This window comes from Cervus canadensis, chromosome 17, assembly GCF_019320065.1.
Source record: "Cervus canadensis isolate Bull #8, Minnesota chromosome 17, ASM1932006v1, whole genome shotgun sequence".
Lineage (NCBI taxonomy): Eukaryota > Metazoa > Chordata > Mammalia > Artiodactyla > Cervidae > Cervus > Cervus canadensis.
The window spans coordinates 3162874-3232637 of record NC_057402.1 but is presented as its reverse complement, the minus strand read 5'-3'; the positions used below and the strand labels follow the sequence as shown (position 1 = coordinate 3232637).

The following is a 69764-nucleotide window of genomic DNA, read 5'->3' as shown; positions in this document are numbered from 1 at the left end:
TGACGTCCAGGGGAGCCTCAGGCCCGGCCCCCAGCGGGGACCTCAGACAGCCCACTGGTAAGGCCAGGGCCCGGGTCATTCCCATCTCAGCACTGCTCCCCCCTTCTGAACAGAACACCCCACGCTATTCCTAGAAGTATTGATGAGCAGCCCCTGCCGTTTCACAAGAGGACAGAGGTCGAGGGCACCTCACCCAAAATAGCCGGTGCAAGCCGAGCTGGGAGGAGCAGAGCCCCTGCCTGGATCTGGCTTTCACAACAGCCTTCTCTCCGGGGGTGAGAATGGGCTGGAGGCCCAGCCAGGTGGGGGCGGGCCCACGGGTGCACACAGCCAGGGAGCCAATGGGGGTGCCAGGCTCATCCGGGACCCTCCCCCACCACGCTGCTGCCCTTACAGTCAGCCGGGTAGGTCCCCACCATCCACCCTCTCCTGGAGCCTCTCGTCCCATCCTTCTCCATGCGTATGATTCCCAGCCTCCCCCTGGCCAGGCGGAGAGACCACCCACCCTCTGCACCCCCACCGCTGCCCGCCCCTCAGCCTCCAGGCCGAGCCCCTGGAGCAGAGTTGCCCCCACCCAGCTCCTCCTGGGCTCTGGGCCACCTGCCCCGTCGTCTCCAGGGAAACCTCCTCTCTCCTCCCAGAACCCGTGGCACCCCCGCCAGGCACCAGCCACTTCCTAGAGGCCTCAAACCTCACTGCTTCCCCGGGCAGAGCGCCCCTTCCAGCCCCCCCACCCCACCCTGGTTCCCCCGGGAGCAACAGCCCCCCCTGAGGCCCCACGGTGCCCACTCTGACCTCCGACAGCTCCAGCAACAAAATCCATGGACAGCGCGGGTGGCGGGGAAGGCGCAGGGGTCAGGCTGCCTGAGAGGTCTGTCTGGTGCCACCACCAGGGTGGCGTCCGAAGCTCCCCGCGGGCTCCTCGCAGACCTTAAATACCCGCGGTGGGGGCAGGGGCAGGAAGCGGAGCCTGCTGACCAGTGGCCCCAGAGGCAGAGGCTGTGCCAGGCCGTAGGCGGGTCAATGCCCACCTGGACTCCCTCCCACCTACTCCAAAGGACCCTTGTCCCAGTGCCCTCGGGATCCAGGTGTCGGGAAGTGTGTGAGAGGCCACGGGTGACGTCAGATTCAGAAAGCAGGATCACCGTGCCCACCACCTACAGGCCGGGGTTTCAGACCAGCCCCTGGGGAGGCTGTGACGCCCCCCTCATCTCTCCAAACCCAAGCTCAGCCCTTATCCATCCCTGGGCCTCCCTGACTCCCCTGGAGTTGCTCCTGCCTGGGTAACCGTCAATGCTCCCTCACTTATTCATTCAACAAACAATCTCTGAGTTGAGACTGCGTTCAGGCAGCCCAGTCCCATCCCCAGGGAGCTCCAGCTAGCAGGGAGGGCGTGGGGGCAATGGGCCACCAAGGACAAAGCCTCAGGGAGGCGGGCCAGGGCCTCCTGTGAGCAGCCCAGCCACAGGCCAAGGTCTCCTCCTCGTCCTTCGTACCACCCTGGGCGCCACTCCCTTGCTGCTTCCACATCCGTCTCTGTGTGCCCAGGGCTCCAGCCAGATCCAACTCTGAGTCCCCAGCACCCAGCTCGGACCCAGCTCTGAGCATGGCTTGCTGAGCGAGGGGACCAGGGGCCAGGGCTCCCGACCTCGCCACTAATCAAATCAGGGTGCTCCTAAAGGGGAAGTCACTCCAATAAGAGGCTGGTCACTGGGAACCATTGTAAAGGATGGTGACCTCTCCCTGGCCGTGCCCCCCATTTTAGTTAACCAAGCCCTCCTCCTTCACCATCTCAGGGCATCCTTGTCACAGCCCCAGGAGGAGGCAGGGCTGATAGTCCCATTTTACAGATGGAGCCACTGAGGCCCAGAAAAAGGACTCATCCAGGGCCATGCAGGCAGCAGGGCAGGATTTGGTCACCGGATACTTACCCAACCAGCCCCTCTCTGATGCCGCGGGCCAGGCCCTGAGACCCATGGGCCCTGCCCTGATGACTCACCCCCCATGTGACACCGGAACGCAGCCCTTCATGGACACTGAAGTCCAGGGAAGCTGTGCACTTGCCCAGGGTCACACACAGTGCGTGATCTGCCAACCAGGACGCTGGCAGGACTGGGAGAGGTGCTGACACGGCAGCGCCTGGGCAGCCCCCTCCAGGCAGTCCTGGGGTCGTGTATCCCCCTGCTTCCTGGCCCCTGACTGGGGGACCACAGGCTGACCTTGACCAGGTCGTGCTGACAGACGGGGAGCCCCGCCTCCTGCTCAGCTGTTTGTGGGACGGGTGGGGGACACAGGCTGGCAGCGTCCACTGCCACGACAGAGGACAAAGGGCAAGAGGCAGGCAGTCCAAGGCCAGTCCTGAGGCCCACCTTGACCTTTAGAGAGATGTAGGCCAGCGTCCGGTTAGGAGCCAGGCCGCCCAGCCCCGAGACCTCGGGCAAGCCCTCGACTTTCCCCTACCTCCGTCTCTGCCTCCACGAGAGGAGGACGGCACCTGTGTCGCGTCGGGGACCACTTGGGGCACGCTCCGGGTGTGTCCCTGCAGGAGTGGCCGGCCAAACATGCAGGTTGCCTTAGTAGGAGCGCAGGTTCTGGAAGGAGGGAGGGGACAGGCCTGTACTGAGCAGGCCACGTCCAGCTGGGGTGCTACACTGTGGAGGCCAGTCCTTAGGACAGTGAGGGAACTTGAGGCATGCGGTCTAACTGAAGAAATGGAGTGGTCAAGTTCCATGTTTCCTGCAGAGTCGGCCCCGGACACCCAAGCCAGAGCCAGGAACCACCCTGGATGCCTTTCCCCCTGCACCCCGCATCCTGTGAGGCACCCACTCCTGAGGGCAACCCCGTGACGATCACATTCAGATCCACTCACTCCCTCTACCCATCTGCACAGCCCCCAACCACTTGGTCTCCCAACAGCCCACCCTGCCCATGCCCCCCACCCACGCCCCCACCCACGCCCCCAGACTTGCCCCCCACCATGCCCCCAACCATGCCTCCAGCCACTTGGTCTCCCAACAGCCCACCCTGCCCATGCTCCCCCAACCATCCCCCCAACCATGCTCCCCATCACGCCCCCACTCATGCCCCCAACCATGCTCCCAACCATCCTCCCAACCATGTCCCCAAACATGCCCCCCAACCACACCCCACCCATCCCCTCAACCATGCCCCCAACCATCCCCCCAACCATCCCCCCAACCATGTCCCCAAACATGCCGCCCAACCACACCCCAACCATCCCCCCAACCATCCCCCCAACCATCCCAATCATGTCCCCAAACATGCCCCCCAACCACACCCCAACCATCCCCCCAACCATGTCCCCAACCATCCCCCCAACCATCCCCCCAACCATGCCCCCACCCATACCCTCGCCCATACCTCCCACCCACGCAAGAAACACTTCATGACTACTGCATGCCACATCCTAGGCACCGGGCCACTTCAATAAACACAGCAGTAAACACAGGCAAAAGTCCCTTCCCTGTGGCTCTTATGATCCAGGGGAGGAGACAGACAACCAATACAAAAAATAATCTAAATAATGAGTCTGCCAGAGAGCAGCCTGTGCCAATGAGAGTCGGAGCAGGGAGGGTTGGGATCGAGGGTGTGAGGGCCGCCCTGGAGGAGGCACTGAGACAAGCGTGTTTTCTCGGTCACTGTCGCCAAGTTTCACGCGCCCTTTGCCTCCTGAACAAACATACCCAGACTACCCTTTGCCGCAGCAGAAACAGAAAACATGCCGCCTCACTGCGGAGGCTTCCCTGTGCAGGTCTGAACACGTCCCCTGCCAGCTCCGAGCTGCTGGCAGGCAGGGCCGTGCTGGATCTGTCTCTGAACCCACAGTGCCGGCCTGCGGTGGGCACCCTGGGGAGAGTGGATGAATAAATGCCTGAAAAAAGTGAGTGATGGGTGGATGGATGGACAGATGGTCAGAAGGACTGACAGACGGAAGGACAGACAGATGGATGGAAACGTAGGTGGATGGGTGGGTGGGTAGATGCTGGATGATGGTTGGACAGACAGGTGGATGAACCTGGGGCAGAGTCATCTGTTCGCACCTGACCCAGGACACGGCAAGGAAGCCCCCTGATGGCAGGTGGCCAGGGGTTTGGGTTCAGGAGGGGGACTGTGGCTCAGCCCCCTCCAGGTTTGGGGGAGACAATGGCACCCCCCACACGGTTTGGGGGAGACAACGGGCGGCCGTCTCACCCTGGATTTGGCTCCTGGCTCCACCCCTCCCAGCTGTGTGACCTTGGGTCAGTGGTGCGACCTTTCTGAGTCTTGCGTGCGTGGCAGGAGCCAGAGCCCAGGGCACCCGCTGGGGCCACCCCGAAGGGTCACTGTTCCAAGCAACAAGATCGGCTTTAGGCTTCCTCCAACAGCGGGGCTTCACCCCGCGCGGCCCCGGGAGGCCCAAGGGAGGAATTCCGAGCCATCCTGTAGGGGGAGACAGACACGGCGCAGACACCAGGGGCCCCGGGACGAGGGGAAGGGGGCTGCAGGCCGAGGTGCCGCGGAGGAACCTGGTACCCTAAAAGGCGTGCTTACACTTTATAACAAGGGGGAAACTTCAAGTTCCTCACAAGACATCCAGACCAAAGAGACGCAGCGGCATCGAGGCGAAGGCCCCGCCTCCCGGCAGGACGCAGGCAGACACCTCTTTTTTTACTATTTTGCGACTTGCTGCCTTTCCTTTTCAACTCGTCTGGGACGCCGTGCACCTGGGGACTCACTCCTCTGCGTGTCCACAGTGCCCGTGGGGTGGACCGGTAGGCTGAGCCAGGCTGCCTGGGCGCGGCCCTCCCCGAGGGTCTTTCTCTGCAAGGCCCCCCGGGGGCCTCAGCGTCCGTCCTTGTCTGTGAGATGGCAGCTCTGTTGCCGTCTGCCCGGAAGGCTCTGGGAGGATTAAAGGGTCAGCAGGCCCTAGGCTCCTGGAGCCAAACCTGGAGCTCTGAGTATCACCGTTATGGGATTTCCCGGGAGGCCCAGGGGTTAAGACTCCCTCCGCAGGGTGGGTACAGGTTCAATCCCTGCTCGGGGAATGAACATCCCACAAGCTGCATGGCGCAACGGAAATAAAGGAATAAATATCACTGTTACGATGTAACTTGCGGGTGATGTCAAGGACAGGCAAATGGAATACACCTGTACGAAGCAGAAAGTGTTTCAATGGGTACGTTCTCAGAGGGGAGTTCGCTGGGTCAAACACCCCTGAACGACTTACATTTATTTTTTGGGGGGGCGGGGGGCCAGCAGGCTGGCCTGGGTCTTTGCTGTCGAGCCCAGGCTTTCTCTAGTTGCGCCCTGGTGGGGGCTACTCTCTCTGTGGTGTGAAGTCTTCCCATTGCGGTGGCTCCTCTTATTGCAGGGCACCGGCCCCGTAGGTGTGGCTCACGGGCTTAGCTGCCCCGCGGCACGTGGGATCTTCCTGGACCAGGAACCTAACTCGTGTCCCCTGCATTGGCAGGCAGACTCTTAACCACTAGACCACCAGGGAAATCCACCTGACCTATTTTTACCTATTTTAACTATTTTTACCTTTGCCATTTTGGCAGGATTTGGAAGGGTAGGGATGGGGGCAGTGGGACTTCCAGGCAATGAGTCCAGAGTGGGCGCTGGGACACTGAGCCAGCTCCAGAGATGGGCATTTCCAGAAAATGGGGCTCCTTGGCAAGACTTGGGTGAGTTCAGGAGATTCCTGAGTCTTCCTGGCTCACTCTGTGACACTCTAAGCCTCCGTGTCTTCATCTGTAAAATGGGACAGGAGACGAATTTGTATGCTCAGGGGCTTGGTGCCTCCACGCTCTGCCTGCATCCCACGACGCCCCCCTGGGTGCTGCAGACCACACAGCCACAGGCGGGAGCTGAGGCTCACCCACCTTCGGGTGGGGGAGCATCTCTAGGGGGTGACTGGTTTGCAGGGTGGGTGACCCCCCACCTGAGACCTCCCAGACACTCTGGCCTCCCTCTGACATCCTGAGGGGTTAGGGCCCTGGCTCCCAGGGTCTCAAAGCATACGATAGGGCATGCCCAGCCTGTGCCTCCACTGAGGCAACGGGGCCAGCAGGAAGGGCTGCCCCCAGCTCCCCCGCTCCATGCCCCCCAGCAGCGGTGTCTTCACGTCTGAGCTCAGCACAGAGTTCCAGGCCCCTGGAGCCACCCCTGTGTTACAGACAAGGACGTCGTGGGCCAGAGAGCAACAGTGACAATTAGGGGAAGACTGGAATTTCAGCCCGCTGCCACGGGGGGCACTGATTAATGTGACCCCGAGACTCAGTTTTCCTATCTGCAAACAAGGACGACAGCCACCTGAGGCAGGGCTAACGCAGGTAAGGACTTTGAAGGCTCCCCGGCTCCGGTCATCAGACGGAGCAGAAGTGACCCTGGGAGTGCCAGCCAGCAGCCTCAGGCCTGGGCCAGCGGTCAGGTGCCTGCAGCCCTGCCCTGTCCCCGCCCACTCCCTGGCCCATCTTTTCAGTTCCCAGACGCCCAAGCCGTAGCCTAAGCCCTTCCGGTCACTTTGGGCAGCCCCTCCTGTTTTCCAGGCCCCTGTGACCCCTTCAGGGATGTACAGGAGGCATCCCTGGGGCCCACTGGCTGGGAGGTTCTCTCCAGGACAAGGTAACCTGACACCACCGAGACCCAAGGCCCTGGAGGGTTGGATTGAGGAATGAGGCTCTCGTCAAGGCAGGGCCTGAGGCCTATCGGATCTGCAGATCTGGGAAGGGAAGCTACTGACAGCTGTCAATAATTCATTCCTTCATTCCAGGGCATACCTTCTCGTGCAAAGCCCACGCTGGGTGCGGGGATCCAACAATGATTCAGAGGCTTGCCTGGCCTCCCTGCAGCCCTGGCCTGGCTGGGGAGTACATTCCTTCTCTGGGACTGCCCAAGAAATTATCCCCATGTGGAGAAGCATCTGACACCAAACATTCGTCATCTCACAAGTTCTGCGGGTCAGGAGTTGGGACCAGCTTAGACGCGTGGCTCTGGTTCAGGGTCTCTCACACTGTGGCCACCTGAAGTCATCTGGGGGGCTGGAGGAACCCCCCCTCCAGAGTGACGCACTCACAGGGCTGTCGGCCAGAGGCCTCAGTTGCTGGCCTCACGGACCTCCCCACAGGACTGCCTGCATGTCCTCACAAGGGGCCCAATGTCCCCCGAGGTCAGGGGTCCCAGAGAGAGCAAGGGGGAGGCCGCAGGGCCTTTATGCAGCCATGGTGCTCCTGAAGGGGGAGATCCCAATCACAGGCAGGACTGGAGCACCCGCCGGGGGTGGGGTGGGGGGGCATCCCCAGCGTGGCTGAGACCTGCAGACAGGCAGTGCCGGGTAAGGCTGAGAAGCAGGTTGTTGTAACTGGGGGAGGCGCCTGGAACACCCCGGCTGGAGCACGGGGACACGGCTCATTGTTGCGGCACGGCACATCCAGCGGAGGCGGTGGCCTGGTGGGGCAGAGGCTGGGGAAGGATGGGAGGCTGGGACAAAGTGTCATGGAGGAGGAGCTGCCGGAGCCAGCTGGGAAGCAAAGACAGGCACTTCCTTTTTTTTTGTTTTTATTTTTTTGCTACACTGTACAGCGTGCAGAATCTTAGTTCCCTGACCAGGGATGGAACCCAGCATACTTTAACAGGAAGTGCCTGAGCACAGGCTCATCAAGGACCACCCCACCCCCCCCACACACACACACCCTCAGGCACAACAGACGCTTAAAGGGGTGATAGAGGCCTTTCTGTGACCCTCCCCTTGGGCAGCAAGGCCCTGAAAGGGGTTCATCTGGGAGGTGAGCCTGCCCCCCAACACCCGCCGGGGGCAAGGCACAGGAGCCAAGAGTCAGGCACCCAAGCGGGCCAAGGATGGGGTTTTGGTGGGGGCTCCAGGGGGCAGAGCCCGAAGGAACAGAGCAGGAGGCAGAGGGGAGATCATGGTGTGGGCAGAGGGGTCCATGACCCCTGCTGGGCGGCAGGTGACTGCCCGAGGCTGGGCTGTCAGGACTGAGGAAGCCCCAGGAGGAAGGAGGAACACAGAGCTAGCAAAGGCCCATCCCACCGGAGAGGTTCTGGAAAGGGAAGCTCAGACTTGGGTTCCGAGAACTACGGCGGGCTCCTGGGTTCCAGGAGGCCCTTCTCTCAGCCCTTTCTCTGTCCCTTCCAGCGCTCCCCAAGGCACCCGCCTGCTATCCCAACACACATTCCCTGCCTGGAGCATCACCCGGCCCACTCCCGCCTGGCTGCCAACTGCACCCACACCGCCTCATCCTGCCGCCCCCAACCCCAGCCCGGGCAGGGGCACACTGCCCTCCTCCGGTCACTGCCCTGGGTGCCCGCTCACACTGCCCGACAGCCCCGGACCATCTGCTGGTCCAGCCATCCCCCCACCATGACAGAGGGCGCCCCCAGAGGGCACTGCCCCAGGCCTGACCACCCCTTCGCTGACCCAAGGGCCTGACTCCACGAGGCCCGTGGGCAGCAGTCACACCCCGTGTCCGCGCTTGGCCGAGCCCCTGTGCCCTGACCAGTTGACCCAACCCCAGCTGGGGGCCACCCCTGTGGCCTTCTGGGTCTGGGGCATCCCTGGGTGGATCCCTTTAACTCTATTTTTACACCAGAAGCACTGGCCGTGTCTATTTATATCACGCCCCTTCTTGAGTTTCTGGTCATCTCTCCACCTGGCTGGAGCCTCCCTTGCTTCAGCGTCTCGGTCCACCCCCTCCATGGCCAAGTGGGTGCAGAGAGAGCAGAGGCCCTACCCGCCCTGGGGACTTAGCCCTGGGGACCACAGTGACTACGTCCAACTGAACAAAGATGCCAGAAAGCCGCATGGTGTGGTGGCCACATTGGGGCTGACGAAACTCAACTGAGACATGAACTCCACAAAATTCACCCAACAGGAGAACGCTGAGCATCGCAGACTCGGGAGGGGCCCCCAGGACAGGGACTGGCTGTCCCCAAGGGGTCCCAGGCCCTCCCCTCTTTGAGGCACAGAGCTGACTCACTCACCAGGGAGGCTGAGTCACTCCCAGAGTGGACCGGACCTGAGGCCGGAGGGACATCCAGACGGAAGACGTTTACCCACCGGGGAGAAAGACCCGTGGGGCGGAGCCAGCCCATCAGCATCGGGTGCTGGGTCCAGGTGGTCCCCCAGCACAAGCCACCCCCACCCCACCCCACCCCACCCCACCATGTTCCCTGCTGGGTCTTCCACATAGCCAGGAGCGGTGCAAGTGGAGACTGGAAAGCAAAACTGAGCCAGAGACCCCTGAATCTGTCCTGGGAGACCGTCTCCATCCCTAAAGAGGCCGGTTTCAATGCAAGTTTTACCCTCACTTGCTCCCTGAGGCCAAGGTGGGGCCTTGAAATCTGCACTTTTAGCTGTCTCCCAGGGAGACTCCAATCCCAGAGGTCTGGGGGGACCTGTGGCCACAGGGCAGGACAGTCCAGAGCCCAGGTCCCCTCACCCAGGGCTGCCTGCTCACCCCCTGCTGTGTGCCAGGCCCTGTTTAGGGTTACTTAAGGTCCCTGCCCTGGTGGAGCAAACATTCTAGAGGAAGAGAGGTGTTAAACATTTAGAGGAATAGGCAGTGTCATTCTAGGAGCTGGGGCAGAGCCTGGTGGGATGGGGGGCTCCGAAGTCAAGCCCCTTTTGAGGAGCTGAGAGTTGAGTGGGGACTTGAGCCCTGGAGAGGACTATGCCAGGCTGGGAGGAGGAGCGCCCGCCTTGCGGACACAGTCAGTGCAAAGGCCCTGTGGCAGGAATGAGCTTGCAGTTGTGAGGGTGCGGCCAGGTACCTCCGGCTCTGAGCCTGGGTTTTATTCCAAGTGGGGGGTGTGGGAGGCAGTTGACAGCCGCACCCTCCCCACTGGTCTGTGCCCAGGAGCTTTGGAACCGGTTTCAGTGGCTCCCATCCTAAAACTATACCTGCCCTGGCTCCAGCCTGGCCCTGCACACCCTCTCACTGAGCCCAACTCCCCACAGGGTCTACCCAGCAGGTGCCTCAGCCCACCCCCTACCCCACTCGCCCTGAGACATCGAGCTCCAGCCTTGCTCCCCACCCAACCCCGGGGACCAAATAGCCTCCCACCATTGAATTCAACAGATTCCAGGGTGAGAACCTTTTTTTTTAAACCTGCTGCCCTTTCTAATTTTCCCACACCCAACCTGTCTTGGGTAAGGAATTACAAATGCTCTGCAAACAAAATCTCTGCCACACACTCTCAGTGACCTGGCCTGACCCCTGGTGCCCCATGGCACTTTTCCCCTCCTTGCTGTCCCCCTACTGCTCTGGCCTTGGGCCCCTCCCACCTCTTCAAGGCTGGGGTCTGAGCCCCCCTGCAAGGCGGCCTCTCCTGGGAGGGCGGGAGGGTCCTGGGGCCCTGTGGAAAGTGAGAAGTTTGAAAAAGCACAGACTGTGCTGTAATCTTCTCAGGAAATGTAGTAGAACAGACATGGACCCCAGCGGCTGATGTAACGACGCAGGCCCAGTGCCTACAAACTCATTTCCTTTGCTAAGGCATCTTCACTTCCCCTGTCAGCTGTGTGGGAGGCCCTGGAGGCCAGGGAGGTGGGTCTGCCCTGTGCCCGCTCCAGGCGCAGAGCACCACCCAAGTGAATGATTCTCAGGCAGCAGGAATCACTTTTTTTTTAATGCACGATTTTTTTTTTTTTTAAGTTACCTGGCGGTGTCAGGTCCTAGTTGCGACTCTCGGGATCTCTTGAGGCACAGGGCTCTCTAGTTGCGGCGCGCCGACTTGCTTGCCCTGCGGCTTGTGGGATCTTAGTTCCCCCATCAGAGATCGGCCTGCGTCCCCGGGAGCGCAAGGTGGATTCCTAACCACTGGAACCATCAAGAAGTCCTTGCATGATTCTTTAGGGAGGGACGGCTTTCAGGGTGGTCTCGCGGTTTAGTCAGCCAGCAGTACACCCCAGTGACCCCAGCCCCTAGCAGTGCCTGCTCTCGCTCCTTCCTCACTGCCTCCCCAAACACTGTTTCCAGCAGACTCTGGGATGCACAGGCAGCTGCCCTTGGGGTGCTCCCGGTTGGAGGTCGACCCCCAGCACCCACCGTGGGCACACCTGCCCCAGAGCCCACCCCTCTACTGCTCACCACTTGCTGGACCTCTGTCCCCAAAGCCAACAAGCCTCGGCCTGAACACTGGCTCCCCCAGTCCAGCCCCTCTCCAAGTCCCGCCTGCAGGGTGCACATCTGGATCCAGGATCCATCCCACCGCCACCTCTGCGGCTCCCCCACCTGGATGCCTGCAGGCTCTGCCCAAATGCAGCTTCCCCCAAGAAGTTTTCTGAAGCTCAAATACTGAGCGCTTCTTGTGTACCAGGCCGCTGGGCCTGCCCAAGGACAGGAGACAGGGCTCATGCAAGCTGCCCCAAGCACGACATTAACTTAAAGGCACTTGTGTTCTCTTTGTCTCATCAATCGGTCCATAATAATTTTCGGACTTACTGCCCTGTTAAGGTTCTTGACTCTCCTCCAAAAACATACGGAGGCTACAGGCATCTGTGCTTTGCCCCTGGAGGCCTCAGCAACCCAGGGACCCCCTGTTTCTAGAGGTGAGTCACCTGGATGTAGGTTGTCCAGTTTAATCACCGTGACCTCAAGGCCTCCAGCCAGCTCCCACCTGGGTTTTGGGTCTGGGCTTCTCCTGGGGCCCACACGCTTTCCTGGCTCATGAGTCTTGTCAGAGGCTGGTGATATTCAAACCCAGGCCTCCAGACCCCTAGTTCAGGGCCCACCAGCCATCACAAGCACTGGACTAGGAGTCAGCAGACCTGGGTTTGGGTCTCAGATCAATGGATGTTCTCTTTAGATTCTAAGAATAAAAGGAAACCATGCAGAATCATTGGATTTAGAGTGGCCTCTGATCACCACGATAGTTACTTAATGCACCTGGGAGGTATCCCCTAGTAACAAGTATATATAATCTTTAAAACCTGTCCCTGAGGTATATATCCATGATAACCTCCTTGTTGATCTCAGAAATAGTAACGTACAAATAAAAGAACTGTGTGATCTGCAACCCGGAAACACCGGACTGTGTATCCTAATCTCAAGAGCGTGAGGGAAGTTGGGCGAAGGCCTTAAGTTATCATCTGACTCACGGTGAGGGAGAAAGAGCACGGCCAAGCCGGGCAGTCCGGACTTCACGAGGTGCTGGAGAAGGGAAAGGGGTCTCTGACCCGGACGCTCCCCAGGGAGGGGGTCCCTGGCCGCGGCCAATCCCCGGGATGGGGAAAAGCGGACGCGGAGCAGAGTCGGATTCTGCTCTTACTTCACCCACCCCCACCTCCCGCCGCCCAGCTACCTGCGTAGACCCGAGCCCAGCGCCCTCCCACTTGGCCTTCTCACATTCCTCCTCCACCGCCAGGCGGTCCAGGCCCCGAGGCCTTCCAGAGCCGCGGCTCCGTGACCGCCCCCTTTGGCCACACTGCGCCCGATGTGGCCTCTCTCGCCTCGCGGCTCCAGAACGAGTCCAAGAACCTCCCCTCCGCACAGCTTTCCGCGGCTCCCGCAAGTTTGCGCACCGAGGTCGTGGCCACGCCCTTCGACCCTCGTGCGGCGAGCCAGGAGGCCACGAGCCCCAGGCCCACCGGCCGGAGGGCGCACAGACGGGGGGGGGGGGGGGGGCGAAGACTCCCCCGAAGGGGCGTTCCGCCGCTCGAGGAGTGTTACAGTTAGTGTCCCAGCCTGCTGGCCTTGGAGGGTCCCGGCGCTCCACCTCCGTTAACCGCGGCGCGTCCCCATTATGCAAGCAAGGACCCTGAGCTTGGGCGGTGGAGTTGGGATCTGAACCCAGGCCCCAAGGATCCCAGGCCCCCGGTCAAGAGCGAGGGCACGCCACCCCCCGCCCCGCTGATTCGCGTCGCGCAGGCCGGGAAGTTCCCAGGCCGCGCCGGCCCGGGGCTCCCCGGACGCACCGACCCCACCGTCCCGCCGCGGCGGCGCACGCCCTGCTTCCTCTCCGCCGGGGGCGGCGCGGGCGGGCGCACGAAGCGCATTCTTTGTCTGCAGCTCCTCCGCGCCTCCCCCGCCCGCCTGCCCGCTACGTGGCCCCGCCCCGCCCGCACCCCAGGCCCGCCCAGGTCCGCCCGGCCAGTGAAACGCCGCGGCGGCACGCGGGGCCCGGGGCGTTGTCCGCTCCTCGCCCGCCCATTGGCTGAGCTCTGCTCCCTGCCCGAGCCCCGGCCGGCCGGCCCGGGGGGCGGGACGCGCGGCCGGAGGTGAGGGACCACGGGCGGCGTACGGAAGATCGCAAAGGCCAGCGAGCCGGCTAGTGAGGGACAAACGCCCGGCAAGGAGTCGCGCGCTGAGCCGCCGCCACCGCTACCGCCAGACCCCAGCCTGCGCGGGGCTCCGTGCCAGAAGGCGGCGGCCAGGCCGAGTCCCAGCCCAGCAAAGCAGGGAGGGCCCCCGACGGCGACCAGTCCGGCGAGGGGTCAGCGAAGGAGGACCCGGAGGAAGGCGGCTTCACCGGGGACCCGGCAATGGCGCTCGACTTTCTGGCTGGATGCGCTGGGGGTAAGGAAGCGGGCGGGTCCTGCCCGGGCGAGCGCGGGGGCCGGGGACGCCCGGGGACGAGGCGTCCGGCCTGGGAGGCCAGCTCACCTGCCCCGTGGCTTGCCCTATGGCTGAGATTTCCTCCCCTGTAAGATGGATTAGCTGTGCTCCTGTTTCACGGGATTCTTGTGGGCGTGAATTGACATCAGGCCCGGAGGGCCCCTAGGGCGCTGTCCACCAAGGCAACTGTCTTTTAAGTCTTTCGCAGCACGTTCGGACGAGCGATCTGGGGCTCGGGGACATTACCGTGGTTGCCAGGGGACCGCCAGAAGGATGCCCCACCACACTCCTTGCCGAGGCCAGCGGACGGCGAGGCTCGGAGCCCATCTCCCTCACGCCAGACCCCAGCCTGCGCCGACCCGGAGCAGGGTCCCCTCCCTGGGCCCAAGAAGTTTGAAACTGCCTCCACCCCGTCTCCCGCAGCCATGTGGGTGGGCTGAGGCCGGGGGCTACCGGACGACCCCCTAGTGAGATGGCCTAAAAGGCGTGAGCCTGACCCCAGGCGCCTAGTCACGCCTTGGCGGCCGCCCCCTTCCTGCGCGGTTCTTCTGAGGAACAGACTGGCGGTGGGGGGGCGGGGGTGAAAGTGAAAGTCGCTCAGTCGTGTCCGACTCTTGGCAACCCCATGGCCTATACAGCCCATGGGATTCTCCAGACCAGAACACTGGAGTGGGTAGCCATTTCCTTCTCCAGGGGATCTTCCCAACCCAGGGATCGAACCCAGGTCTCCCACATTGCAGGCGGACTGTTTACCAGCTGAGTCACCAGGGAAGCCCCTGGGAGGGGGGCAGAGTAGGCCTTGGGCTCAGGAGTGCACCCCATGTGGGGCACCTTCCCCGAGGCCGAGCTGCCCCGCAGCGCTGAGGCCCTGTGTGCCCCCCGGGGACCTTGAGTCCACGTCCCTCTGGGCTGGCTGTGGCCTGACCATGGGCGCTGGGCACTGGCACTTCCCTCTTTGGCCTTTAGTGTCTGTTTTTCTTGTAGAGTTAATTTATTCAACAGGTATTCACTAGGAGCCAGGTTTAGCTGTCAGGGAAGTGACAGAAGGACTGACGGAAGTGCCAGAGGACTGGCTGAGTGTCCCCAAGCCCTGCCCAAGCTCTGACACTGGGCACTTGTCTCCTCCAGCAGGTCACCTGCCCCCCGGTGACTCTAATAACGCTCTCAGCTACCTGCCAGCCAGCAGCTTCCCTGGAGGAAGAGAAGTGTGGAGAGCAGCCTTAGGCACATAAACCAGCATGATGCTAGCTTCCTGAGAGGAGGAGGCTGATGCAGAAGGGAGTGTGCTGGGAAGTGACCCAGACGGTTACCCAATCAGGCCTCCAGGCCCCAGAGCTTTCGGGCACGTGTCTTCCAAGCCCAGGTGCCAGAGGAGACAGGAGGGGCCGACTTCCATGGACCAAGTTGTCAGTTTTGCCCTGTCCATTCCCCTCTCTGCTGTTCCCACCCCCCCCTCCCAGGGACCTCCCCTTGTGTCCTGCCACCAGGCCGGGGGCTCCTCCAGGGTAGGGGGTGGGCAGACCCTTCTCTACCCCACCCCCAATGGGGGCTCAGTCCCAGGGCCAAGGCCCCTTTGCAGCTTCTTGAGGAGCGTGGGTTCTTCCCCCTGAGAAGCAGGATCCTTTCTGTATTCACACAGGTGTGCTGGGAGCTGTGGGGTTTGGGGCGGGAACACTCTTGGTAAAGTCAGACCCATCCCTTCAGACACACACGGTCAAGTCACCCTGGGCTCTTGCTCACCAGGGCCCCTGCCCATCCTCATCACGCCCACCTGGGAGAGACCCTGGCCAGGCCCTGGGTTGGTGAGTGGAAGGCACTCCACGGCCCCCAGACCTGTGGTCCTACCTGGGTCCAGGTGGACGCCTAGGGCTGGAGGTGCCTGTGCTTCCCCCGTCGTGGTGTGAGCGGAGATGGGCGAGGGTAGAAGGGACCCTCTCTCCTGGTATTACTTGACCTAGGAGAAACCTAGGCCCCGAAAAATGCAAGGAGGCCGCCAGGCTCGTCCCTTCCCCCAGCCTCAAGGCTCTAGGGGCCAGTGACCTGACTGTGTCCCAGGCGCAGCTTTCAGAGCAGAGGGGCCGTCCAGGAACCACGTCCGGGTGGCACCCCTAGCCTGAGCCCCAGAGGTTGCCTGGTTTCCTTGGGTTTGAGCTCCTCACCGGCTGGAGGTTCAGGGCAGATGCAGGCTGTGTTTCTGCCCCCAGGGGTGGCTCTTCATTCAGCGTCCCGGGAGGGTAGATCCCTTCTGATTGGCTGCGTGTGAACCACGTGACCAACCTCGCCCTCTGGGAGGCGGGGTGGGGCCTTGATTGACAGCAGCCCTGAGGCCTTGCAGGGGGCTGGGTCAGAAGGGTCCCAGTACCCCACTTCCACTCCCCCAAGAACTAGAATTTCAAATTCAGAAAATTCAAAACATGAAATGAAAACGGGGGTGGGTCTCAAATGATCAAAACAAAGTGTGTCTTGAAGACCAGAAACACAAAGGTGGAAGAGCTGAGGGACAAGACAGGCTTGGGGTGTCTTCACCCACCTGTGAGTGTTAGTGGCTCCAGAAGGAGGAAAAGGTCTGGCGGTGATGAGTATGATGAATAAATAATAGTGGAAATTTTCTCTGATCACTCTGCTGAGTGAAAGGGCTGAGGGTATTCCAGGCAGAGTTCTTTAAAGAAAAAAGACACACCATTGGTATCTCCTGGTGATATTCCCAAAATCTACAGATAAAAATCCCAGCAGCTTTCTGATAGAATAAATAAGTTATTGACAAAGGTGAATAGACAGGCTGCCCGTGGATTTCTCATCTGTGGCGCTAGAAACCAGAAGATTCGTGGCCGTGGCCAGAGTTAATGGCCTGGACTCAGTCTTCCCCAGAGCTGAGGACTGTCTTCCCTGATGGCATTAAAGAAACAGGTTTTGCAGATGAGCAGGAGTTCAGATGTGTTACCTCTGAGGGTCGTAATCAAGAGAGGCTCCAGTGATGAAAGTAGAGACCCCAAGATGGAATAGCCCTGAGTCTCGTGAGTTTTGAAGGTGAAGGTCAGTGGAAGATGGGCAGGGTGGGAATGTGCTTGGAGATGGCTCTTGGGGGTAAGGTGGGGCAGTAGAGGGCAGAGAAAGCCTCCTACTCTCACCCCATGGCGGGGTGGTGATAGTTCTTAACCCTGTTTCTACATGCAGGTTCCCTGATAGCTCAGTTGGTAAAGAATCCGCCTGCAATGCAGGAGACCCCGGTTCGATTCCTGGGTCGGGAAGATCCCCTGGAGAAGGGAAAGGCTACCCACTCCAGCGTTCTTGGGCTTCCCTTGTGGCTCAGCTGGTAAAGAATCCACCTGCAGTGTGGAAGACCTGGGTTTGATCCCTGGGTGGAAGATCCCCTGGAGAAGGGAAAGGCCACCCACTCCAGTATTCTGGCCTGGAGAATTCCATGGACTGTATAGTCCACGGGGTCACAAAGAGTTGGACACACTGAGCGACTTTCACTTTCACATGTGGATTATGAGTGTTCTAAAGCAGAGGTAACTCTTATCTAAACTAAAAAATTAACAAGCAGAAAGGGGATAAATAGTAGTTTGCCTGAACCCACAAAAATGTGGAAAGCAAAGGGGTCATACCCATAAAATAAGACGGAACTGTGTCAGATCTCTTGTCTTGGCAAAACCTGAACCTGCTTCAGACTGGGGTAGAAACCAAAGCCCAGCTGTAGTTTGTTTACGGAACATCTAAAAGTAGTAAGACAAAGTTGAAAATTAGGAAGGTCACCAAACTATACCAGATACTCGAGACCAAAAGCAAAGCAGGATTGGCAAAGCTAGTATCAAATAGAGTGGACTTTAAGGTCTGAGGGCTTCCCTTGTGGTTCAGCTGGTAAAGACTCCGCCTGCAATGCAGGAGACCTGGGTTTGATCCCTGGGTTGGGAAGATCCCCTGGAGAAGGGAAAGGCCACCCACTCCAGTATTCTGGCCTGGAGAATTCCAAGGACTGTATAGTCCACGGGGTCATAAAGAGTCAACGATTGAGTGACTTGCACTTTTAAAGTCTGAAGCATTAAACAAGGTGAAAAGGACATTATATAAGGATTAAAAATACAATATGTGAAGAAACATAATAACTCCTATTTACTTGTGGACATCCACTAACGTGGTAACCAGCTCTGATGGGAAGCGGGAGAGATGAGTGGTTAAGAAGGAGGGCTCCAGGCCCAGAAGGTTTGGGTCCAGATCTTGGCTCCACCACTTACTGTGTGGTGTGGACATATATCACTTTCCTGTGCCTCAGTTTCCTCATCTGTAAAATGGGCTAATAGTCCTTTACATACATAAGAGGGAGAGTTGGTACACATACAAAGCTAAGAATGGTAACCAGCAGGTAGAAATGTGACTGTGACTCAATGAATATTAGCCTGTTTAATTGCTCTATTATACATTGAAATATAGCAATAAATATAGTAATAAATCACCAACGCAATGGACATGAACTCGGGCAAACTCGGGGAGATGGTGAGGGACAGGGAAGCCTGGCGTGCTGCAGTCCACGGGGTCACAAAGAGTCGGACACGACTGGACGACTGAACAACAACATAGCAATAAAAGCAGAGCTGTAAGATGTACACACGTGGAGTTCCAGGGAGGACAGCACGGGGTCAGTGGGGCAGTTAGCACACCTGTCTGAGCCTCACTCTCCTCCGTGAAGCGGGGTAACAAGACTGGTCCACAGGGATGCTTGTACCCTGCACAGCACACAGAACTCTGACAGGCGCTTGTGAGCCATTCGGGGGGCGGGGGGGGGGCTTGTCCTTTTCTGGGAGGGTGGATCTTTACAGGCCCTAGGCTGATATATAACCAAGCACGAACACAGAGTCGTGGGCGGCCACCCCGGGCACAGCGTGGCTCCCGAGCAGGGCAGGGGAGCCGTCAGCCAGCAGCTGCGATGCCTCACGTCCGGGTCAGCACTCCAGGACCAGGGGCAGCCCCGGGGAAGGCTGACTCTCAGTCCTGTACAAGTGCAGAGGGTGAGGCTCAGACGCTGAGTCCTTTGTGAGCTCAGCCAGCTGGGAAATGACAGAGGGAGAATTCAAACCTGGGTGAGGGGCTGGCCCCAAGTCCAGAACCCCTGGAGCCCCCGACCGTGCCAGGCATTTGGAGCAGTGGGAACATCTGAGAAATGGCTTCGACAACCTCCCAAGGGGCACCTTCTCTCTCTCTTTTTTAAACTTTTTGTTTTATATTGGAGCATAGCTAATTAACAGTATTGTGAGAGCATCACGTGGACAGTGAAGGGACTCAGCCATACATGTCCATGCATCCATTCTCCCCCAAACCCCCTCCCATCCAGGCTGCCACGGAACATTGAGCAAAGGTCCCTGTGCGCTACAGGCGGTCCTTGTTGGTTATCCATTTTAAATACAGCAGTGTGTGCACACGTCCATCCCAAACTCCCTAACCATCCCTTCCCCTCACCCTTCCCTCTGGCACCCCTAAGTGTGTTCTCTAAGTCTGTGAGTCTGTTTTGTAAGGAAGCTTATTTGTATCATTTCCTTTTAGATTCCACATACAGGGGATGTCATATAGTATTTCTCCTCTGTCTGACTTACTTCACTCAGTGGGACACTCTCTGGGTCCATCCAGGTTGCTGCATCAAGGGGCACCTTCTTTTGTCCCCTGCAATGGGCAGCCGGACGGAGAGAGTCACCAGCTTTGAGTCTGACAGATCCTGGCTTGGCCTTGGGACGGCCACCCTCCCCTCACCCCACCCCAAGGATCAAGGGGCTCCCGGGATGTGCCAGGCACATCCTTGCTGGACCCGTGCCCCACACGGCGGTTTCTGGGGTGTCTGGGTCACGGGCTGTCCTTTCTCTCCCCCAGGTGTGGCAGGCGTGCTGGTGGGACACCCGTTTGACACGGTCAAGGTGAGTCTCTCATCGCTGTTTTATCCTCAGGCCACGGTGGAGGTGCAGACATTGGAGGGAGGTTTGCAGGGTCGGGGCGGCAGGATACCCCTTTCTGGTGACCATCTCAGGAGCCCCCCAAGGTCCTCCCACAGCTCAGAAGGTAGAATCAGGCTTCTCCCTGATGCCCAGGCCAGCAGCGGCCTGTCCAGCAGGCCGGCCGGGCCTTTCCTCCTGGTCTGTTCCTCCATCTCCCAGCTGGGGCTGAACTTGGAGGTCCATCCTGATGCTTGGCCACCTGGGACAGAGGGACTGCCCAGAGCCAGGGGCATGCACCCTGTCCTCACCCAGAACGCCTCCAGACTGCTTCTAGCAGGCAAGGATTCAGAGAGAATTACAGAGAAATCACACATCAGCCTTTCCCGTGACCACGATCCCCCCAGAGTGGTGGGCCTTGGGGCTGACACTGCCCGGGCATTTCTTGGGGGGCTGCAGAGAATAGCTCCGGGGAGGCGCCCCCACTCCCCCTCTCCACGAGCCCACTCCTTGGCACAGGGTTGGGGCCCGGGTTCTCCGACGCCTCAGTGGAAACCAATAGAGTCCACGTTCCCAGCTGAAAACTCCCAAATAAGATCTGCCCTCTGTTGTTGGGGGTTTTGTCCTTAAACTAGCCAAGTCGGGCCCCTTCCTCTCGGGCTTCCCCGGGAGCCCGGCGAACTGCAAGCAGTGGGCCCTAGCCCAGACCCTGTAGCCCGCTGAACCCTGAACTTGGCTCCTCTTCCCTCAGGGGCGAGGGTGGAGCAAAGACAAGGATGTCACCCGTGTGTAGGTGGGCTTGAGAGACCCCCGTCTCCTCCTTTTTCAGGAACCCAGGTGTCCCTGGGCCGAGAACAGGTCCTCTGACTACAGTAGGGCTGCATTTCCTCCAGCACAGGCCCCGAGCACTGTGCTCTGACCTTAGAAAGGTCTGTCCCAGGGTCCGAAGTGGCCCAGTGGTTAAGACTCTGCGCTTTCACCGCTGTGGGCTGGGGCCCCATCCCTGGTCGGGGAACTAAGATCCTCCAAGCCACTCCAAAAACAAACAAGACAGGTCTCTCTCTGGGCCTTGCGCAGCTAGCTCCAGGCCCCCTGGCCGCCCACCTGCCGGTCACTTTACCTCCGAGCCAACTGTTCTGACCTGCACAGTGAGGGGCTGGCGAGATTTCCCGAAGCCTCCGGGCCCGGCACAGCGGTGTGGTTTGTGCTGGATTGAATTGTTAGTTCCGAAGGGCATGGATTCCTTCCACCCCAGAAGGCAAGGCCAGGCTCTCTTGCCACGCAGTGGGCCCCCGTGTCCCTCCAGGGCTGGGGGAGCCTGTGCACGTGGGGCCACGGTCATGTGCTGTGCGTGCCTCTCAAAGCTGCATCTAGCCCAGAAGTGTCTCTGATTCACTTCCTCTGCCCAGCTCTGCAGAGGCGTCTCTGAGCTGGGACTCGGCCAGGCCTTCTTCAGGCGCCTCCTTGGGGTCCCCCCCGACCCCCCACCCAGGTCAGTCCCTCCAGGCTGGGGGCCACTTTGTTCTGGTGCCTCCAGCTCCCTCTGAGCTCCCGAGCCGTGACCAGCGCCCCAGGGGCAGCCTGAGCTCAGGAACCCCTCCACCGCTGGGCTCCTGCCCTGCCCCACCTTACCTGGCACCTGGGGGTTGGCCTTTGAGGAAATCCATTTGTAACTGTTTTAGTTTTTGCCACTGCGGCCCACCAGCATCACCTCTGCGCAAATCGATCTTTAAAAAGCCAAGCCTTTTTAAAGGGGAAAAAAACCCACCTCTAGCAAGTCCCCATTGTCACTCAAGTTCGTGACCCTTCTTGCCCACCCCCCACCCCCATGCGCTCAGACCCTGTGACCTTCTGCTGATTCCAGGTAGAGCCGCTCAGCTCTTTTGGTTTAACTTAATGCCAAAGGCTTTTTTTTTTTTTTTTCCTGGCTCTTTTGCATTATAAAAGTTAAGCATTCTTGGGACTTCCCCAGTGGTCCAGTGGCTAAGCTTCCAATGCAAGGGGCCTGAGTTTGATCCCTGGTCAGGGAACTAGATTCCACATGCCACAACTAAGATCTGGCACAGCCAAATAAATAAATATTTAAAAAAATAATAATAATAAGCATTCTCAGTCAAAGAAAACAGGAAAACGCTGGGGTTTTTTTAAATGTGTTTTAATTAAAACACATACATTAAAAAAAAAACAACCCACATACATACACACTTTTTTTGGTTAGCTTTCTATTACAAAAGTAATGTAGGGTGTAAAAGAATGCTCACCATAACAGACACATATAAACAAAACAAAACAAACAAACAAAAAAACTAGTCCTTTATGTAACCTTTCCCCCAACCCTGTTAATGATTTCTACCAGAAAACATACATGCACACAGGCCCATATATAGTCCTGGCTTTTGGCAAAAGTGGGATTTACTCCCCCAGCTCTGCAAGTGGTCATTTTCACTGAAGTGTTTCACGTGGAGACCCACGCCCACGTGCTCACCGCCGAAGCACAAACCTGTGAGGAGAAATGAGGCATCCCTCCCCGCAGAAACCCCCGTCCCCTCCTAACACCCCCGCCCTCCCCTCTTCCAGGCGGCCAGCACCCTAACTTCTCATCCACGGTCCTGTTTTCATGAACTTGGACCTGGGTTTCCGAATGCATGAGGGGACACCCACATTGCAGTTCCATCCACACCATCTCGTGACTGCTACCTCGGCAGTGTGTCCCCCCAGGTCCTTGGAACAGAAATTTGAGTCCAAGACGTGGTTCACCTCTGTGGCGCCCAGAACCACAGCCACTGCCCTTGGACACACCACCTTCACACGCGTTTCTGTGGACGTGTCTGGGCCCTCTCTCACCAGGGAGCAGCCGGCCCCGGGCGGGGACGGGGGCGGGGAGGCCAGGCCGGGGAGGCCAGGGCCTGGCCTCGGGGGTCCCGGGCCTGGATGTGATGTTGAAATTTTGTGTTGCTTTAACTGCCTTTACTTTCTAAGCTAGGGGCTGTCTCCGTCCATAGCAAAATGTAACTTTGTTGTAGATGAGCGTAAGCCTCATCCCGGAGAGCGCTAGTAAGTACAGACCAGGTGAACCCAACGCTTCTCTTCTCTGCCCAAACCAGACCCCGGGCCTGGACCCTGCCCCACCACCCCGCACCCACCAGACTGCCCTCCCAGACTGGCAGGGGCAGGGAGGGTATGAGATGAGCTTGCACCCAAGCACAGGTCCCGGGGTGGGGGCCCTGGGGGCTGGTTGAGAAACAGTAGCCCCGTCTCGATAGGGGGTTCTTTATGCGGGGTCTCCCAGCCCTGGGGGGGAAGCTGGGAACCTCCTGGGGTTGATGTATAAATGACTTACTTTTCCAGGGGTGGGTCCGTCAATCCTCCAATGAGATCCTACTACCCCCAAGTGTTAAAAACCTCAACTCTAGATTCTATAAGACTCAGGCCACATTTTACCCCAGACCTGGTTCCCCCAAGCCTCCCAGATGTGAGTGCCCATCCCAGCCCCGGGGGTCAGACACAAAGGGGAGATCCCCTGCAGCCTCTTGTGGGACCCGAGCTGGCCCGAGCCTGGGCGTGAAACCAAGTCCAGCCTGCCAGGATGGCACCGGGGTGTCCGTAAGTCTGACCCACGGAGGGCAGGGCACAGCTCCGTTTCACATCATCTCTGCTGACACGGCCTCCTTGGTGCCGGTGTCAGGGGCCACAGGAGGAAAAGCCAGTCCTCCAGAGACCCCCGGACGTCGAAGGGAAAGTGGGAAGCCTCCCATCACAGAAGCAACCTGAGGCAGAGCTCATGGTGTTAAGATGCCCTCAGAGTTCTTGAGTGGTTGTGCTCTTCTCCGAGCTGGCAGCCAGGGTGGGGCGGGTTGCTGGGGTGGTCAGCGGCCTCTCAGAGCAGTGGTCGCCAGCGTTGAGGTCCCCGTGTGCAGGCATGAGATTTCTTTTTTGCTTACAACACATTTTTTTCTGTAAGTGCATTCGCCAGCACCCTCAACACCACTCTGGCCACGACCAACACAGCCACTCATGTCCCTGGAGAGGACAGCCTTGACCGAGTTGCAGGATCTTTCTGAGCCTCGGTTTTCCCATCTTTGAAACAGGAGTGACCCCGACCCCACTTCAGCCAGTGATCACGACGGAGCCCCTCTCCACTGCCCGGCACAGAGAGGCGCTCACGCCATGGCCAGGGCTGTAGTGGGGATCGCGTCTGAGTCAGAGCTGAGCCCAGGGCCGAACCTAGCTTACCCGCCTCCCCCAGACACAGGAAGAAAAAATGCTTCTGCTCTGACCCTGGGGGATGAGCGTTAAAGACTGAGATAAGCTCTCTGTGGACAAAGAGTGCTTTCTTTGGCTCTGGCCTGCTGGGCTCCGAGGGCCCTCGAGCCCTGGAGCTGCTGACTTGGTCCCAAGGAGGCGACCAGTGGCTCTCCGCTCACCGCTTTACTAACTCATGACCACTGCCCTCCCCAGGGGCCACCGGCAGAAACCAAGCGGAAGGCCCAAAAGGCCCAGGGCTCCTCACTGAACACCCATGGGCATTCCCAGCCCCGATGTGGAGAGCGCGTGGTGGGGTGTTAAGACTGGACACCCCTTGGGCATCGGCCAGGACTTGCTTCCGGGGTGGTGGGAGGTCTCGGGAGATGCCTTAGGCCTCACTGTCAGTACCTCGTGCGGAGATAGTGAACAGGGGTCTTGGGGACCCCCAGCCCTCTGCAGCTGGCTGTCTCCGTGACTGTTTGTCCACAGACAGCCCTCCCTAAAAATGGCACAGATATCCAGCCCCCTCCCTGGGATTCCAAAAGCCACAGAAAGCTCCTTGGCTCCCTGCCTCATGGGTCCAACCTCAGGCCTCCTGGAGAGAGTCTCCCCGGGGGTCCTGCATGCTGGCCCCAGAGAGCTGGGCACTCTGACTCCACGCGGCCACTTGACTTACACTGGGTCCTCCTTCCAGGTGCGGCTTCAGGTCCAGAGTGTGGAGAAGCCCCAATACCGAGGGACCTTGCACTGCTTCCAGGCCATCATCAAGCAGGAGAGTGTGAGTGCCTGGGGCCCGTGGGGGTCAGGTGGGGAGCCAGCCTCAGCATTGCCTCTGCAGTGCTGTGGGTCTGGACCACAGGGGCTTCCCTGACAGCTCAGTTGGTAAAGAATCCGCCTGCAATGCTGGAGACCCCAGTTCGATCCCTGGGTCGGGAAGATCCGCTGGAGAAGGGAAAAGCTACCCACTCCAGTATTCTTGGGCTTCCCTGGTGGCTCAGCTGGTAAAGAATCCACCTGCAATGCGGGAGACCTGGGTTCGATTCCTGGGTTGGGAAGATCCCCTGGAGAAGGGAACAGTTACCCACTCCAGTATTGCAGCCTGGAGAATTCCATGGACTGTATAGTCCGTGGGGTCAAAAAGAGTGGAGCACGCCTGAGCCCCTTTCCCTTTCACTTTCTTTCACTGGACCACAGGAGGTGGAGCAGGACACCCTGCCTCTGCGATGCTGTGGCCCCTGGACCGCAGAGCCGGGAGAGGAGGTGGTGGGCAACTCAGGGGCACAGCCAGGCTTTGGAAACGGGAGGGCGGGTGTGCCCGGGCCTCTCAGATTGAGAACCTGGGTTCTGATCAAATTCTGCTTGGTCCTCATGAGCAGCTGAGGTGGGTCGGGGCAGCCACCACCGGCATGGAGGGTCCCGGGGGGAAGGTGGTGAGCAGCTCTATAGACTCCAAGCCCGAGCGCACCTGACGCCTCTCCGTGCGCCCCGCAGGTGCTGGGCCTGTACCGAGGCCTGGGGTCGCCACTCCTGGGGCTGACCTTCATCAACGCGCTGGTGTTCGGCGTGCAGGGCAACACCCTGCGGGCGCTGGGCCGGGACTCACCGCTGAACCAGTTCCTGGCGGGCGCGGCGGCAGGGGCCATCCAGTGCGTCATCTGCTGCCCCATGGAGCTGGCCAAGACGCGGCTGCAGCTGCAGGAGGCAGGCCCGGCGCGCACCTACCGCGGGCCCCTGGACTGCCTGGCACAGATCTACCGGCAGGAGGGCCTGCGCGGCGTCAACCGGGGCATGGCATCCACGCTGCTGCGCGAGACGCCCAGCTTCGGCGTCTACTTCCTCACCTACGACGTACTGACGCGCGCACTGGGCTGCGAGCCGGGCGACCGCCTGCTGGTGCCCAAGCTGCTGCTGGCGGGCGGCACGTCGGGCATCGCATCCTGGCTCTCCACGTACCCCGTGGACGTGGTCAAGTCGCGGCTGCAGGCCGACGGGCTGCAGGGCGCGCCACGCTACCGGGGCATCGTCGACTGCGTGCAACAGAGCTACCGCGCGGAGGGCTGGCGCGTCTTCACGCGGGGGCTGGCATCCACGCTGCTGCGCGCTTTCCCGGTCAACGCCGCCACCTTCGCCACCGTCACCGTGGTGCTCAGCTACGCGCGCGGCGAGGAGGCCCGGCTCGAGGGCGACGCCGGCTCCGCCGCCCTGGCCCAGCCCTCCAGCCTGTGATGCCCCCTGCCCCTCCTTCCCGGGGGCCGCTTTTCCAAAACGCAGCCCAGACTCTTCCAAAACTGTAAATGGGTCCCCCGCCGACCGCCCTGTCCCAGACGCCCGAGACTCCATGGACTATGGGCTCCGTCAGACCTGGGTTGAATTCCACTCCTCAGCTGGGTGGGCCTTGGCTGCAGTACTTGACCTCCTTTGGCCTTTCTCGGCTGTGAAATGGGGAGCCTGTTCCCCGTGTCGTACTGTCAGGAAGCTCAGAGATGCTGCCTGTGGAGCACCCAGCCTGGCACTGTTACAGGCTTCTGGAGTCTTCCAGAAACCCAGCCAACACTCCAACCCTTCCCTGGGATCCTGGCCACACCTCCAGGGGGGTTTCTGAAGACCCACCAATGGGCTTGCCAGTGACTCATTAATTCTCAAATCCTCCACCTGCAGAGCTCCAGGAACACTTCTAGACCACCTGTCCGGTCTGTGTTAGGAACGGAGGGGCAGCTCAGGCGCCTTCTGGGGTCCCAGAACCCAACCCCCTGCCAGCACACCCCAGCTTCTCCAGGCTGCAAGGCTGGGAATACCCCGACTCCCGCCACTCCCACTGGAGGGTAACCTGGGGACCACTAAGAAGCCATGGAACCTTCTGGAAGTTCCACGTTAGCTCAGGAGCTGGGGTGAGGGAGCAGGTGCAGGTCAGTGGAAGGGGAGATCACCACAGTTAAACAGAGTCATGGCAAGGGGGAGTCTTACCACTCTCTGAGCCTCAGGATGCCCATCTGTAAAATGGGGACATGACTCAGCTGATGTCTGTGGCCCAGGCCCACTGCCGACGGCCGGGCTTCCCCAAGGTTTGCAGAGGGGTCAGCAGGGAGAACCCTGTGGGACCCCTGAGCCCTGGGAAATGGTGTCTTTCCCAGGCAGTCAGTCTCAATGCTTTGCGTTCCCGCGAGTCCCAAGCGGGGCCTGTGAGTGGGCACGGGTCTGACCAGCTTGGGCCCCTCGAGGCCAAAGGGCATGTGCGCCCACGCGACCGGGGCCGTCACTAGAAGCCGGCCGGTGGTGTGAGCTCCGGCAGCCTGGGCACGGCTGGCACCTCGTGGCCAGGAGACCAGACAGGGAGGCGAATGCTTTTGCACAAGTTGGAGGTGACTGGAGGTGACTGGCCCTACTCCCGGGAGGCGGGCTGAGCTAAAGGAAGCCAGGATGACCCTCCCCCCAGCCCCTCCCACCCCCCCACCCCCACGTGGCATCATTGTTGTACAGAAACCTCCGAGGGAATAAAGTGCTCTTTGTTTTTTAAGAGTGAGGTTTCATTTGTGTATCACAGAGGAAGGGGGTTCACCCCCACCCCCTCACAGGAGTCGGAGGGGCCGGCCTGGTGGTTGGCCTGACCCAGGCCAGCGACAGGGCACCTCCAGACCCTCAGTTTCCCCATCTACAAAATGGGGCTAATGGAGGCGTGAGGGGTGGACTGAAGTTCACCAACATGCTGGGTGCAGCCTCAGCCAGGTAGTGAGCGCGTCTCCGTCTGTTGTGACCCAGGGAGGGGAGGCCCGGTCCCTGCCCAGCGGGAGGGTGGGCAGGGCAGGCGCGTGGGCAGGGTAGGCACCTGGGCAGGGCAGGCGCTGTGTGCCGTGAGCTCCCTGGAAGGACTGAGGTGGGAGGGCTCGGGGGACCCTAGCTGAATCCGGAGGAGGGAGCTCTGCGGGGAGGATGGACTTGTCCTGAGCTTGACCTAGACCAACCTAAGGATCCCTGAGGGCTTCCTGAAGGAGGCCTTCCGTGCCAGAGGGGTGTCTTCCTGTCCGCCCACCCCCACTTCTGCTCAGCCTCCCGGAATCAATCGGGCCACCCTGCGTCTCCACAGCTCCGAGCCTGGAGACTCCTTTCAACCGCTGAGCCAGAAACCTCTGCCCCCCGGCAGAGGAGAGGAGAGCTGGAGAGAGAGGCCCAGCTTCCCCCCAGGAGCGCTCTGGGATCCTGCCCCCTTACAGCCCGCCGAATCCCCCGTACCAGCCTGTGACGTCAGGCTTGTCTGCAGTTTCCAAGGACAGGAGGGCAGGAAGGAGCTGGCTGGTGACCCCAGGCCGGGTGTCCTCAGACAGGTTAACCCAGGAGGGTCCCCCATTCCCCAGTCCTAGGCAGCGGCTCTGTCCTCAGTGAGGTCCCCCTGCCTCACATTTCTATTTCCTCTGAAAGAAACCAGGCAGATGCTAAAGCCCAGGGTCCCCGCTCCCAGCCTTGCTGCTGATGGTCAGACACCAAAAGAGGAGGGGTTAGGAGAGGTGTCGGGTTTACACGGGTCTTTTGACATTTTGTTTTCTCCCTGATCTGAATTTTATTTATTTATTAACATGGTAAAAAGTAAAAAATGCAAGCGGAACCCAGGCTGTGCAATGAGAAGGAAGACGTGACTCCTGCCTCTTCCTGGCCATGTGCCCCTCCTGGGGCGTCTCGGGCAAGTCCCAGCACGTGGGAACATCCTCTCTCCTTGGGCAAAGCCGGGCCCAGGTCCTGACCGTTCCATTCTTTGCTGTCTTCAATTGGCAGTTATCTTGGAGACTGGAGATTGTAGCAGTTTCCAGGGCTGCCGTAACAATGGCCCACAGACCGTGTGGCTAAAACCACAGAGATTTCTTCTCTTAGCTTCTGGAGGCCAGAAGTGTGAAATTCAGGCATCAGCAGTGTTGGTTGCTTCTGGAGGGCCCGAGCAGGAATCTCTCCTGGCCTCTTCTAGCACCTGGTGGCCGGCAGTCCTTGGCTTATAGGCACGTTGCTGCAGTCTCTGCCTCCATCCTCAAGTCATCTTTTCACCTGTGGGTCTGTTGTCTTTTTTGTTACTTTTTTACCCACACCAGTTGACTTGCAGCATCTTAGTTCCCTGACAGGGATTGAACCCGGGCCCCCAGGCAGTGAGAGCCTGGAATCTTAGCCACTGGACTTCCAGGGTCCCTGTCCTCTTTTCAGGAGGACACCAGGTGTTGGCTTAAGGGCCCGCCTACTCCAGGATGACCTAACTAACAACACCTGCAAAGACCATTGTCAAATGTCACATTCACAGGCACCAGTCAGCCCTTGGCACACACAGCCCCTTTAATGCTCCCAACAGCTCTTGAAAGTCAGCACTGGCGCCCTCATTTTGCAATAGAGGACACCATTTGGGGGGCCTGTCTAGGGTCACGAGACCAGGGGCTGCTGGGGCCGGAGCCTCAAGGCCCTACAGGTCCACAGCCCTCACCGCACCCCCTGCCCCTGTCCGGGCCGGCCTCCACTCACCAGCGGAAGCTTCAGGAGCCAGGAACAGCCGGGGCTGTGCCCTGGCCTCTGATGGCCGACTCCCCGGTTCCGTGACTGGAGTGGAGTTCAAGCCACAGAGGCGCCCAGGACAGGGCCAGCTCCACTCAGTCAGCTTGGGCCTCAAGTTCTGTCCTGCAGGGGCGCCCAGGCCTTGACCTCCTGACACCCAGCAGTGTCCCTGGTCACAGCGTCCACCGTGATCAGGGCACACCCCTGAAGGCCGCTGGGAACGGAGTCTATGCAGACCCTCGCTCAGCCCCTGGAACTACCCTCTCCCCACCCCACCACCCCCACACACATGTACACACCCAGAACTTCCAGGTTGGGTTTTTCCAGATGAGTCAGGGGTGAAGGAAGGCAAGGAGGCAGGATCGAGTGAAGCCCAGACATGGGGCTGAGAGGCCAGTAGTGATGGGTGATCTGCTGGGAGCCTGCAGGCTGAGGAAGAGTGACCATCACAGAGCAGGACCCCTGGAGGCAGCCTGGAGGGGGCAGGTGTCCGTGAAGACAAAGTTTGGGGGCAGCCACGGGCAGGGGCAGGGTCATCAGGAGGAAGCAGCCAAGGCACAGGCAGGCCAGATGACAACGGGCGGATGATCCCCGGGCAGACGCTGAGGTCCCCGGGGCTGGTGGGAGCAGAGGACCCAGCACTCGAGTCAGGTGACTGCCGCAGAGTGGGGCTCACAAAGGGATGAGCAGCCCACCCCCTGGCCTTGGGGTTTCTCTGCCCCCCTCACTGAAGCCTCCACCTCTCCCACCCTCCCGGTACTAGGTCCTGACCTCATCCAGGGTGCTAAGGCTTCCTGGGGCCACTGCTCCCCCTGCCGCATTCTCCATGGGCAGGTGTCCCCCCTCCCCGATCTGGGGGCAGCCCCAGGCCTTGATCAGATCGCCCCTCCAGCATGCCTATGCTCCCCTCCAACCCAGGCCACCCTACAAGGGGCGTCCTCCTGGGGGACAGTCCAGCAGTCCCAGCCCCGCCCCCAGCTCAGCCCCAACTCCGCCATTTGGCCCCCAGTTGGCAAGTCTCTCTTCCTCCTAAATTCTGTCTCTTCCTCCTAAATTCTCCGAGGTTGACTTCCGGCCCCCAGCCGCCCCTCCTCCTGGCAGAGAGGTCCCCCACTTTCCGCTGAGGAAAACGAGGCTCCCAGGGCCAAGGTCATGTGCCTTTCGGTTAGGCAGAATGCCTAGGTCTGTGCAAGCAGGCTGCCCTCCCCCCGCGCCGGGCTGGGGTCCTCCTGCAGGCCGGGGGCTCGGCCACAGGCGGGACCACTGGAGGATGGGTGAGCACCCACACCCCTCACCTGGGGCCTCGTGGGGCCCGCAGGCTGGCCCCGGAGGGTCCGCGCCTGTGCTGACGCTGAGGGGCCCTAACTTGCCCCACCGTGTTCGGGCTCCGGAAACCACCCTGCGTCTCCACGGGGGCGGTTGGCTTTCGGGGGTCTCAGCACCCCGACACCATGCATCCACGCGCACTTGGCCCCGCCCTGCCCGCTGGAGTGACGAGAGCACAGTGCCCCCCACCCGTCACCGCCCTGGCACGCTCCTGAGACACAGAACTGAGCGAAGCCTGCATGGGGCGTGGGCCCAGAGCCGAACTCTGCCAGGGCAGAGCCAGGAGGTGATGGCAGAGCGGGAGGTGATGGAAGCGGCAGGGTGGACCAGGTGGCACACCCTTCCTTGGGGGCCTGCTCTGAGGCTGCGCTCCCTCCTGGCCGCTTTCTCTCTTCTTTCACAGCACATCCCAGATCTCTCTTCTCTCTCCTGCCTTCTCCTCTACCAGATGTAACCCAAGTCCTGTTCGTGCCCTTCCGTCAGCACCTGACACATCACTGGTGCTGAGTGAGTAAGTAACCCTGACAATTCGACAGGAAGCTTTGGAAATGAAAAACTCCAAGAGGGAGGGGAGGAGAGGGTGGAAAAGTAGGTCGAGGCTGGGGCTTAGGATTTTATCGGATCTTGTAGGAACAGGGAGTCACAGTAGCTTCTGGTGCGGTGGCAACCCCCACGCTGGAGACTGGCATAGTTGCCAGTGGCAGGCCAGAGAGGAGCGGCCGGGGCCAGACCTAGGAGCTGAAGCCGCTGGCAGTGAGAGCCAGACCCAAGACCAGGAGATGCTTTAAGAGCCAGAGAGGCTGACGAGCTGGGAGCCAGGTGGGCACTGCAGACAGGGACCAGGCATTCTTTGCAAGGGGGGTGGAGATGAACTGTGGCAAGCAGAGTGCTGTGGAAGTCAGGTAGCCTGAGTCACTGACATTGCCAATGACCCTCATCCATGGCACGAGTGATCTACGGAATTCCTCCAAAGGCGGTCTAGAGGAATTAACTGAAAAGGTGTTCACAGTGCCGGGTGTGGTCCTGGGCCCAGTTCTCAGTGTTATTACAGCCGGGTGGAGGTATGGGCCCGAGCAAGGAAGGACGCCTATTATCTGGGGGGACCACAGGAAGCAACTCCAAAGCCCCAGCAACCCAGGTCCTTCCCACCTCAAACCTGAAGATGCACACACTCTCACTATGGCTGTTCCTCGATACAGCTGGACTGCAGACCTTCCCTCCGCAGTTCTGGGCCTCATGTGGGCCTGGACTTGCCCCCTCCAAAGAGGAGGCAAAGTCATGTGAATTAAGGAGTAATAATAAACCCCGATCTGCAGTCCAGCAGTCACCAGGACCCTAGCTGGATGAGGGGAGAGCTGAGTATTTTGTTCCCCTGACCCGAAATCCTATCTAGCTCTCAGTATGTTTACCAAGCTTTAGAGTCTATCCCAGTTAGGAATAAGTTTTTTTTTTTTTTGGCAGGGAGTTTCCATAATTACCAGAGGGTCATGGGTCTAACTGCATGAGAATTTCATTTGGTTGTACTTTCTAAAAAGTGGGTGAGGGGGCTTCCCTGGTGTTCCAGTGGTTAAGACGAGAGCTTACGGCCACTTGTACTGTGTAATGTAACTCAGTGACAGGCGGCTTAGAGATCCAGGAACAAACAAGAACCACAGGCATTAAAAAGCTTAACAACATTATGCGTTTATTATATTTTATAGAGCCATGTTACACATGCTTGGTGCTTCGAAGTGAGTTATCATTAAATGTTTTTCTGGATGCAAAGCCATCTGATGCTTGATGCGGATGCCTTAAATACTATAATATTTCTGCATCTATGACCTATGAGCTAAGGAAAAACCAAGGACAATTCCAGAAATGGCAAACAACATTTAAGAAAAAGATGTACATGAGACACAATGCCAAGTCCTTGAGCCAGGGCCCACAGAAGTTACCAGAAAGTGAATAAAAACAGAATTGTTTTATGAAGATAGCTTGACCCATCACCATAACAGAGCCTCATACCAGTTATGGATGTTGTAGAAAAAAGCTGTTTGGTACTGATGCCCTTTCCACCTCCATACTGTATGCAGACAGCGAGCAAGCCCCCAGGTAGAGCAGCAAACAGAATATAGCACAGCAACCAGCCCCTTCCTGTGACATCCCAATGCTGCTTCTTATGGTGTCTGAAGGTCTTTAGTGAATGAAAAGCAATTAATCTGATCAAAGGACATTTTGCGGAAAATCAATCATCTTGCTTTAGATGGATGTGACGCCACCATGCTCACCTCCCCTGCAGACTCCCCGAACGCGGGCTAGGGACATGAGGGCCGGATGACCAGTCTGGGGAGTTTGATTTGCCTCCTGACCTAACGCCCATGTTCTACTTCAACATTCCCTTCCGGTTTTCATAAGAAGGGGGGCGGATGAAGAGTGTCCACGGTGTGCTGCCCGCCCCTCCCATCAGCTCTCCGTCCATCCCCAGCTCCAGCAAACATCCTCTCCTGACAAGGCACTCCGGGGACCACTCTGGCCTCGGCCTTCCGCGGGACACGCCCACTCGCGAAGGGCCCGCCCCCTCCTGCCTGCTGCCTAGGCTCTTAAGGGTCCCGCACTGACTCGGCCTTCAGGCAACCCAGGAACCCAAGCACAGTCTGCATGGTCCAGGCAGTTAACAATCAAGGCGCATCAAGGTCGGGAAGCTGGGGTGCAGACCTAGCCAGCCATGCAGTCAAATGCTTCTGCGCAGGCGCGAAGGTTCCCGAGGGCACGTTCTGGAAAGCAGAAGAGCAAACCGTGGAGTGCACGACTACGGCCGCCAGGAAGCACAGCTCGGGGTCGAGCCTCCTCCGTGACCTCCTGGGGTCAAAGGAGCGCACCCCCGCGGTCGTGAGCTCTGACAGGTGCTTCACCAGCGCCGAGGCCAAGGGGAGCCAGGCCAAAGGGCTCCGCGGTCCGACAGGCGCCGGGGAGGCTAGGCGAAGGCCGCCCAGTGGACAGAGGCCTTGCGGGCAGCGCACAGGCCACCGGGGAACCGTTTCAGTTCTCACCACCGCTCTGACCTCTGGGGTCCTGTTTCTGCTGGTGGTCAGATGTCAAGAAGATGGACCTGAGGACTAACAGTGTGGCCTTGCTAAGCACGCTGACCCCAAAATCAGAGGAATCAAGGTACAGGAAGCGATCCACGTTCTCTGCCTGTAGCTGTCCTGGGGTGGATTACCAGGTTTCCAACTCAAAATCGGAGCGGGCCAGGTCTTCCCGTGTCGCAGACACACATCCCGAGGTGAACGTCCAGTAGGTAGGTCTGGCTAAGTGCGGGCGGCAGTAAACCTACTGACAGCGCTGCAACAGCCTCAGTCTCTGGAGGCCGCTTGCTGAATGAAGGACTCTCATCTATTACGGAGAAACCAACTAGAACTCGGCAACATCCGCAGGCCTCCAGCGGAGTATCCCAATGGTTTTCATTTTACTCAAATTTAACAAAATAATTGACATTTAAAAGAATGTACATGAAAACCAAATTGAAAAAAAAAAATTTTTTTTTTGTCAAATCCACAGGCCTTGAATCTAGGTACAGCACACAAACATCGTATGAAACCACCAGTGAGCTCAAGGTCACCTTGGAAAATAGATGTCACTCTGGGGTGACAGTTCTTTATACAAATACTATGCTTCCCCCTAAACCCCCACCGCCAAAAAAGGGGGGAAAATAATATAAGAAATCCAAAAATAGAAAACAACATCTTGTTAAATGTAAACTTACCCTCTGAAGTTTTTATATTACATATGCTAGAAACATGCATTTATTTCAGCTCAGATGTAAGAAAATATGTATCAGTATTACTTATAAATCAGATTAATCAAGACAATTGACTGTTAGAACACCATTTCAAATTTTAGTAAATTACATCTTTAGCAAAATTATAAATTCTAACCACAAGCAGAATGGGTGTTAGGTTATACCCAATGAGAACTACCTCTATAAGCTGTCACTGTGTCCTACACTACTGTTGTAAATTCAGAGTGCTATGTCAAGGAGGAACTTGGGCGTTGAACTTTCTTCCAACGCCCAATGAAATTCCTTTCAGAAATTAACTGCAGCTTGAGAGAAAAACACATGAACACACGGAGAAGAGTTAAGGGGAGCAATGGCTATTCCACTCAGAGACAGAAAGGGACGGGAGAGATGACGGAAGGCATCCCCAAGGGGTCAAGGCACAGAGGAAGAAGAACCTCCCTCCAACTCAGGGTCATGGCATGGCTCTTGGGGCCGCTGGGAGATTTCCCCACGGCCTGATTCTTGTCTCGCCGTGGGCCCTTGGGCAGGAGTCCTGAGGATGACGCCAGGACCAGGCTCCAGTGTGGCACAGCGCTGGGTGAGGGCGTGACCCTTAACAGCCCCTCGGGGGGCTGCTGACCCGATGGTGGGGAGGGACGCACGGGCACTGACTCCGGGCAGCGGTGGAGGCCTCTGCCCCAGATCTAGGCAAAGCAGCACAGGTTCGCGCTGGGGCGCTCAGCTTTGCAGGGGACATCCACCGCAGGCTTACCTCTCTCCTGACTGCCAGATACAGCAAAGCCTGGCTTATCCAGAGAACAGCTGGGGTCTTCTGATTAACTCAGTTCCATCAAACTACTCAATGGATAACAGATTCTGAACAAATAAAAAAAAAAAAGCGTCTCAAGTTAAATTTTTCATTTATGATTCAGAAGGCACTTCAAAATTCCGGAGGGCCACAGGGTCCCTGTCATTAGATCACCAATCCTCCTGGACAGGACCGATGGAGAAGCTGAGAGAGACAGGGCTGTGTTCTGGACCTGATGGTGTCCTGGACGTCTTGTACCTGAATCACTGGTATTAGCTAGTCTGTCAATTACTCTGCAGAATCAAGCATACAGCACAAAAACATACAGTATGTTTGCATTTTGAATAAATGGGATTTTGCTGTATCATGGCAGTTTATAAAATAGTCTCACGAGTCTGATATTTGACTCTAAGTAAAATCCAAAAATTATAATCATACATTTAAGAGGTCACAACATGAGAGGTCAAGTACTCATTGAGTACAGTTTTCTTAATAACCGAATCACCTTGCCAATCTGCACTATCCATTTAGAAACACGGAAGGAAGGAAGCTACTGGCGTTCAACTGCTACAATGTGCTAACATTGGCAGAGTCCACTAGATGGAGGAACCAAGGCTCTCCAACCAGATAGCCAATAAACTTAGCGTTTCCTATTATACCAGCCAGGACCTGCAGGAGCCGCTGAAGGCGGCCTGGGCAGCAGAAATGCCTTGTCTCCCCTCTGGCTCGCGCCCCCTGCCAGGTGACACCTTACCTTGAGACAACACACACAGGCCGGGGCACAATTGCTTCAGTCACGCGTTTGCTGGGGGAGCCAAAATCAAAATCCTGTTACCAGCGGGCCCGGTGCGGGGTACTCTGAGGTAGTTCCTTAACTCGGGGTGCCTGTTACCTACTCTCAAAATTCAGTACATGTGGGAAGTATTAAAATATCCATGCATCGCTTTAATCACAAGTCACTGTAATTGAGTGCAAAATAAAGGAAACTTGAGTTGCTTTATTTAGCTTCCAATTTCTGGGAGGCTCAAGAACTGTAATTATTCTGGACAACAAAAGGAAATAAGACTGTGCTTACAGATCTTTTTCTGCCATATTCTTTCTGTAGGATTGCTATTTTATTGTTGCCCTTTCTGTTACATGGGATGTACACATCAGGTGTTAAAAGGTACAATACATTCTACGACTGAGCACCACTTTCTGTAACTGAACAGGCAAAGAAATTACACTGAACATCAGCATCTGGCAGTATTTTTCGGAAAAAAAAAAAAGTGACTAAAATGGGTTTAAATTGATTAACACTATTAAATCACATCTAATATTTGATACTACATGATTCAATACAGCTATACGATACAATTATACAAAATGTGTTAACATCAAAGAATACAACCAAAATTAAGATAGCAAACAAAACCTATATAACTTTTTTTTTGTACAGGAAAAATACTTTTGAAGTATGCATGTAACTGCCCATTCTTTTAAAGAAAATCTACTGCAAGCAAAGTTATCAACCTCCAGAAAAATCACACATAGCATTACTAAGCATATCCCCAAAAAGTGTACAATATGCACACTTGGAAAATACAAAATTAAAAAAATTGTAAGCAACAGGTGAGCTTCATATTTATAAGAATGTGAAAAGAAGTCCCATTTTTAGCACTGTTGTATAAAGAATTGTCTTTTGATGTGAAGTTCATGAATCGTCCTCCTGTTGGGACCACACTTTACAAAAACACCGTGTTTTTGAAACGAGATTACAGAGCAAGATAGAGCATCTTAGCAATGTCATCTTATTAAAGTTTTTTTTTTAATTTTTACTACTTTATCAAAACATGTCCCTTGGGTATGTAGGATTCATTTTTAAAATTCTTTTCTAGAAACAATATACAAAGGAGAGGCGTGTTTATTCCCATCACACTCCTGGAAGATGCTTCCCGAGGCTGAGGAGGGTCTTCTGTCTTCTCACTGGTTGTTTTTGGCCTTAGCGTGTGTTAAGATGTGCGATTTCAGGTTGGTTGACTGAGCGAACTTCTTATTGCAGCCGTCGAAGGGGCACACGTAGGGCCTGTCCCCGGTGTGGATGCGCACGTGTGTGCGCAGATTGAAGTCCAGTGAGAAGCGCTTCCCGCAGCCTTCGAACGTGCACTGTCGAGGAGAAGCCAGAGATCGCCCGCTCAGACTCGTGGGGCCAGCAAGGGGGCAGCTCAAGGCTGCGGGGGGGAGCCTGCCGCCTCTACCTCACTCCCTGCCGCCCTACCCCGGGGGTGGGGAGCTTTCTAGACACATTCTAGAAGTAGGGCAGGGAGCTCTAAGGCTGCCGGGACAGCTCCTAGGACGACCCGTGGAGAGCCCTCAGGAATTGTTTAATACAACATAAGAGAAACATTCAGCAATATAGCAAGAAATCTTCCTAAATCTTACATGAGGGTCCTAACACTTCTGTAAATATTTCAAATCATAAGTGACAAATGGTTAGGAAGGCTTCTGATATCAAGTATTAAAACAAAAAGAACATGCTAGATTTAGTGGCATTGCTAATTCATTCACTTGTTCATGGGCTTCTAAAAACAAGGCAGAATACTACTTTAGAAGCTACTCTCCTATATGAAAATTTTAGAAGCTCCCTGTCAATATTCTACAAAAAATATATTAATCACATCAAGCAAACTGCTTGAATCCCAACACACAGGAAGTGCTGTTTCAGGCTCGCTCTTGAGCAATCCTGTGCTTCTCCAGACATGAAGTCCACCCCCAGAAGCACTTGCTATATCCTGTCTCTGGTACCACACAGATACGAGCGGTGGAGCTGAGAGCCAGGGCGGCCCCTGACCGAGTCCCGGGGACCCCACCGTGGGACCCTACAGTGGCCTCTCTGGGCAGCCGCCTTGCTTACACCTGCGGGGAGAGCGGAGGGGAGACGGAACTGGCTCTACCTGAAAGGGCTTCTCTCCAGTATGAACCAGTTGGTGTCGTTTTAGTTTGGAGCTCTCCACGAAAGCTTTGCCACACTCTGCACAGACGTGGACTCTGGGGCCGTGGGTGTGCAGATGCTTTCTCATGGCAGAGTTATCCCTGAACATCTTTGTGCAGCCCTTTGAACAGAGAGAGAAGCTTAGTGGTCCACACTGCGAACTTACACACGATGCTTCCGCCTGACAGCCTCCACGCACACAGGACAACAAGCCCCTGCCCTCCCCGCTGAAATGTCGCTTCACATCACAGAAGAAACAACTAAATTATTTAAGACAAAAACCAAACAACCCCAGCTCAGAAAGGCCTTATGTAATGCAAACTTCTGTTTTACAGTGAGGAAACTGAGGCTTAGAGATGTCTTTAAGTAGACTTGCCCAAGGTCACGCTACTAGCAGGAGCCTTGCTGGGAGCAACAGCCGACCCGGCTCCGTGCCCCACGGCCGCCTCTCGCGGCCGCACCCCAGATGAAGAGCAGCAGCCTTGAGAGAGGGAGCCGAGGTGCCGGCGGTCCACCGCCACCTGGGGCCCGCACTCTGCGCTGCAACAGTGGGCTGTCACTCTGCATCGCCTGCTGCCCGCTCCTCTCTCTCTGCCTCTTTCCCCTTCGTGACAGAGAAAGAAGCCAGAGGGTCTCCCAGGAATGCCACTGCAGAAGAGATGTGCTTTGTGAGACATCGGGAAGGGCAGCAGGGAAACGGACAGCAGAGAGGGCAGGGGGTGTGCAGGCTGGGAAGGCGGCCCAACACCGCTGCTTCTGCAGCTGTTGCCCAACAATGGAGCGAGTGGGGAAATGATCAGACAGCAGGACGGAAGGACAGCATGAGTCAACACCGGACAGCTTCACAGGCAAGGGGGGTGTGGGCGGGAGCCAGCTTCCACCGTGATCCCTAGGCTGAGTTTCCACTCAGAAAACAGAATTTTAAGAAAACTCTAACTGGGAAAGAAATACAGAGAAGGTAGAGAGATGTTGAGCACTTAAGACAAAACTGTTTTCAAATGCGTATTGCTATTTGGCCTCAACAGAAATGCCTTTCTTTACGTTTCAAAATTTCCACAGTAACAACATTTTTTTAAAAAGACAAAATAAATTTGTGGGAGCACAGTCATCAGAGGTGAGACGGTGAAACTAAATCTATCCTTCTTCAATTGTTGTTTTTTAAAAATTTATCCCATTCAAAACCTCTCACCGTTTTTCTGTACCACCTACACGATACTTTTATTTTGTCAGTGTTACCTCTAATTAAGTTTAAAACAAACCCAATCTGTATCTCAAAGTACTTTTTAAGCTATCTTTAGAAACTAATAATAACAACTACATTTGAAAACAATTAAGTACCCCCTAGCAACAAACAGCTAACAGGTAAATTTAAGAAAATTGTGGCAGAAATGATGAGATCTTAATAGGCTTACTCTAGCACTATCCAAAATCAAATTTCCATAAGGAGCCCACAGTCCTATAAAGGTCCATGGGTGAGACACAACCCAATGCCTACAGATTAGACTTGTTTAACAACTCAAAAAGAAGAAAAAAGAAGAAATAAAATCCTAACAGAGTATATTCAGTATATAGTGACAATAAAAACACTGTTGCCCTACAGTAATCCCATTTAAGAGTATTTAAATTTAAGTGGCCTTTAAGGAACAACAAAACTTTCATCACAAAATACGATCTCTTGAATTTAGAACCCAGATTCTAGTTCTTCACTGAGTCTCAATTATGAAGATGGAAATAAAAGTGCGATTTCTTATAAGCTCTCTACAACTTCATTCACAGAAATGAACACTTTCCCCTAGCATTACTTACTTTATGAGGGCAAGCTATTGTTCTTGGAGCATCATCTTCTTTAATTTTTCTTGGCTTCATTCTTACCAAAGGGGGGAAAAAAGAGAGAGAGAGAAAGATTTGTAGGAATGGGTAGATTCATCTGGCATAAATCATATAGTCCCTAAAATGCTTTCCCTGTAAGTACAAAAACTAAGATTACAACACGCTGCCGTGAAGGGGAAGGGACGAGAAGACTCACGTTCACAGAGGACCTGTGACTGAAGCACTCTCCCGCCTACAGGTAAGGATGCTTAAGCACAGGCACAAGTGAAGTGCTGCCTACGGGCTCAACGTTAGTAAGCTGGTGCATCTTTAGGATGGCACTGTGATCCGTGTGATTTAAGTATCTGCTCCTTCTTCCCAACTCTTTAAGTAAGATATGAGGGGGGGGTCTTAAAGGGGGGTGTCCATCTTATGATGGTAGAAATTATCTTTAATAGACCATTTTTAAAGGGTTACAGAAAAGTCCTTTTAAACAAAGTATTACCTATCTATCTATATATACCTTTTTTTCACACAAAAGTCCTTTAAAACAAAGTATTACCTATCTATCTATATATACCTTTTTTCATACTGCTTAATTTTTATCATACTATTAGTTGTGGTGGTGGTGGTAGGAGGGAGATACAGTTTTAAGCACTTGGGCAGTCAGGGAGAGCCTTTTGTGGAGTGACTACCCAGAGCTTACTTGGTAACTTACCTACCTGCTATTTTCACTGAACCAACCTTTGGTCTTTTGTCAAAATTTTCTCTCCAAAACTCCCTACAGATCTGTGTGTGGTAGAGGGCTGAGAAAATAAGAGCTTCTAGAAAAACTATGAGGATGAACATTTAGTGAACTAAGCTGATGTCCCCTAGAGTAAGCTAGCTGACCATCACTCTTCCACGATGAAAGACGTGAGGCACGGAGCGGCCACCTTCCAGTTAGCCAAAGCCCTGACAATACCACCCTTCTTCACTCTTTGTCTGAGCCCAGATCCTCCTTCCTCTGTCACATCTGAACTCCAGAAATCATCTCATCAAACTTGCCACGCCCTGGATGAGCAGAGGTGAAACAATTTTATCTGCTAGCTATAACTTATCTCTAAGGAGTTTGTTCAAGATCATACACATTTCCTACTTGGAATTCTAAGAGAATACTTTCAGTCTGGTACCCTCCTCAGGCCAACCCTGCAGTTACTTGTTCTTTCTTGTACTTGGAAGATTACCGCATCAGTCAGCAAACATTTTCTAAGTGCCCGCTGTTTACACGGCTCTGAACTAGCCTTTGTTATCTTAAATACTATTAAGTCCTTGAGTCTGGATCTGAGTTCACAAAACTAGGTAGGGCAAAACTGGTGCCACTGCGCCACCTGGAGGTTATAATGACAAAGTGTCCACTAAGAACCAAGCTCCAACCTTCCCAACTAAGGTGTTTCCTCTTTGAAGACTCCACTCAAATGCTGTCCTGGCTGTGAAGATAAATACATGATTGTCTTTGTCCAAATTCATAGAATGGTAGTAACCTAAGAGAGGGTGAATTTTACTGTATGCAAATTATCTCAAAAATAAAACACTCTTGACTTTGTGGGTACGAACTTGGGGACAATGGTAGTGAAATGCCTATGTCAATAGGATAGTAGGTGTCGCCCAGTTACCTCAGCGGGTGCCAGACCCCACAAATTTTTTTAATTCCTAAGAATTTTTATTCTGGAAATTTTCAAATATACCTAACAGTAGAGAACAGTTCTACATGCCATTCACCCAACTCTTGGTTTTTTGGAATGTTATTAAGTTGCATTTTTGAAAAAATGTCATTTTCAAAATGTATGCTAGTATTTAGCAATATAATTAAGTTTTGAATGAGAGTGTTAAATGTATCCGGGCAAATACCCTTGGACTCAAGGAGGAAGTGAAGGTATTTAATTGCAGCCACTCTTAAGCTTGTTGGCAAGTCACTCTTCGTCACTACACAGTGGCAAATGAGGCAGTATATTCTGGTACCTTTTACATTATATTAGAATGCAAACACTGAAAAGGTCATTTTCCAAACAAGTATGCTTAGAGTGAAAGTGTTCTGTTTTTGTGAGTATAGACAAAATTTCTGTGGCAACAACTGGTACAAAAACCTACAAAATAAATCCTAAAAAAGATGAATTTTCTTACAAGACTACAATTATATACTTCTACTTAGAGTATCTTCTTGATCGACCCAAACGAGCCAGAAGTAACGAGACTTGAGCTTCTCCTCAGCTGACTTGGACCTGGAGACATGACAACGGCAGAGGCGTCATGAATGAGACAGAATGGGATGTGTGACTGGTGCCGCACGACCTTGAGCAAATCACTTAACTTCTCAGCCTCAGTTTCTTATTCTGTAAAAAGGCGAAAAGCTACCTAATCAGAGCTATGAAGGTTAAAAAGAGATGCTATGTTAAGCTCTTGAGAAACAATGGCTAGTATTACTGCCAGCCTGTGCTAAATGGGCTTAGCCAAAAATGAGTTTATTCCTTAAAAAAAAAAAAATTAAAAAAAAAAAATCACAGTTGTATTCAACCCAGAAGGTACCGGGGCCTCCAAACCACCATCATCAACTAAAGAACTGTGAGACTGAGAAATGATAGCAAAGGTAAAGCAGAAAGGCCCCCTCCATGCATTAGAAATTTATGGACAAGCCAGGGAGCCAACAAGTTTCCTGTTCAATTAAAACTCTAGTTTTAGTAGTTTTCTCTATGACATCTATGACGTCACTGCTGACTTCACAGGATCTCATCCTGTGTACACTGTAAAGGTTGGACACCAGGACCACAAACTGTAGGAATTTCCTGGACAATTTTCAATTTACCTAACGGGTAAACCAAAAGTTCCAACTTAGTTAAACGTGCAAATATCCTAGAAGCTAAGATGAAAGATTTCTGAAGAAGTGATTCTTCAGACTGGAACCATCTGTGCTGACAGGACAGTGGGCCCTATGTAACAGAGCTACCATTCGCAAGCACAATTCACCTCCCTTTGTGTCAACTAAGACAAATGAACCAGTTTTTCAAACCAATTCTCTCTTGGACAATGTACATTCATTCATGAGATATTAAAGAGTTTCAGGGCACTTTCAGCTCCACCATCACATCTTTGTATTAATCCAGTGAAAAATCCTCGGTCGGGGGGCGGGGGGGAGGCAGTAAATCACAACAAAAACCCCCACCAACTCAGATCTGACCACTGGTTATTCTGATCTTCCTGGACAGAAGGTTTCCTAAAGGCTAAGATTAGTTAATGAAAAATGCACAAATTTAACCAGGAAACAATTCTCCAGGTCCCAACCACTATCCCATTTTTGAACTATTTACTAAAAGGACATATCAAGAAAGAAGAAAATCACCATAGTCCCACCTCCCCAGTACCGTGACTTTCAAATAACTATTTGCTATACTTGTCCACATACACTAAGTGATTACTAAGCAGTCTAGGCTCAGTGCAACTGGAACCTGAGCGTTCTCTGTTCAAGTTCAGTCCAGAACCCCATCACCCCAGTATATGGAGAAGAGGGGAAAGCAGCTGACATGCTTCCTGAAGCCAAGAACTGACTCACAGGGTGGAGGTGGAGGGAAAGAGGAGGCCCGCAGAACAAGCTCTGTGCATTCTTACAAACCAAGGAGATGAGAGCTGGCCCCCAGCCAGCTTGAAACGTGGTGCTTCTCTGCCCCAGTCACCGACTCTGGGGCCTCTTCCCAACACGTGAGCCTGGACAGGAGCAGGGCACCCCAGGCTCAACCCTCTCTCACCACCACCGCCCCAGCAGCCGTTTAGTTTTCCATCATCTTTTCAAAAGCCCTGAGATAGTATGGAAAGTGGAGGTGAGGATGAGCCTGACTGCACAGCACCCCAATCCCACGCCTTTACTCTGTATATGTTGTCAAGAGGAGCAAGATTTCATTCTATTCCATACACAAAATGAAGTATTTAACTGGTTGATTATAAAAGAAAAGAAACACACACCACATTCAGATAATTACGTAAGTAATGCTTACTAAAGAATTTAACTGTGTGTAAGGATCACACTTCCTGCGCTCTAAGGCCAATACAGCAGCTTCAGTACCAAAGAGCGAATTTTCTTAGTCAAGTCAAATGAGTCTTCTCTCTAAATAATGTCAAAATAATGTTCCATTTTTAGGCCATGGTTTTCTTAACCCTGCCACCCTTGTCAGGACATTTCTGATTATCTTTTCTTCTTTAGAAAACTCTTTCTCACACCACCATCTTCTATCCTCTTGATCATTCTAACTACTGCTGAATGAAATGGGACTTTTCTTAAAGAAATTCTTACAACCCACTGACTTCCTATTCTAAACTGAACAAGTTTTCCAGTCTGCTGCATAGCTGTCTTCTTGATTTTCTTTAGGAAGTCTTCCCTCTGATACTCATCCTCATTTTACCGGAGCACACCCTTAAGTAACCTCTTCAGAAAGGGTACATGCAACATAAAGCGAATCCTTTAGGCATCTGAAATTGTCATTGTTTTGCCCTTGTGTTGGACAGATAGCTTTGCTGGATCAAGAATCCTATGTTGTAATAATTTCCTCAGAAATTTCAGAACACCGCTACTCTGTCTTCTAATTATCTATTGCTGTTGAAGAAAATTCTCATTCGGGTTTAATTATCATTCTTTTGTAGGTGACCTATCTTTTCTCCCTGGAAGCCTTCAAGTTCATCCTCAGTGATTCAAAATGTCCCAAATAGATGGATAACTGGTGTCCCTGGGTCTCTGTCCCTGTGGGTGGCCTCTTGCTCAGGAGTAAGGTCCAAGGCGGCCTGATGCAGGGCGGAAAGGCCTCATGGTGCCTCCTGAGCTCAGAGATGAAACATCCTGGAGTTTCTTTCAGAGGACGGGGGACAAGTTTTAAGATCGGCTGCCCCAGTTCTCCAGCAACAGGAACACGCAAAGGGTCCTCAACACCTAATTATTTCTACTGCTCGCTGCCCAAAAGGCCCCACACCTCTCTGAAAACCTCGCCTCAGCCCTCTGCTCCCGCACCAAAACCGCTTCACAATGTATAATCTAGAGAAACATTCACTCTTCCGTCCCGTGGCCCCTCTGGATCCCCACTGGCTCTCGCAGGGCTGTGCTCTGCTCTCGAGCACTGAACCAAACCCTGCTGCCGAACCGCAAAGCCCTCTCCCACCTCCCCATCACCTGAGGAGCAAAGCTTTCTAGTGTGCGTTAAAAAAACTTAATGCACACCAAAATGTGCATTTTCATGCCTCTTTTGCCCTCTCCCCAAGACCATCAAGCTACTTCTCAACCTTCCATCATCTCCTGCCACCTCAGCACATTTCTTCACAGGTACAGTCTGACCTCTGGCTCAGGCCTTCGCGAGCTCTTGTTCAACTGGCTTCTCCTACTTCCTGGCTGTACCTGCACCCATCCAGTCTGGATACAGCTGAAAAGTAATTCTCTCCAATTAAATCTCTGATCACACAGCCCCCTTTCTCTGCTGCTTAAAAACCTTCACCAGATGTCTGCTACATACAAAGAAGCACATGTCTTGGCCCCGTTTTCAGCCTCTAATGATCTGGTTTACATTTACCTAAACGCAATCACTTCTCTGTTGCTGTCATCCAGTCGCTCGGTCGTCCCGGACTCTTTGCTTCCCCATGGACAGTAGCATGTCCCTGTAAGCATCCTAATTCACAGCCCAACTTGGCTTTTTTTGTTTTCTGAACAGGTACTGGATACTGAATGTGTACTGTGTGCAGCCTATCCCAGCATGGAGGCTCCACAGACACCCGTCCACCTGTCAGAACTCTCAAGTTCCTCAAGGCCCAAACCAAGCGCTCCCCTCTCCAGGGCTCTCCTTGACTCTTCCACCTCTCTATCCCTGGGACAGCAGCCCATGCCCTCAATACATCTGAGTACCATAAGAAAGTTACAACAAACTTTCAGAACTCTGTGACAATGTTAAACACAGGTATGATATTTGGCTCAATCTGTCCAAAAACTCTCGGCCTCACTGCTGAGTATGTGTCCTACACAGTCCATTTTTAGTTGTACTTCGGGGTGGGGTGGGGTGGGGCACAGCAGGGCACTTAGTTACCTAATTCACACACCTATATTTAAAATATGAACAGCAGTAAGAGCTGGAACACAATAAGAGCAGTTAACAAGAGGATAGGGCTTTACTTTTTTAAAGCCGTGATAAATCAGAAATAAATTAATTTTTATATTCCCTACCACTACAGTTTCACTGCAAAGGAGAAAGGGTACAGACTCTTATCAAAGCACAATAGGATTCTTATACCCACATGACATGTGGAGAAACTGAGGTTCCAATGGCTGGAGGCCACCCACCTTGTCTCTGGCAGCAGGGAGAGACCAGGACACCCCAGGGCCTCCAGCTTTTCTCTACTCTGCTCTCCAGAAGAGGAGGGGGAAGAAGTGTCCACTCTGTTAGAACAGGCGTGCACAGACTTCTTTCTCACCCGGCAATCCTGTCCTTGCCTCAATCTCCTGGGCTGTTCCAGGCTCCATCCAACCTCAAGTACATAAAAGGAGACCACCTGCTCCAGATCTTATCAGTTTATTTCATTTAAAATTACACACCTCTGTGGGTTTTCTCCTGTCCTTGTAAAAACTGCCAAGCAGCACTAGAAAATAATGTGAAAGGGGACCAAGGTTTCTCTAAGGACCTGGCTGGTTTCAGTCAAAACAAACAGAACAGTCATTGGTTTCAGACCTGCCTTCTTGCTTCTCACCTTGCACAGTGGAGCACAGGGTCCTAGACCTGAATATGCGATCCCCTCCTATCATGCCAGCTAAGATCAACAAAACACTAGGAGCCTAACTGATGACACGCTGAAATCGGAGCTGAAGAAGTCCTTCCTAGTGGTCAGTTGCACAAACCTAGTACAGACCCAGGGCTCCAGCAGCTTCAGACCAGGACAATACATGCAAATTTAAAATGAAGACAAAGAAGCCAGGAAGTAGTGTAAAGACATCCATTTCCAAACAAAATATTAAAAACGTGCAACTGTGTTTATTCACAAGCAACATCAATTACAGAATTTAAAAGTAGGTATTTGCTTCCTTTCAAATCTAAAACAGTGCCACTTAAAAAAGCACAGTTACCACTGAAAATAAAAGCAAACCGCTTTTGTTTTCAGAAGCTTCCCGAGAGCAAGAATACAAACCACTATTGTTATTTAGGCACCAAAAATCACAGCTGGCAACACTCAAGCACTTTCTCTAACTAGACGAAAGGGAAAGTTCTTGAAACTTACCTAGCAAATTCTGCTAGTTGTTTGGGATCTGAGAGGTCAATGCCAGGTATCCCTCCAGGAGGAAGTTTCTTTCCTGTCATATATTCTGAATAATCGGGAGGTGAGTTCTCTCCAATGATCTGTTCTTCAACCACCGTCTCATGGTCAATATCTTTTTTTTCGTCTGAAAAACATAAGATGGATCGTGTTAGCTGAGTAAAGAAGTTATGTGAGCAAACACATTTAAAAAACTATAAAAAGTGCTTTCATCAGCAGCTTCTTAAATGAGGTGATTTATAGCCACTATCTCTTAACCACTCAAGCCAGTCTTTCCCCTCTCAATCTCTTAAAATCCTGTTTCGGCCTGAAGGTCACCAAAAGTCTCAAGGCCAAAGTCAACAACTCTCCCCTGTGTTCCTTCTGAGCCTAGTGGCAAGAGCTGGCCATTATTATTTAAGTCCTCAGCACCCACTTCTCTCTGCTCTATGCCTACGTCTTTAGCTGGCTTACTTTCAGCTTCCCTGCTTCTCCTCCCACCCCTTTCTCGGAGTTCTGCTTTCCGTCCAACACACACACTTCCTGTTAACCACCAACTCTGCATGGCTGACTCAAACTCGATTTTCTAGCCTTCATCTCTTAGCAAGCCTCTTGCCTACCTCTCCAGCTCCTCATTCTTCACTCCAGCTATATTGGCCTTTTGTTCCTCAAATGTACCTTGGACCATCCACCCTAACCTCATGGCCTTTGCCCTTGCAATTTTTATTGACTACAATGTGCAATCAGAGCTGTGTGATTTTTGTTACCCACTTCTACTAGATTGTAAACTCTATGAGGACAGGGATATTTGTCAGTTTTGACCCCCATGTAGCCTTCACAGCCTTGCTCAGAGCCTGCATATAGGTTTGCATGTGTGCTAAGTCGCTTCAGTCGTGTCTGACTCTCTGTGACCCCACGGACTGTAGCCCACCAGGCTCCTCTGTCCGTGGGATTCTCCAGGAAAGAATACTGGAGTGGTTGCTATTCCTTTCTCCAGAGGATCTTCCCAACGCAGCGATCAAACCCAGGTCTCCCACACTGCAGGCAGATTCTTTGCTGTCTGATTCATTAGGGAAGGTTGGTTTTCAAATATGTGTTCAAAGAATGTAGCACAACTCCACTCATACCTCTTACCACCACATCTAAAAACAGGTTTAAAAAAAAAGAAGGAAGACTGACTCCCACAATCAATCTCCTATATTCCAAACACCAAGTCTTATTTATCATTCTAGGTCCTATGCTGTCTGACCTCACTTTACCACATCTAGTCTTTTACTTCTCCTTGGCTCAAATTCTCTCAGGGCTGGTTGATTCCATCACTCCAGCCTCAACATTCTTACCTTGAACTCCTGGATTATTTACGAATAGTAACACTGACAAACTCTAAACCATGCTGTTTTGAACTTTTGTTGGCCTTGTCTCTCAAATTAGAGTGAAGCACCTGGAGGGCAAAATCCCAGCCTCCTACCACTGCGGTGACTAAAGCAGACAACAGAACGTGCCGAAACTCTCAATGCCAACTGAAAACCTGTGCTTCTCTACCCAACTGTTTCACCATGAAAAACCCAGAAGACAGCAGTTTTAAACTTTAAATGCTTTCCCCCCATTCTTTACACGAGGGTACGTTATACGTCATCTGGTAGTATCAAGGACAGGAAGCGTAGTTACCGACACCAGTTACAGAGCTGAGACCCCACACCAACCGACTCCTTCATTTCTTTTCTCAGGCTGTGGTCATGCCTATACCCTCTGATCCCTCCAACTGAGGCACAGTGACTAGGACATCCACCTTCTACTGGTACCAGAATGATGGGGTGTAGGGAGGCTGCTCCCCCCACCCCCGCCACTGAAGCCACTTTTCTTCTCATGAAGAAACACTCGTTTGTATCTTTCTCATACAAGAAAGATGGCAAGGTTGAGAACCACTGCTGCTCTGAGATACTACACCTAATCTTAGCCAAAAGGCCGAGAAGCGATTCACTGCAGCTCTGAGAAAGCCACTGATAAGAATTATGGAAGAGTGCCGAGGCAGGGCGACAGCTGGATGCTTGGCATAACAGAATCACAAGTTCAAGCACTCCTTGTATTAGTTCAACACATATGAACTGTCCTGGCACTGTTCTCGGCAGCAGAAACAAAATCAGGTCTCTGCCCTCATGGGACTTATGTTCTGGCGAGGAAGTTGTCTCTGTAACAAAAATAGTCTAGGGACTTCTCTGGCGGTTCAGTGGTTGAGAATCTATCTGGCAACGCAGGGGCATGAGTTCAGCTCCTGGTCGGAGAGCTAAGATCCCACAGGCCTTGGGGCAGCTAAGCCCTCACTACAACTGCGGAAGTCCATGCCAACTAGAGAGAGGCCATGCATTACAACTAAAGACCCAATGCAGCTATAAACAAACCAACAAAGAAATGTTTAAGGAACACTCCAGACTGGGTGGCTTAAAAAGAAATGTGTTCCTTACATTCCTTGAGATCAAAGTGCCAGCTATTCAGTCCCGTCTTTGCCGTTCGCCACCAGATGTCTCCTTGTTGTATCTTCACATATACATCAGGTCTCATTCTATTACGTAATTTCTGCCTCTTCTTGTAAGAGCACTAACCCATTCATGAAGGCTTCACCCCCAAACCTAGTAACTTTCTCAAGGCCTCAACTCCTAATAACACTGTATCAGGGATTTGGGCTTCAATACATGAATTCTGGGGTGACAATAAAGTCCAATGAGGAAATGTTTTATACTTCTTGAAGATCAGTTATTGGTTCCAACAGTCAACATAGGGTACCCAGAGAACAGTCAGATAATTAAGAATTAGAATACAAAATATGCATAAAATAAACCTGAAGTAGAGGCTGACAAGATTTTTTTTTGGGGGGGGGGCTGACAAGATTTTTATGTCTATTTTGGTAAAACAGACATTACTTATCATTTTGAATCACCTGTAACTTCACAACTGAGCAGCATCAAGTATACTCATAATGTTGTATAACTACTCAGCTTGAACTTTAGCCACTCAGCCATGTCTGACTCTTTGTGACCCCATGGACTGCAGCCCACCAGGCTCCTCTGTCCATGGAATTCTCCAGGTTAAGAATACTGGAGTGGGTTGCACTGTATCTCTGGGTTATCTTCCCAACCCAAGGATCAAACCCGGGTCTCCAGCATTACAGGCAGTTTCTTTACCATCTGAGCCAACACAAAGTCCATGTATAACTATTACCACTATCTATTTCCAAAACTTCATCATCCCCAACAGACACTTGCCACTCATTAAACAACAACCCCTCTTCCCCTCATTCAGTGGTAACCTCTAGTCTACTTTCTGATTTCATGAATTTGCCTACTCCAGATAACTTTTCTAAGTGGAATCATATATTCTTTGTCTGTCTGTACCTGGTTTGCCTCCCTAAGCATGTTTTCAAGGTCCATTGTGTTGTAGCAAATATAAAAATTTCATTCCTTTTCCCAGGTGAGTAATACTCCTATATGACACAAGGTAACATTTTGTCTACCCATTCATCTACTGATTGACACTTGTGTTGTTTCCATTTTTTGGCTACTGTGAACAATGCTGCTATGAATGATGTTGTGCACATACGCCATCTAATTTTAGAAATAGTTTTATTGTAAACACAGCTATGCTCATTTGTGAATATACTGTCTATGGCTGCTTTCCTGGCTACATGAACACATGGAGTTGCTCAGTTGCATCTGGACCTACAAAACCTAAAATACTACTTATCTTCTACCCCTTTATGGAAAAAGTCTGCTGATCTCTGGTCTCTATGATGGGATTTCACTCAGAGAAAACAGGATTAAACTATAGTGAAATTTTTCTCTTTGAAACAAGGAATGATTTGAGATTACCCAATGATGGGATTTACTACCAAAAGGACATTTATCGATAGGTCTTTAAAAACTCCACAAAAACAAACTAACTTCTGTTGGCCTAAGTTCTAAATAATTGCTATGGTTACTGTACGATTTCATAAAATATATTTAAAAATTTGTATGTCTTACTTATTCCCTAACAAACAGTGTCTTTCATAGAAGTTAATTTAGAGAACTCCTTGAAGGCCAATGCACAGAAACCATAAAAAAGACAACTGTTAACTATTTAACAACTTTTAAGAACATCAGCTATTTACACAGGAAGAAAACTACATTTCAAAGAAGACTGCTAGAGGAACGACAGAAGATGCTAGATCTACTGCCAGAAGAAATCAGACAGTGTGTGCCTCGTTCACAGCAGGAACAGACACATGTTACAGCAAGAGATCGCACTATGTCAGCGTTTGCTATGATTTGGCCATTGCTATCAGATTTTTGAAAGAAAGTCTTCAGAAGCTTTTGCCAAAAGGAAATTTATGATGCTCTAAAAAGAGAGAAGCTACATTTACAGACCACATGCACGTAAGCTTCCCTCTTCAAAAAGTGTAAGTAAAGGGGAACAAAAAAGAACAACAAAAAAACCCCAAATACAAGTATTAACTCAGTCTTTTTTTGAGTACCATTTTATTTAAATACGTTTTACTGTTTTGTATTCAAACAATTTCACTGTTTGCAGTGGCCATTATTATACTCCTTCCATTTCATAATTACTGCTGAAATAGATTCACTGTATAGAGGAGGAAGAAGATGTTAACTGATCAGCTCTGATTACCAAACATGTTATATGTGTTACTGAGTTCTAGTGAATGGCAACAGGGGAATTATCAAACACATACCTAAGCAAAGCCTGTTCATGAAGTAAAGTATCTAAATCTGCTTTAAAAATTGTATATATTTATTCTTCTCTGGGGGTTTCCCTGGTGGCTCAGACGGTAAAGTGTCTGTCTGCAATGCAGGAGACCTGGGTTCAATCTCTGGGTCGGGAAGATCCCCTGGAGAAGGAAATGGCAGCCCACTCCAGTATTCTTGCCTGGAAAATCCCATGGACAGCGGAGCCTGGTAGGCTACCTTCCACGGTTCGCAAAGAGTCGACACAGACTGAGCGAGACCTCCTCCAGTATTCTCTGGAGTCTTCCTTGAGGGCAGCACTCAGTTAATTATCTCATTGTTTCAGGAGACAGGATTAATCCACACTAGAAGTGTCATCAAAATCAGTTTCTATACACCTGAATCTAATACAACACTGTAAATTAAAATGAAAACCAAGTCTCAGTATTCTTGTTTGGAAAAAAGCTGAGAAAACAAGTCACAGATTCAAAGAAGTAAGGTGGTAGGGGGAAATGTTGTATTGGGAACTTCCAGACAAAATTGTGCGTTAGATGACTCTTGTACTAATACTCCAGCCAGAGGCAAATAATCTACAACAGCAAGACCAAAGCTAAATGGCATAAGATGGAAGGTGTGCAAAAGCAAACTCTAGCCAATACCATCCATGAATGGGGCGGCACACTTTTATTTCAGCAGAAACATCTATTCTTTCACATTTTAAAGGCAATCTTCAGTTTCTAAGTTACCAAAGCGATAGCCACTCCCAGCCTAATTTGAGAGACAGAGACTCAAAACATTTAGTCAAAAAGAAATGACTAAGGAACTAAACTATGCCACAGGCCCAGAAAACAGAATCAGAGGTGGAGCTTCACGTGCCCCCCCATGCTTCAACCAAGCCGGTTTGCTTGCGATGTTATTCAGTGTCTGATAACACAACTTTCCTCTCCTTTCTTGCCCACCTCTCATCCCCGATCTGGGCTTTCCAAAGCCCAAGTCAACATCTCTTTCCTCCAAGAGGCCTCTCATTCTTATCACTGACCTGTGTTTGGCTTCCTTAATTTATTAAAAGATAGACCACCTATCTTATGTTGTTGTTCAGTCGCCAAGTCATGTGACTCTTCGCGACCTCATGGACTGCAGCACTCCAGGCTTCTGCTAAAACAAGGCAACACATTAAAGGCAACCAGTGTGTCTGGAAAAGAGGTGTGCACCGTTATTCCAAAAAACAAACCTTTATTCCCCTTTGCCCTCCCCCTTATGGGCCTAAGGGGAAGAGTAGGTCTTATGCTTAATAGTTCTTAAAGAATGTTGAATAAGCAAGTAAAGAATCACCTTCAACTACACTGCTTAAATTTAAGTCTTCTGGCCGTGCAAAGACACTGTGAGAACTCTGACACTGTACTAGTTGGAACCGGTGCGCTGCTATCACTCACAGCTCTCTTCACACAGAAAACAGTTTATTTTAGAACTCAGTCTTAACTAAGGAAAGCTGGATTCCCCTAGAAGTCTATCCTGTCTTAGGATCAGCTGTCAGCAGTATGGTTTCCTTTTTTATCTTGATTGCCAGGAAGCTCATTAAGGTGGACACTAACATTTCCTTTTTTCTGTGATCCTGATTTTCTGTTCTTATCCATTTCATATTTATTTACCTATTTCTCTACTTATTTGCGGGTCAGCTGAGCTAGATTTTGTTTTTCCACACCTTCCATCTTAGGCCATTAACTTTGCTTGACCGTTCCAGGTAACTTTTGGCCATTATTTACTCATCACTGCCACCAACCCAAACTTCACCAAAATGCATGTGTGTGTCATGCTAAGGCACTTCAGTCATGTCTGACTCTTTACACCCTATCAACTGCAGCCTGCCAGGCACCTCCAACCATGAGAATTCTCCAGGCAAGAATACTGGAGTGGGTTGCCATGCCCTCTTCCAGAGGATCTTCCCGACCCAGGGATCGAACCTACATCTCTTAAGTCTCCTGCACTGGCAGGCAATGTTCTTTACTATCACCACAACCTGGGAAGCTCCAAAATGAAGCGTAGCTAAACAACTAAGATTCACTGCTAAGCAACAAGCAAAGATCAGACACAGGCTGTTTTCCACATTTCTCCACTAACAGAGGCCTTAAGTAGGGACACTATCATTTACTGAGTACCTATTTCATGTCAGTAATTGTCACATTAATTCAAACAAAGCCTTTATATTAACCTCTTGTTTTTGGTCAAATAAATCAAGCCTCAGAAATGCAAAGTGGTAAAAAAGAAAAAATAAAAGAAAGAAATGCCAAGTGGTGGGACTTCCCTGGCGGTCCAGTGGTTAAGATTCTGGCCCTTCCACTACGGGGGCGGCGCACAGGTTCAATTCCTGGTGGGGGAACAAAGACCCCACATGCGGCAGCACTGCATGGCCAAAAAAAAAAAAAGAAATGCAAAGGAATATATTCAAAGAAGCACAGTAAGTGATAGATCCAGGATGTCAACCTAGAATTGATTAACATCCATGCTTTTTCTGACTCTTTGCAACCCCATGCACTGTAGCCCGCCAGGTTTCTCCATCCATGGGATTTTCCAGGCAAGAATACTGGAGTGGGTGAGTTGCCATTTCCTTCTCCAGTGACTTTAATAAATGTTTCTTTACTCTCTCCTCACCCTTAACTACTCCTTTGCTCAAAGCAGTAATGAGATGAGAGTGGCACTGTGGACTCCAGGCCAGGATTCGGCCTGACAGCACAACTTGCAAGCACTCATTCACTCAGTTCTTTACTGAGACTCCTCTATGTGCCCTGGACCATCTGCAGGGTTTCAGCCCAAGACTTACCACTCTAGAGAAAGTAGAGAGACAAGCAGCAAGTTAAAAGATAAATGCAAGGCAATTTCAAAACAGGGTTAGGAGATAAGAGTGATGGGGTAAGGATGCTAATCGGAAAGGATGAAAGGGCAGGCCTCTTAGAGCTGAGATTATGAACATCGGGGATCAGAGCACTGGACACAGAGGTGCTGCTTCCAGAGAACAAGTTGAAAACAACAAGTGCAAGAAACTAAAGCGCCGAGAAGGGGGGAGCAGGGGCCAGACCATGCGTGGCCTGGCAGGTTATGAGAAGTCTGGAGTTTACTGAATGCAATAGTGTGTCTCTGGGATGTGTGTGTAGATACAAAATGTTAAGTTTACCAATCTAAAAATCATTTCTAAATTTACAATTCAGAGGCATTAAGTGTATCCACACCTGTTGTGTTTGTAGAATTTTTAGGCAAGGGAGTGAATTCATGTAATTTAAATCTTAGAAATCAAATTCAGAAAGGAATAATGTGTGACCCAATCAGATCCCCAGAAGTGAAATCCATAGGTCTGTATTTGGTCCTTGTCAAGAGTCTATAAAAACATATTCAGTCTAAGAATCACATGTAATAATAAAAAAATACAAGTAAGATATCGAAAAAAAGCAAAATTCAAAACCAACTGTCACTTCAGAGTTGTGGCAGCAGCGTCTCTCCTTCAAAGTTTTGGTGATGCTTAGAAGCAAGTAGCAAGGGGAGAGAAGAGGGCTGAGCGGAGAACTGCAGCCCTGTGAAGTGTGACGCCGTGAGACACTAGAAATTCCACCTGGAGCTTGTGGCCCCCCTGGAAGGAGACAGGCCCACCACAGGACAGCTTTCACAAGCACTGCCTCTCTCCTTCCCCGCCCCTCCGCTCTCACACTCACAGGAGCCCATCACAGCCACTCACATTAGCTCAGTGTGTGATCCCGTCTGAGCTGCAGGGTAACACTGAAGTAACTGAAGAGTTGACACGAATTCTGCTCTAGAGAGTTCCTAATATCTCACCGGGTCATGTTAACACTGGGTCGTTTTGCTTTAAGAAAGTAAGTATACTGCTTCCTTTTCTCACAAAGGAATTCATAAAGTAGCATTTCTTTGCTGTAAAGGAAATGAAAAATGCCTTCAAGGGTCCTCCTACCCCAACAGGGCATTTTACAAAGACCCCAAGGGCAGAAGCGGAGACACGCCAAGGTCAGATCTCTGGCCACTGCCCTCTAAAAGGAAATTTGATGCTCCTACTAACAAGATTCTAAAAAACCACTGGGCTTGCTGTTATTGATAATTAATCACTAGGTTACACATAACATACTACCAACACAAGACCCTTAAGACTAAGAAACAGCTCCTCTCCCCACCTGTAAAAGTTCACCATAAACAGGAAGGCACAAGTTTACACAATATAGTCAACTAGCTTCCAAGACCTCCCTGCATCTTCCTAACAGTCTACAAACAGTAAAGAAATACATGTTTTCTTCAACATCCAAGTGGTGTTTCGGATGCCAAATTTTGAAAATACTAAGTACAGTGAGTGCTTAATACTGTAGAATACAACTCACTGGTAAATGTTCAGATTTAAAAATTATAAAGTTTTCACTTTTACGTTCTTCCTATGGAAGTAGTAAGGGCAGTTTATAAACTGGTCACCAAATGTACATCTTGGGAAATGTTCAAGATAATTGCTTTTGCTAATAACCTGCTATGAGCCCTGTTTCCCAGACTTAAACTGATCTTCCTAAAGACGACTTCAAAACAAATAGAAAGCCTTTTTGTAAATATTCACCCAGGAGTATAGCATATTTTTAAAAAATTAACCTTTATTCTCTCCCAAAAGCCTGAAATGTTAGTTTTAGGTAGGTCAGGAGTCCTGACCTTTTCTGATACGGATTTTTCTCTTCCTACTGGAGCAGACAGCTGTTGACTAGGGGTGGGAGGGAGGTTAATAACCAGGAGACAAGAGTCTGACAGCACAGAGGCTTGTAAGCAAGCCAGGCTTCCAGAGCCACCAGGTCAGGAAGCGGGATCTATGACTTAGGCTGTCCTATGTAGGTCATGGGGGTGACACGATTACTTTGGAGGGTTCTTTGGGCTTGGCTCCATGGGAGTTCACATTTACAGCATCTTTCCATAGTGATCAACAGCATGTTAAAAAAGGAAAAATAGTCAATTGTCAGGACTAGTAATTTTTGGCAAACTTGAACTTTCTGAACATATAAAAGTGAGAAAAAATGTAATACTTTTTTTTACTGTCTTTCAATTTGCTGCTTTTAATATCAATGGTTTCTGGTCTTAGATGTTTTACTCAAACTAGCACAAAGCACCTCTATATTCTAACAGAAGATAATTAAAATACCGACAGCCTTGAATGAAGGTCACATATTCTAACTACCTGAAACCTCAAGATTCAAAAGCCTTTTTGGTTTCTCTCAAAACTATATGTTTTAAATACACAGCTTTTACTACTAGCTTTCCTACTCAACCCAGTGATTCTGTTAAGTGGTTTAGTTTTTAATAAATCCTACAAGATAGGATGTCCCTCCTAAACTATCGTGATGAACAACTGGGGGGGGGGGGAATACATAATACTTGGCCTTAAATTTAGCAATAATGAAATGTTCATTAACTATATGCTAGGAAAGATGCAAGAGAACAAACACGGGCCTTAAGCAAAGGATTCTTTTCTAGTGAAGTCGCTCAGTCGTGTCCGACTCTTTGTAACCCCATGGACTGTAGCCTACCACACTCCTCTGTCCACGGATTTTCCAGGCAAGAGTGCTGACTGGAGTGGGTTGCCATTTCCTTCTCTTCAAAACACAGTTAAACTGTGATTAAATGTTAAAACATGTTCAGTCTTAACTAGACCTTAATTTTCTCATCTGCAAAAATAAGCAGCTTCTGTGGCGTAGTATTCAGCTGTAAAAAGTGATGAAGTACATTCTACAACTTGGAAGAACCTTGAAAACAGACTAAGCCAGACACAAAAGGCAATATATAGTGTATGATTTCATGTAAATGAAATGTCCAGAATAGGCAAATCCAGGGAAAAAGCAGATTAATGGCTGGGTGGGGTGGGTGGGGGAGAGGGCAATAATAGCCAGTTTTTCTGGGGTGATAAAAAATGTTCTAGAATTAGACAGTGGCAATGATTCCACAAGCTGGTGAACAAAGTAAAAGGCCACTAAACCACACACATGAGATGTCAATTAATTAAAAAAGAAAAAAAAAGAAGAAGAAAAAAAGCAGATCTCTAGGGACCCTACTCTACTATAGGAATACTAGACTCCCCTCTGCCATCCCATTCAAAAGATGCCAACCACGGAGCTCAGCTGTCCTGTGGAAACTGAATGAAGACACACAAGCAGAAGCAGCCCACACAACCCAGGGCTTTGTTTCTCACTGCTTTTCTTTAGCCAAGAGGTGCTACCGACTAACTAGAGCCCTGACAATACCCTATGTGTATTGTTATTGTTTAAAGAACTTCAGGTTAACTAAACTTGAGCTTAGACAAAGGGGCTGTTTAAAACTTCTCTTGCCTAGGATCAGATGTAATCAAGTACATGAAAGCAGTGTGTGTAATGCCTACCAGTCACACACACATAAGTTAAGCCTAACAATTAACCTGCTTTGATTTCTTCATCTGTTATCAATTACCTTATTTCATTTCTGAAGATGAAACTAAACGCCAAATTTGAACTTGGGACATGTAGAGTTAATCACAAACTATTTCACTTCTCTTCAGTAATAATTCCAAACCACAAGGACAAGGAAGGGGAATAGTTTACCATATAACATGTCAGAGAAAACAAGCAATTCTATATTACTGCCATCAAATGTTTATAACCACCTTTATGCAGAGTACTGCAACATGCCAAACAACTAACTCTTTAAAGGAGACTTTAAAATATCCCTAAAACTGTACAAGCCTGGAGCAATCACTTGCAGGGGAGGTAATGACTTTTAAGTTAACTTGATACATACCACTTCAAGTCAAGTCTACATTATCAAGTGTTCTGGGTATGGAGAAGTGGGTTAGCAATTTGCTAAGATCAAATGCAGAATACGTAAAATATCCTGGTTTGCTAAATTACTTAAAGCCAACATGACCATACTGTGAGAAAAAGTAAATATAGCTTCATGTGGTTAATGTATCTTTACCTAAATACCTAATGATATCATGAATTCAGCAAGGGGTGGTTTAAAACATTACTAAATCGTGTCCAACTCTTTGCAGCCCCATGAACTGTAGCCTGCCAGGCTCTTCTGTCCCCCAAGAATACTGGAGTGGATTGCCATTTCCTTCTCCAGGGGATCTTCCCCACCCAGGGATGGAGCCTGGGTCTCCTGCATTGCGACTGCAGGCGGATTCTTTACCAGCTGAGCCACCGGGGGAAGCTCTGAATTCAGCAAATTCATCAGTAACCAGCACAGCGTCCCATAACCCATTACTATTAATAATGGGAAAGCATGGCTTCTAGTTCCTACATGACCACTGTGCAATCATTCTGCACTACCAGAATGTATACAGAAGGGATCTTTGGATAGCCTCTTAAATACTAAGATATGTCTCATTTAAATATACAGCTCCTGCGAAACTCAAACTACTGAGAGTTCCACAAGGCCCTCAGAAACCCCAACAGCAGGGCTGTGAGCAAGTGCTGTTACACGTTGAGGGCACCTCCGCTCCACCGCCAGTCCCGAGTCACAGACCCACAGAAACCTGCAGCTTTCCACAGCAGATACAACCAGACCTGCTTCAATCCAGTCTTTTGCCCGATTCATTCTCGTGAATTTTAACAACCCTAAACACGCCCTAACCCTAAACCCTAAACAGATTTCAAGGCTTCACCCAATTCTGAGAATTTATATTAAACAGAGTGGGGGAAAGTGTGGTGAAAAGGATTCTACCACTTTAATTACCCAAGTACTAGATTAACTCGTTATGGCAGGATTACTCTCAACCTATTTACTACTACAACCAAAATTAACAAGATAGCCTGTGGACAGATAATAAGATAAGGACAAGAAAACACTAGTTACAAAGTAAAATTAAAACAGATTTACATATGCAGATAATTCTTTTCTGCCCTAGATATTTTTCCTGGCCCTCGTTCAGAGACCAGTGTTAAAAGAGTAGAAAAGACCCTTTTCTAGAACCCCTTCTTTTCACTGGAAGTTTTCTATCAACAAACGTGGAAATACTCGATTTTATCAATTTAATGGCAGACATGCAGATGCAGAGTCAAATAACTTAAGAAAACAAAACTCCCTCGAGTGCGAAGGATTCAGTCCTCTGCAAGAACCCGCGATCCCTCACTAGGCGCCGCGCGGGGAGCACAGGCGAAGGCCCCGCCGCAGCGCGCTGACAGAGGTCCCGCCGACACCGAGCCCGCACACGCGAGCCCGACGTGCCGCCCAAGTCCCGCCCCGCGAGGCGAGCCGAGGGAGCGCCGCGCGGCCGGGAGGGCGAGCGCACGGCCGCGGAAGGCGCCTCCCGGGAGCTGCAGCGGCTCCGGGGCAGGGGCGGGGGGCGGAGTCGAGCCCGCGACGCCCCCCAGAGGAAGGCCAGGGAAACGCGGCGAAGGCGGGCCGGACGCGAGGGCCAGGCCGCGCCACCCCGCCAACGCCCTCCCGCCGCCCCCGGGGCGCCTCGCGGGCGGGTGGGTGCCGCGGACAACGGGCCCCGAGCCGGCCGTTGGCCGAGCGCGCCCCGCCCCGCGCGCCCTGCCCCGCCCCACCCCGCGCCGCGCCGCGCCGAGCGGCCGCCCCGCCCGGGGAAACTACGCCATTGCGGCCTAGCGGGCGGCGCCGCGCCTCCGCCGCCATCTTCGCCGCGCCGCCGCCCGCCGCCCCCGCCATCTTTTGGGGCCGCCATACTGGCCCCGCGAAGAAGATGGCGGCGCCCATCACACACATAAAACATGGCTTCCCTTCAAAACAAAAACATCCCCGGGGCCGGCACGCGCCGGCGCTCACCTGAGGACCACATGGTGACCGAGAATTCGCCCTCCAGGGTCTTGATCTGCACCTGCTTCTGCTCCCACTTCTTGTTGCCCGCGTCCGCGCCGCCCGCCGCCCCGGCCCCGCCGCCGAGGTAGCCCTTCTTGCCGCTCTTCTTGCCGCCGCCCTTCTTGACGCGGCCGCCGCCCGACGACGACGAGCCGCCGCCGCCGCCGCCGCTCTTGCCGGCCGCCGCCACGGTGACCAGCGTCTGCTCGATGTAGTCGTCGTCGCCGCCGGCCGGCGCGGGCACCGGGATGAGGATCTGGTCCTCGAAGCCGTCCTCGGCGCGCAGCCCGTCCGAGTCGTCGCCGCCCACCACCTCCTCGCGCGTCTGCACCAGGATCACCTCCTGGTGGTGGTGCACCTGGGTCGGGTCGTCGGTGACGAGCGGCTGCAGCGCGATCATAGGCGGGTGGTGGTGGTGGTGGTGGTGGTGATGGTGGTGGCCCGCGTGCCCGTGGCCGCCCCCGCCGCCGTGGTCGCCGCCGCCGCCGTCCTCGTCGTCGTCGTCGTCCTCCTCCTCCTCGCCCACCACCGTGGTCTCGATGGTCTCCACGGGGATGGTCTCCACTTCGATCTCGTGCAGCTCCACGATCTCGGCCGGCATCTCCGAGCCGTCCGTGGCGATATAGAGGGTGTCGCCCGAGGCCATGACTGAGGGCTCGGCGGCCACGGCCGCGGCGGCCTCAGCTCCGGGGCTGCGAGGAGGCGGCCGGCCGTGGGGAAGGAAGGCTGAGGGAGGAAGGCGGCGGGCGGGCGGGGGGGAGAGGGGGCGGGCGGCGGGGGGAAGGGGCGGGCGCGGCGGCGGCGGCGGCGGGCTTCCCCGCCTCCTCGCCTCGGTGCGCCCCGCGCTCGCTCGGCCGCTGCTCGCCCCGGCGCCCCGCCGCGCCGCGCCTCGGCCTCCCGCTCTGGCCGCGCCTCCTCCCGCCCTCCGGGGCCGGCGCTCTCCGCTTCCCCCTTTTCCTCCTGCGCCTCCGCCTCCTTCCACACAAATACCAACTCCTCACCCCGAGCCCAGATCTCGCCGCCGCCGCCGCCGCCACACTCCGCTCAGCCTTGGCCTCGCGAGACTTCCGTGCTGCCTCGGCCCGCCCCGCCGCCTCGTCCCTACTCGCCTGCTTGCCTGCTCGCTCCTCCTCCTGGGCCAATCGAGCGGCCCGTGCGCCGCGGCGGCCCCGCCCACTCAGCCCGAGTTCCTCCCGGATTGGGGGCCGCCGGGACGGCTCCCCCCTCCCCTCCCCCCACGCGCGCGCGCTGGCTGGCCGCTGCGCGTGACGTCAGCGCGCCGCCGCCGCCGCCGCCTTCGCCGCTAGTCGCGCGGCTCCCGCCCTCAGCGGTGCAACAGCAGCGAAGCCCGCCGCCCCGGGGGGCCCCGGGCCTCCCTCTGGAGCAGGGCGTCGACGCTGCAGCCGCCGCCGCCGCCTCGGGAGCCGGTGAGCCGTCCGCGCGCCTCCCCCGGCGACGCGGGGGAGGGGGCCTGCGGGGCAGAGCCGGCCGAGCCGAGCGCGGCGTCCCGGCCGGCGGGCCGCGCGGGGGGAGCTGGAGGCGCGCACGGGGCGGCCCCGGCGGCCCCCAATAAAGTCTGGCTTGACGAGAAGCGCATGTGCCTCGTTTTTCGCGTCAGGCGGCGTTTGCTCTTGGCACCCGGCTCCGGGCGGGCGACGGCGGCCGAATGTGGGGGGAGCAGGGCCAGGCGAACAAAGGCGGGCGACGAAGGGGAACGGCGGCCGCGGGCCCGCATCTCACCGCGAGCTCCGTAGCCGCGCGCCCCGCCGGGTCCCGGGCGGCTCGGGCGGGCGGAAGCGGCGCGACGCGTCCCCGGGCCCGCCGTTGGGAAGGTGTCCGTTATCCTTTCGTGACCCGCGGAAACCTGCGACTTAGCCGTTGGGTGCCTGCTTCCCCGTAGATCTTAGAACTGGCTGCAGGGTCCCGGTAGCTTGGCTTGTTGTGGCTTCCGAGCATTTCCTTCTCAGCTTCCCTTTCTTCGCTCTCCAGCCAGTCGTCGTTTCCCCTCGACCACCGTCTTCACCTCTTTGTCACCCGTGTAGACGCTCCTCCTCACGGTTTTGCATTTGTCTCGTTGTTGAAAATGCCACAAATTTTCCCGCCCAGTTCTCCTTTATACCTGCAGCAGAGGCCCCCCTCTTTTTTTTTTTTTTCCTTCTGGCGCGAATTCTAGGCAAGTTAAACCTTCCTAAATAGTTATCTATGTTGCCGCGATGTGGTCTTGCCCTTCGTTGTTTTGGTCGACCTGACTTTGGGTTTGAAGGAATAGAAATAAAAACTAGTTTTTAAGAAAGAAAATCACGAGAAACTAAGCGAGTGTGTCTTTTTTGTACTCCTTTTGCTGTGTGAATTTCTCAAATGTGTATTCACTTTTACCCTGTCTTTCGAAGCAGTATTCTCGAGGTTGAACACCATGGTTATACTGAACTGTAATACATCAACCTTAGATCCAACTTGTTAAAACAAGCAGGTGTGTCTTTTAATAACCTTTAGAAGAAAGTTTGTGTATTCTGATTAAAAAGTGATTTTTGTCAGTCTCATTTAGTCCCTACTTACTTTGAAATGACATGGACTTGAAAATCTTAGTGTAGGGAGTGAAAAATTAGATCATTCCGTGTTTGCATCTGAGTTTTAAATCCTGAGTTATTCCCATTAGAGTGTTGCACCCACAGTTTGAGAAAGTCACGTCTGCTGAAATAAGTCATTTCTGGCTTCATAGCATATACATTCTGCATAAATGGTTCATAAGTGAAAAACCAGTTGTGGGAGAATTTGTATGTGGCTTAATTAATTTCACTTTCCCCACTCTCTAGTAATTGATGGGAGGGTGTCTTTGCAAGTAGTTGATACTTCCCCATAGATACCAGAAATGGGGGAAGTACCCAGTTAGGTCACTTAGCTTCTGAGTCATGGGTTGGCAAAGTTCATAGTCAAGTGGAGGAGGCTGGGTTTAACTGTCAGGAGTGGTGGTAGGTGGGAGACAACACCGAGGTGGCCCAACTGTTGAATAACTTTTAAAAATTGCCCTAGAGTAGGTGACCTGTTGGATTAAGCCTTGAGTTTTCCTTGATGGGAGAGACTCTTGGTTTCTACTCTTTAGCTATAGAATAGGCATGCAGAGACACGGCGCTGTATTTGCTCTCGCCTGCTTCCATTGGCTACTGAAGGTGAAAATCCATTTTAAAGGACAGATTAAAGTGCAGTTCCAGAGCCACGGGCCTCTAAAGGTAGGGCTAATTTTATTGCTTTTATTTTGTTCTGTTTGGTCAGAGTAAACTGAACCAGTAAACCTTCTCTCTGAACTTCCGTGTGCTTAATTGCTGTCTTGTCCAACTCTCTGCGACCCTATGAACTGGAGACCACCAGGCCCCTTCTGTCCATGGGGATTCTCCCGGCAAGAATCCTGGAGTGGGTTGCCATGCCCTTTTCCAGGGAATCTTCCTGACCCAGGGATCGAACCCAGGTGCATTGTAGGTGAATTGTTTACCGTGTGAGCCAGAATCCTGTTCTTTTGGCAGCAAGAAAACTAGCTAATGCCACTTAATTAAACTGGGTATTTTACAGCCATGTTTGCCTGCTTTTATTCCAGTCGTGAGGACAGAGACCGTGGCTGAGTCCGTCGACAGCTTAATGCCTTGTGCACGTGGAATGATTGTTTGCTTTTTGGTTCATCAAAAAACAAGGCACCGTGACAGAGAGGACTTGGGTGTGAAAATGCTCTACTATTTTACATGTCTTAAGAACTCCAGCGAAACTTCCAGTCCACCGTGGAAATGAATGTCTGCAACTACATAAGAAGGTAGAAGACTGGAAGACTCACGAGAGACGTGTGAAGTGAGTCCGAGCTCCCTAGTGGCTAAGGAGATGGGGTGACAGACAACCTCCCGGGAGTGTGTCCTTTGGTGTGACAGCACCGGATAAAAAGTGTGGACTGTTACACACAGCCATTTGGATGTCACCGCCCCTCCCTTCCCGCAACCTCCATTAGGTTTCCAACTGGGCCGTAAGACCACGGGGTTAGGGAGGGATACGTGTGGAGAGGGTAAAGGGTGGGAGTAGGTGGAAGAATAAAGGATGTGAATTGAAAGACACCAATATCTTTTTCTCCTTTTTTCAGAGTATCTTCTCATTTATTATGAGGAGCCTAACAAATCTAATTCTACCTTATTTCTATTTCTAAAAGATCAGAAACAGTTCAGGCAGTGAACTCATGCTAAGTAACTTCCCTTACCACAAACTAGTTTGGCTGCCCCATGAAGTTGCTTTTTGGTTATTTCTAATGTTAGTTCTTTTAGAGTTGGTGTTCTGCATTGGTAACAGTATTGTTGTTGAGTTGTCCTACTCTTTGCGACCCCATAAACTGCAGCACTCCAAACTCCCCTGTCCTTTATCTCCCGGAATTTACTCAAACCCATGTCCATCGAGTCGGTGATGCCATCCAGCCATCTCATCCTCTTGTCGTTCCCTTCTCCTCCTGCCTTCAGTCTTTCCCAGCATCAGGGTCTTTTCCAGTGAGTCGGCGCTTCACATCAGGTGACCAGAGTATCGGAGCTTCAGCTTCAGCATCAGTCCTTCCAGTGAATGTCCATGTTACAGTGTGGAGAACACGCTCTGAGCACTAGCCCAGTCCCTGTTGCCACTAAGGGAACTAACTGAGAGAGAAGCTGTTGGAGGTCACATTGCAAGGTGTGGTGATAGGGCTGCAGCTAACGCTAGCGGCGTTTGCCTTTTGTCAGGCTGCGGAGGCTTTGTAGCTTTGGGGGTCGAACCCTATTTCAGAGCCAAACTAAGCTGCCAATAAAATATTTAGAAGAAAATCAGGATGAAAGTTCTATTTAAGCATCTGGTTAGGCCTAGCTTGTGTGTTTTGGGGTTTTATTTTTTTGGAGGAGAACGAAAGAGTGGCTTTATTACTTTGCCACACAAAGGGGGAACGCAGTAGGCCAGTACCTCAAGAACTGTGCCCCGCTTCCTGCTGGGTAGGGAGAAGTTATATAATCGGGCAGAGGTATGGGACAGTAACAGTCTTTATTCCTTCTTCCGCGGAGTTTCAAAATGGTGGATTGCTGACAAGATTAGGGTGTATGCAGGGTCTTAGATGGTACCTAATCTTCATGAGCTTCTCTGGTCCCTTGCCTGCTTTGGGTCACCCCTCGTTTGAATCAGTACAAATTAAATAAAAACTGTCGGTGTGTATGGGCTTCCCTGGTGGCTCAGTGGTAAAGAATCCGCCTGCCAGTGCAAGAGACAGAGGTTTGATTCCTAGGTCGGGAAGATCCCCCCGGAGAAGGAAATGGCAACCCACTCCAGTATTCATGCCTGGGAAATCCCTTGGACAGAGGAGCCTGGTGGACTACAGTCCATGGGGCTGCAAACAGTCAGACGTGACTTAGCGACTACAGCAACACAATAGGTACATACATGTTTTTCTTAATCATCAAACCTATAGTGTGTTCTTGATTGTGGAATCTTTGAAACTGGGCCTGTTCAAGGTACCCTCCTCCCTACCCCAAAATCAATGCATGTATTAGATTTGGAGCTTGAACTGTGGTGATAGATCCTAATTTCACACACCTATAAAGCTGACATCATTGATGCAACATTTTATGTTCTTGAGTCTTATAAGTTCTTAGATTTTTTCTGAGGCTAAGTGGTTTAGTCCAGGAAATGAATCTGGTTATTGCCTGTGAATCTAAGGAAGGTTGAGATCTGGCCTCGTTTTTTCTCTACTTTGCACACTGTTTGTCCCTCCAAAGTATAAGTTAAATCGTCTGTGCTGCAGTTACTATGCCATCTGCCCATCCAAATGAATGCGGCACGTGCGCTTGAACGGAAGGAAAGTTCTGTCTGAGTCTGCGGTAGCTCTGATAGGCACACTTGTTGCACGGCACACTTACTGCAGGGTCAAAATACAAAAAGCCAGCCCCCTCCTGCATCTGTGTGAGAGGCCCATCTGCGCTGGAACCAGACGAGCTCAGTGAGAGTGGGCTGAGCCGCCGCATCTGAGCAGGACTTCTCCCTTCGCTAAAAGGCAGTGACGTAGCAGATGAGATGAGCCCAGCTGCTCATCCCCGTTTGTCAAGCGCTCTTGCTCTATGAAGCCAGAGGATAAGATGTGCCCAGACGGGAGGCAGGCCATGACTAGAGAGCTCAAGATACGGGTCTCACTTCCCCTTGGCTGTCCTGGCAACAAGTGGAGAGTCTGGGGACAAGAGGACCCTAGCCCAGGCTGGTCAGATAATGGCCTTCCTGAGGAGAGGATATTTCACCTGGGTCTTGAGAATTAACCACCCAGTGCCCAGGACAGCATTTGGCTGCAAACTAGCCTTTAAAAAAAAAAAAAATTTCTAAGTGAAAGGAAGTAGATAAAATAAATTGGATGATAAATTTGTAAATATTTGTGATAAAGGCATAATGAGCTCTCAGGGGGCTTCCCAGGTGGCACTAGTGGTAAAGAACCTGCCTGCCAGTGCAGGAGACATAGACGTGGATTCGACCCCTGGGTCTGGAAGATCCCTTGGAGGAGGTCATGGCAACTCACTCCAGTATAATCTTGCCTGGAGAATCCCGTGGACAGAGAAGCCTGGTGGGCTATAATGCATAGGGTTGCAAAGAGTCAGACACAAGTGAAGTGACTTAGCTTGCACTCACAGCGCTCAGTGTAAAAGAGCTATAATTTTGCCTTGGAAATTCATCAAATTAACAAATGAATCCCCTGAAACTGCTATTGAGATGTCTGAGGTTTTTCTCAGTACTTCGCTACTGACATCATGTCCTACTTTTTTTTTCTTGTTATTTTTCATGAGCCATTCCTTGTTCAGAGTTCCCACTTAAATTTAATAGTGCAAATGGGTTTGGAGTTCCAGGCCTTGAATGGTACACCAGTTACAAAGGTACTTAGGCAGGCAGAACTGAGGAGTGGCAAGAGTCATCCTAAGGGGTAAGGGCCTGACCGTGCCCTTTGTCATGCAGGAGACTTCGGAGAGGCCTTGTAGCCTTTTAACTCTTCATTTCCTTGGCTGTTAATCAGGCCTAGCAATGCTAGTCTTCAGACAAACAGGAATCAGCTGTGGTGATAGGTAAACTGCATGATGTGTTGACGCTCCCCGGGACTGTTACACGTCCTTCCTACCCACTCATTCTAAGTGAACACGCGTCTTCCACTCATCTCTCCGCTTGTGGGCTGGTTTTGGTTCTTATTCAGTCACTCAGTCATGTCCGACGCTTTGCGACCCCGAGGGCTGCAGCACGCCAGGCCCCCCTGTCCTTCACTATCTCCCAGAGCTTGCTTAAACTCATGTCCACTGAGTCTGTGATGCCATCCAGCCATCTTATCCTCTGTCATCTCCTTCTCCTGATCCCACCGTGACCTCACACTCACCAAGTCCTCCTCAGTTTAGCCTTCCCAGCCAAAGCACCTCTGTGTCACAAGAGGAAAAGTGACGATGGTAAGACACGAGCAGCTGGGCTCCGACGTAGACTTCGAAAGGAGCTCCTGTGTTGAAAAACTGAGTCTGGTTGACAGAAAACACAAAAGGAGTTGTTTTATCCTACTTTTTTTTTTTTTTAGTTCTACCACTTTATTGCTACCAACCCATCTCCCTCCACCCTCGGGCACACATGCTCAGTCATGTAACCCCATGGACTTCAGCCCACCAGGCTCCTCTGTCCATGGACTTTTCCAGACAAGAATACTGGAGTGGGTTGCCATTTCCTTCTCCATGTTTTATCCTACTTTTAACGGACAGCAGCCCACTCCGGAGAGACTCAAAACTTAAGCACTGATAATGGCAGATGTCTTTAAGAAAAGTCTGCCTAGCAAATGAATTCTTAACGTGTGCAGGTAAGCACGGGGTCTGGCCTAAGGGTGAGCCCTAAAACCAGCCCCAGTGTCAACCCTGAATATTTACTGGAAGGACTGATGCTGAAAGTGGAGCTCCAGTACTTTGGCCTCCTGATGCAAAGATCCGATTCACTGGAAAAGACCCTGATGCTGGGAAAGATTGAAGGCGGGAGGAGAAGGGGATGACAGAGCATGAGATGGTTGGATGGTATTACCGACTCAGTAGACATGAGTTCGAGCAAGCTGTGGTAGGGTCAGCAGCTGCCACTCGGAAATGGCAGTCCCGGGAGGCCTCCTGCGTCTACGTCCCAGGACAGAATTCCCAGCAAACTTCCTTAGTGCTCACAGACAGCTTTAAGGGGCGCCGTGCAGAGGAAGGACTAGCATATTCTACACCGGCCCTTCCTCTTACTCCCTGTGGAGTGGACTGGGTGTGTCCTTGCACTGTTTTAAGTAAACAGAGGCGCCCGCCCTGGTGGCAAGAATGCAATTGAGGACTGCCTGTCTCTCTCCTTAGTGACTGACCAAGTCCTACCCGAGGCAGCCCTGGCCCTGAGACTGAAGCCATCACCCCATGATATCCGTCTCTGTCGTCATCTCCTCCCCCCCCCCCCCCCCCGTGCTCTTGAAGACCCGGCACTCAAACTCCTCTCTCTCTCTCTCACCCAGGCCACTCCACCCCTGCATCGTCTCAGTCACGGAAGCCCCTTTCTGTCTTGGCCTCCGAAACCCCAGTCACCTTCCCTCCCACCTCTTCAGCCGCCACATCCTGGTCCACGTCGTCCCTGGGAGCAGGGCCACCCTTGGCATCTCAAACTCCCAGCATCCTCTTATCTCCGACTCTCGCCCCCTCTTCCCTGTTACCCCTTCGTTTCAGCCTCAGACCTTCTGTTTCCTAATCCCTCTTTTCCATCCCAGCCCAGAACCCCACGAGCAGTTACCAGCATCCTCTGGTTCCCTTGGCTTCCCTGGCGGCTCAGACGGTCAGGCGTCTGCCTGCAATGTGGGAGACCCGGGTTCGATCCCTGGGTCAGGAAGATCCCCTGGAGAAGGAAATGGCGACCCACTCCAGTGTACTCTTGCCTGGAGAATTCCATGGACTGAGGAGCCTGGCAGGCTACAGTCCACGGGGTCACAAAGAGTCGGACACGACTGAGCAATTTTCACTCTCACT

General features: G+C 52.7%; 3 protein-coding genes across 6 annotated transcripts in view; 1 reads left to right on the top strand and 2 right to left on the bottom strand.

Moving 5' to 3' along the window:
• SLC25A47 (solute carrier family 25 member 47) overlaps positions 1–2742 on the bottom strand; it is a 7719-nt gene extending 4977 nt beyond the window's left edge. Inside the window, exon 1 of one of the 2 annotated variants that reach the window (XM_043434594.1) lies at positions 2461–2742. In XM_043434594.1, coding sequence (XP_043290529.1) covers positions 2461–2731 — 271 coding nt within the window. In that variant the 5' untranslated portion in view covers positions 2732–2742. Of the gene's footprint in view, positions 1–795; positions 913–2460 lie in introns of those variants that run through there. The other variant, XM_043434595.1, reaches the window with a different exon arrangement.
• Positions 2743–13219: 10477 nt separating this feature from the next.
• On the top strand, positions 13220–27246 carry SLC25A29 (solute carrier family 25 member 29). Of its 3 annotated transcripts, none has more exons than XM_043490000.1 (4): positions 13220–13532; positions 19431–19474; positions 22473–24512; positions 25226–27246. In XM_043490000.1, the coding sequence occupies exons 3-4, from the start codon at positions 24240–24242 to the stop codon at positions 25958–25960; spliced, it is 1008 nt and encodes a 335-aa protein (XP_043345935.1). In that variant the 5' UTR covers positions 13220–13532; positions 19431–19474; positions 22473–24239; the 3' UTR covers positions 25961–27246. The 3 variants fall into 3 exon arrangements, with proteins under 3 accessions (XP_043345935.1, XP_043345934.1, XP_043345937.1); XM_043489999.1 differs by having other exon boundaries at positions 22469–24512; XM_043490002.1 differs by having other exon boundaries at positions 13222–13532; positions 24429–24512.
• Positions 27247–36122: 8876 nt separating this feature from the next.
• On the bottom strand, positions 36123–61478 carry YY1 (YY1 transcription factor). Its single transcript, XM_043489282.1, has 5 exons — positions 60715–61478; positions 47198–47360; positions 39923–39983; positions 38079–38237; positions 36123–37290 (listed from the first exon to the last, which is right to left on the bottom strand). The coding sequence occupies exons 1-5, from the start codon at positions 61391–61393 to the stop codon at positions 37108–37110; spliced, it is 1245 nt and encodes a 414-aa protein (XP_043345217.1). The 5' UTR covers positions 61394–61478; the 3' UTR covers positions 36123–37107.
• Between the last annotated feature and the right edge of the window lie 8286 nt (positions 61479–69764).

Excerpts from the sequence above, each read along its gene's own strand:
- SLC25A29 (XM_043490000.1), top strand. The coding sequence starts at position 24,240 with ATGGCACAGATATCCAGCCCCCTCCCTGGGATTCCAAAAGCCACAGAA. Across the intron at positions 24,513-25,225 it reads CCATCATCAAGCAGGAGAGT|GTGCTGGGCCTGTACCGAGG; the intron begins GTGAGTGCCTGG and ends TGCGCCCCGCAG.
- YY1 (XM_043489282.1), bottom strand. The coding sequence starts at position 61,393 with ATGGCCTCGGGCGACACCCTCTATATCGCCACGGACGGCTCGGAGATG. Across the intron at positions 47,361-60,714 it reads GGTCACCATGTGGTCCTCAG|ACGAAAAAAAAGATATTGAC; the intron begins GTGAGCGCCGGC and ends TATGTTTTTCAG. Across the intron at positions 38,238-39,922 it reads CAATAGCTTGCCCTCATAAA|GGCTGCACAAAGATGTTCAG; the intron begins GTAAGTAATGCT and ends CTCTGTTCAAAG.